The sequence below is a fragment of the Rhipicephalus sanguineus genome, chromosome 6 (genome assembly GCF_013339695.2).
Source record: "Rhipicephalus sanguineus isolate Rsan-2018 chromosome 6, BIME_Rsan_1.4, whole genome shotgun sequence".
In the NCBI taxonomy this organism is placed as follows: Eukaryota; Metazoa; Arthropoda; class Arachnida; order Ixodida; family Ixodidae; genus Rhipicephalus; species Rhipicephalus sanguineus.
In genome coordinates, this window is record NC_051181.1 from 82505281 (window position 1) to 82577369 (window position 72089).

The window sequence follows — 72089 nt, forward strand, 5'->3', positions numbered from 1 at the left end:
ATTCGAGCACGAAGAAAAAGTAAAATTAGTGATCACTGGATAGCAGTTAATTTTTGGACTTCCGTGGGATGTAACTACCCGAGACCACGCCTGTTGCGCTTTAACATTCGCGCTGAATTTGCTGCTCGCTCACATTTATGATAAGGCTGGAAGTAAACATCAACATCATGTGCGCTACGGATGTAAACGTTAAGAAAAAGGCCCGTGAAATGCATGCTGCAACCGAATCACCTCGCGTAAACAGATTGACAATGTACTGTATTGCAAAAACAATTTGCGGCTTGAGCAGAGAACCTCATTTAGACGGGGGCAAGGTGCAAAGCACAGCCGTATACTTAGATATTGGCGCATGTAAAGAGCCCCAAGTGGTCGAAATTTCCGGAGCCCCTACACTACGGCGTCTCTCAAATCATATCGTGCTTTTGGGACGTCGTCAAACCCCAGCAGTTATTATTATCTGAGCCGAGCAGCTGCTTCCCAGCTCCCTCCTCCTCGCTGCGCTGGTAGCGCCTTACAACCTATAGTCGGGTACAACTTTAGAAAAAAGCGGCATTTGCACCTCAAAGGCGGATGCACACGCGCTTCCACCAATGGGCGTGCGCTCTAGACTGACGTCACGAGCCGGACGGCCGGTGCCTCCGCTCAAGGAGAAGAAGCGGGACTATTTCTTTGCCGCGGAGGCAATCGGCTGCCGCGCTTCGGTCATATGGGCGGGGCCTCTCCTTTTTTCTAAAGTTGTACCCGACTATAGCCTCCGAGATTAATGTCTACTGCCCGTCTCTGAGGCCGTGTTCGCCATAAGCGCTGTCTCAATGGCGGCGGTGACGTCACGTCCGACAGCGTCGGAAGTGAAATTCGTTTTGGCCGTGGCCACTGGCGTCGCCGCCGTCGTCCTCCCTCCCAGATTTTTCTTTCCTAACATGGCGGCGCGCTGCTTACAACGTGGTAATGGCGTGGTGATTGTGTTTGTGCTGATGTGGTTGATTTTCGTGCGTGCCCGTGCTTTGTGTTTTATGTTGCGGTCATTGACTTAGGCGGAACATCTTGAATCAGTGTGATGCGCGGTACACGGCACACTAAGCGAGCTGCAGGCGCCAGCTTCCCAAGTACGATTTCTTTGTTGGTGATCACCATCGATGAAGAGTGCCGGAATAGTTTCTCGCAACGCGCGCTGTGGCATGGAGAATCGACGTGACAGTTCGTGCTCATATGAACTCACCATATTGCCTCTAGACCGACGGATGCCTGCAAACGGGGTGGTCAGCCAACGCCGCCTCGTTACATCACCTGAAGACCGGCGGACGTCGCAACGTGTACGCTGCCAGCATGTTCTCTTGCGAAAGGTAGGGCTGTGAGTGCTACTCTGTGCACGTTATGCATTATTATTGCTCTATGCGTATTGCCAAGGGATATTGAATACGGTGGTGCTGAATGTCTTTGCAGTTGTGTTGAACTGCTCCCGCCCGACATTTGTAAACAGCTTAATCGATACTGTTACAAAGTGTTTGGATATGTGAGACGGGCGCACTACCCGCCGTAAAACTGAAAGCATAGATCAAATTTTCGACAGAAATTGGCTCTCGTCTTACACAGGTATTTAACAATCGTCACTGCACTTGTAATAACCAAACTAAAAAAATTATTGCTACTGCCATCGGGTTGTGCTGTGACTGGGAATCGGTGAGGCGCGATAAGTTTCATTTGGTGATGCAATAAACAACACTGATTATGCTAGCCCCCTTGTATACTCATAAGTTTTTACGTCGGAAATAACGGGAATTTGTTCAGAATCCGCCCCTGAAGGACGATATAATGTGGTAGGTGGGCTTCTGGGGAAGGCGGAATGGGGTGGGGGTTCGGCACTGCAGCGCTAGCGTCAACTGGCCGGCTGTGTATCCCCCTTGGCTCGGCGCCGGCATCGTCCAATGTGGATTTCTTTTGCCGCTGCAACGTTTGAAAGTTTAGGCTGTGGTTTCGGTGTGTTTTTTTTTTTCTCTTGCTCAACGCTGGCTAGCGAATCGCGCGTTCATTTTGGGAGGGGTAGGTTAATTGCCGCGAGAACTGACCCACTTGTGGTTTTAATAAGATTTATTTCAAGGGCTACCATCACGTGAACGCTGCCGACCTGTTGCGAGGGCAAGTAATTGTCCCCGCACGGAATGCGGGCAGTATTTCGCTTACGGCAACTCGCGAAAAAATAACATAACAGCCGGTAGTACCTCACGAGCTGTAGTGATCTGTAGTGCAATTTTACTGTAATAATTCAAAAGTCACTTAATCGTAAGTTCAGCAGACACGTATAAACTGCGCGAAGACGAGCGAAGCGCAAAGAACACACACACCGTGCGCTTCGTGTGTGTCTGTTTATTTCTGTCTTCTAATGTGTTGTCTTCGCCCATTTTAAAGGTGTCTGCTGTACCTATGAACCAACTAGCCCAACAATATGTCATACTTGCAACAAGGACTCACTATAGTATCTATTTATTTGATTGAAAGGAGCAGTATAAGACGCATCAATATATTGATATCTAAACAAATCATTTATATTTTTTAATGATGCTTTTTAAATATTTTTCAGGTTGCTTGGAGAAATGCATCTCTTTGTAGCCGCTTCAATTATAGCCACCGAGGTGTAGTGGTGAGGGTTTTCTACGAGGGTTTTCTGCAGAAGCTGCTTGTCGAGGCAAAGGAGTAAGCATAACGCCAAGCAATGTAGAAAAGGGAATAAACTTATTCACTGAGCCAGTCTGGTTTTTGCTTATTGCAAACATGGTATTATTGTGCCTATTTTGCCTGATAACACATTTGGAACCAAAGCTGAGAGTTACCAGTTGGTTTTCTGTGGTTAACCTGTATGCCTTGTGTAACAGGCAAATATGTTTTGAAATATAACTGAAATAGCATTGAAAGGGAAATAGTTCATTGACAAATATGCCCGCCATCTCCGTACCTGCCACGCACCTTGTACACAGCATAATTTCTACCCACCAAGGCTACCGTCCACCATCTGCCCACCTAAATTACTGTCCACTATCCACCCACCTTGTCCACCATCCACCACCGTCCACTATCCACCCACCACCGTCCACCATCTACCACCGTCCACTATCCACCCACCATCCACCACCGTCCACCATCCACCCACTACATTAATCCACTATAATGGTGGATGGTGGTTTCCACTATGTCCACCATTTGACTTTTTCCAATAGGGTACCCTGCACTGGGGAAGGGGGTGGGCACATCGACTGGTTGGGAGCTTGTTGCCCTGCGAGGTGCCGTCGATTATATCAAGCGACAACCGGCTGAGCGATGGGCAATATTCTGAGATTCAAAGGCGGCTCTACAATGTCTTTCGTCGGCACTTCGTCGCGGATTGTACGAACAACTTGTGTGGGAGATACGAGAAATGCTGCACTATGCGACTGAAAGAGGACACAACGTTGTGTTTCAGTGGATACCAAGTCATTGCGATATCTCCGGCAACGACCTCGCCGATGAAGCTGCCCAAAAAGCACACGTGGATACGAACCTTGTTTCTATACCGTTATCTAGGATTGATGCGGCTCGATACCTAAGTAAGCTGGCGCAGGAAATGACACTACAAAAGTGGCATACATCACAGTTCACACACCATCGACTGTATTCTCTCGACCCGTCTCTACGACTGCGGCTACCACCTAGTCTTTCCCGGGAGGAAGATACAGTGTCGTGTCGTCTGCGTCTAGGTGTAGCATTCACCAACGCCTACTCATTTAAGATAGAGATGGCAGACAACGCCGAGTGCAACGACTGTGCCGTTCAGGAAACTATTGAGCACCTTTTGTGTTACTGCCCGACATACGCAAACGAGAGGCTTTACCTCAGAACTGCACTAAATCAAATGGACGGAAGCGCTTTCACTGTCGCGAAAATATTGGGACCATGGGGCTGCCCATCACAGTTCCGAAAGGCAACGAAAGCGCTGTTGCGTTTTCTCAAGGATACCAGACTGATTCGCCGTTTGTGATGTCAAACGAGGGAACCGTTACGTCGGCTGAAAGATTGACTTTTCTCTCCTCCTCTCTAGGGACCAAAGACGGGCCATTGTGCGAAGCACGTCACCACTCCATGTTTTCTTTCATCCGCTGTGAAGCATGTTGCCATTTGGTCTCGTCAAACGCGGGGCGGTGAGGGGGGGGGGGGGGGAACGTTTCCCCCCCTCCCCCCCCGCTAATGGGTTACCTTGCGCATGCCTATGGTAGTCGTGTCAGTACGCCATCACTGTCACGGCACACATTGTGGGTATTGGGCTTGCTGCATCCCGTCCGCAGTTAAACCAAGGAGGAAGTAGGCTTCACACAACAACGGACAGCAATGTATTGCTGTCCGTTGTTGTATTGGGCTCAGTCGTCGGGCAGCAATGTATTGCTGCCCGACGACTGAGGATGCGTAAAGCAGGACATCCAGGAAGCGAGAACAAGGAGAGCAACAACTCCAGGAAAGGCATGATCCTGTTGGAATCCAGACGATGATCGTCTCCCTGGGCGGCGCGAAGGCACTGATGCGCATAATGTGGTGCTATCAAGCCAGCCAGTGAGGGCGCGGCTCCTACAACAAGTAATATCTCGCATTTTGTGCTGAAATGTTCAACACAAAGAGAGCGCTCGTCCTGTGTCCATCTGTCCCATTTAGTCCTTCTTTGCTCGCGATGCAGACTTTTTTGCTAAGAACCGGCTACACAACTCCGAGATTCTTCAACCTTCAAATTGATGTCTTCAATATGCGACGAAACATTTAAAAATCCCGAAACTGAAGACTGCCAAAGAGAATTGGCTTACGATTTCGCTCCAAAATTCACACGAAATCTATTCCATCAGAATGCGACGCAACTTTCGAAAACGCAGAAATTTAAGATTTCCAGAGGTTACAGCCTTGCCTTACTGGTCACAAATGACACCAGATATCGTTTGTGAAGCTGTGAATTTACGTATGAATGAACACGCAAGCAGAGCGTTTAATTATCACGTATGCGCTAAAATGATGTGCAGAGCAACTTATAAACCCTTTCCTGTGCCGTGGTTATAGCCATGACGGTAAAGTGTCCGGCTCACAATCGAAAGGGCGCTGGTTCGAATCCTGATGGCGGCATCGTTAAGAAAAAGGAAAGCCATTCAAGGAGGCGGTTACGATGGCTGAAACGCAGTTTGCACCCATCCAATCGCTCTGCCAGTAACGCTGAGTATGCAATGATGTCGTCGTGGGTGTATCGAGAGTCGCAATAACACGCCCACCATTGCAGTTGTAACCAATGGTTCCAATAATGTACAGACCGACCCTTAATCGAGAGGCCTGCGAGGGCTATAAAGCATGGTCGGGATTTTTTTTCCCAATTTGTTCCAAGTTGTATTATGAGGCAAAAAACGAGGACTCCAGGTTCACCGCACGGGAAGTGGCCACTGGTCGCGTGCAGCAACTTGGGAGTCCTCCAAGCGTTGTAAGCCTCGCACCACTGCGGCACTGTAACACCACCACAAAGCCTGCCTGTACGAAAGACACATAAAAACGACCAGAGATACATAAAAGCGGTACGAGCGCTAACGTTACACTGAATGCTCGTTTCTTTCGAAATATGACGAATATATATGTGCGCACATCATGCAGAGAGCAGACGAAAGCTGTCAAAAAATAAACTTCGTTCCTGTATTCTGATAGTCACGGCGTACCGACAGTACTTGCATAAAAGTATGCTTCAATGATTTCGCGCTCATATTTTTCATGTGGCCGATACGAATACGTGGCGATATCGAAACGAGCAGCGTGCCCGTGAAACCAGGCTGGGTATTCGGAACTAATCATCTCCGCATTTCCATTTCCCTGTACACAGTAAGAAAGCACTGCTCTTTTCCATACCACGACGTTTTTTCAACGAGCGCATCAGCTCTAATAGTAAACATCGAATCATATTTCTTTAAACTGTAAAAAGAAGCAGTCGTTTCACTACGCCATCAGTGTCGGGGCACATACTTTGGGCATTGGACTTGCTGCGTCCGGTCGGTATAGTTAAACCAACGAAGAAGCAGGTTTCACAAAACAACGGACCGCAATTTATTGAACGCTCACACGTCAGCACGACGACCGAAGGCGCTCAAGGCAGGCCGTGCAGGAAGCGAGAAGCAGGCGAGCAGCAACTCCAGGCAGCGTGTGGCTGTTGGAGCCACACGATCCTCTCGCGGGGCTGCGCGAAGGCGGCCACACTTTAAGGGCAAATGATGGGCCACGCGCATCGCTAGGGCGCATCAGGCGGTGTCATCAAGCCAGCCAGTGAGGGTCTGGCTCCTACGGCATGTATATGTCCAATTTTGTGATCAAACGTTCACGTGAAAGTGACCGCTCGTCATGCACTTATGTGGCTCACCTAGTCGTTCTTCGTTCGCGCTGCAGAATTTCTGTGCTACGAACAGGCTAGACAATTCGTAGATTCTTCCTACGCTAACATAAATTTCCTTAAATGCGACGAATCTTTTAAGAATCGAACATGTAAATATAAAAAGGCTATAGGCTTATCCTTTCGGTCAAAAACTGACACAAAACATATTCTATCATATCGCGATGAAACTTGGAAAAATCCAGAAATTTAGGATTTCCGGACGCAATATTGTTACCTTTCTGCGTGGTCACAAATGACACCAGAGTTTATATGAGAAGCTGTGAATTTACCTAGGAAATGTACGCGGAAGCACATCGTTTAACTTTCGCGTATGCGCTATGATAATGTGCAGAACAACTTCTAAAGACTGTTTCCTGTGCGGCGGTTGTAGCCGAGATGGTAAAGCGTTCAGCTTACAACTGCAAGGGCGTTGGTTCGAATCCTGCTGGCGGACTGGCTGCGAAAAAGAAAAGCCGCACAACGATGCGGTTACCGTGGCGGAAACGCAATTTGTGCCCAAAAGACTGGTGGCTCGAATCGCACTGCCGACATTCCTGAGTATACAGCGATGCCGTCCTGGGTGTATCGAGGCCTGACACGGCCGCCAATGGTGTTAAAGACGTACAGACCGTCCCTTATACGCAGCAAAGAGGCAGCCCATTAATCCACAGCATGGTTTGCTTTTTTTTTCTTTTTTTAGCTTTATTATTTTATAAAAAGACGTACCCACCTGTCGCTGCATAGGAAGTGACCACTGGTCCCGTGCAGCAGGTTCGTAGTCCTCAAAGCGTTGTAAGCCTCGCACCACTGTTAAACCACCATGAAGTTCGCCTGTACCCATTGGAAACCGTTGGGTGGCCGGCCGACACTGGGAATCGAATCCGGTACCTCCCGTAGTGGAAGCGGACGCCTAAGCGTTTCGCCACCGCTGCGGTGAGGGTACTAGTAAACAACGAGTAAGATATAGGACGAATATGCGACGAAGCTTAAAAAGATTCCAATGAATGAAATGATTAAATGTCAGGGCCACCCTAGGTGGGAGGGCCCTTATTCCAGGAAGCCTCTTGCCGCAATGGCATCCATCAAGAATTCCAAGGGTTTTAGCCTTACCTGGTTTGTTTAGCGATATGCACATGAGGATTCGAACCACCGCCCTTTCGGTTTCGAGCCTAACGCGTTAGCCACTCGGCCACTGGAACGGCACAGCAAACTGCTTACAAGTTGGTATGTACATTATTGCTGCGCATAATCTTGAAATTGATGCTATGGTTGGAGTGTACTAGAAGAGCGGAGTGACCGGAACGAGCTTCGAAAAGTGAAGCCCTAACAGAGTCAATCCGCTTGGAGCGCTGCGATCGGTAGTCTGCAATGTGTCGTCCTTTAAGAGTTGCGCGCGGCTCCGCCGAAGGGGTGCAGGGGTAGAATGCCGTTTCCCACTCAAAATGCCCGGGTTGCAATCGCAGATGTAGAGAGTGGGTTCTTATTCTTAGTGTTACCTTTTATAGCTGTATTGATTTTCTTTTTTTCCCCCTAAAACTAGATTCAGTTGCTACGTGTTGCTTCAAAAAGTAGCGTAAAACGCGAAGTAAAGTAGACGAAATTTGACAGTGAGCGTGTTATTTGCAGCGCCACCAGCCGAGACTCAACAAAAACGTAAAGTATGGCCTCCGAGATTTTTGCGAATACGTGACTCGAAACGAGATTTCGCACTTTACGTTACTTTTTGTAGCAATAAGTAGCAACAGAAGCTAGTTTTCAGAAACGAAAGAAAACCAGTACAGGGATAAAAGGTGACACTAAGAATAAAGGCCCCCAAATACAGCTGCGATTCGAACCCGGTATTTTGAGTGGGAAGCGGGCATTCTACCCCTGCACCACTTTGGCGGAGCCGCGCGAGACTCTTAAATGACGACATATTGCAGACAACCGATCGCAGCGCCGCAAGCGCATTTACTATCTTTGGGCTTCACTTTCTGTACAAATTGGTGCTTCGGCCGTTCCGAGCACTCCCCTGTTCTAGTACACTCTACTATTGTTGTGTGTCCAAGCCCCGCTGCAGGTACCACTTCAAGAAGATTTTGGTGTAATTAATGACAAAGACTTATCGCTACATCATTTATACGTCTTTTACTTTTCGACTTTTGGAAATATCTATGCATTACGATAAAACAAATCATAAAAGCGGTTTTTACCAAAAGGGCAAGCCAGAAGCCCCAACTCTTCGGTGAAAGATACCCCTTAAATCAATTTTAGAGAAATTGAGCAAAACATTGAAAAGTAGAGAAACTAAACAGCCCCATTTCATCAAAATCTGACGAACTTTTGAAAAATCGAAAAGTACAACATTTGCAAAGGCTGTAAGCTTAATGTTTATGCCGGTAATGGACCCAAACTGATTTCATACATATGCGAGGAAACTTTGAAAAATCAAAAATACAATACTTCCAAAGGCTATAGGCTTCTTTTTAGGCCGAAAATGGTCCCAGAATCGAACTGATCAAAATCTGACGAAACATTGAAAAGTTGAAAAAAAAACAAGTTCAACCCAAGACCTCTAGGACTTTGTGTCCTAAAACGGAGGGAAAATCGATTTCATCTAAAATCAATGAATACTTCAAAAATCGCAGACGGCAAGATTTACGAAGGCTTTAGGCTTACTAATTAGGGCCCAAAATATACACAAAATCAATTTGATACAATTTGGATGAAACTTTGAAAAATCGAAAAATACGAGATTTTCAAGGCTATAGATTTCAAAGGCCTACTTTTTGGTCAAAAGTACAGTCCCATTCACAAAGAACTGCGCAGCACGAACCAACAACGACTAGACGAGACACGTAAATACGGTACGAGCGCTGACGTTAAACTGAATGTACTTTTTCTTTGAGAAAATATGGCGTATAATAGCTGCGCACATCAACCGAAAATCATCCGAAATCTGCCAAGAAATCAACATCCTTCTCAATTGTGATAGTCATGGAGTTCTGACTTTACTTGTACAAAGGTTAATCATATACTTAATATTATGCCGTCCGAGGCTATCATGCAACCGATTTGAAAACGTGGCGTTTATGCGAAGGAGCAGTGTGCGAGTGAACACAAACTCGACGATAGGAACAAACATGTAGGGATATTCCTTCGTATCGTGAACAGCGCGAACGCACTGCTCTTCATCCGCTGTGAAGCATGTTGTCATTTGGACTCTTCCAACGCGGGGGGGGGGTGCTAATATGAAACTCTGCCTCCCCCCCCCCCTAAGGGAAAAGCTGTGCACGCCTATGTTCAGTGGAGAAGTTGATTGTTTTAGTGTACACGATATATGAGACATGATATATAGCGGCTATTGGTGTTTGGCAGATGTAACATCGTTTGACGTGGATGCACCCACTTGGACATCTAGTGGCACTTGTACATTACGATGACTAGCGTCCGTGATCATGATTTAACCGTTGTGGTAGCTCCACTTAGCATACACCGGTACACAGCACATAATGAATCACGCGGAAAGAAGACATCAACCAGTACACACACTGGCACTCGCTATGCACTCATTCAAAGCGTCGTCATTTCAGGAGCGAAATGTTAAGGTGTGCTTTCTTTAGTAATCAGGTAACCTACGCTCGTGCTCCTGCGTGTACCGAGGTAGCGCTTCAGGAACGCGATAGGCAGAGTTCTTGCGCGAGCCGTTAACGCTCTAAGGTTTTCTCCTTTCCGCTGGCGTGCCTCTCGCTAAGAAGCTGTGTTCGCCGCTCGAGCAGTGAACTCGTCCCGTCTCCCGCTGGCGTCCTTCTCGCAAAGGTATGAGATATATAAGGCACATTTGTAAAGCCTCGCTTGCGTGTGTCAGTAGCGCAATGGCTCGAGTGCCAGGCACCTATCGCCGCGTACCGAGAGGTCGCGGGTTCCACTCCCAGGTCATCCGAGTCAACGAAACTATTTACCATCGAAGCTGTTCAAGCTCGGCGTAATGTTTGCGACCGTGCCCGCAAACTATCATCATCACGAATGGGTATGTGCCACAGAATTTGGGCAGATCCCACTACTCACCGCTACGGCGTGGCCTGTAATAAACTTGAGAACGAGTACCGAGAGAGAGAGAGATAAAGAAAAAGAGAAACAAACAAAGACACAGAAACAAAGATATAGAGAAAGAGAAAGAGAAAATGCTTGCCGAAAAAAATTCGGCAGATCCCACGTACCGTGGGAGTCGATGTTATGCGAAGCATGCGGCGGGTAGGTGACTGTGGCGTAACTTTTTTTACTGAGCGACACGTTACAAAATGACGCTAAATATTTGTACATATTTTATACGCACACATATATATGTTGAAGAGCTGCATATGTGTTATATAAGCAGTTGTTTACTGTTGGGTAACGCTGCCAATGACAACGTGGGTATTACCAACACCAGAAGCGGTAAGCTGATATGTAGTGTTTATACGTGTCCCGAGAACGCACGCGCGTTTCACGAACCCGTGTGCATGTGTGCAAGAAGTTCTTGACAGTTCTTGAACAAGGGTATCATCACCGTGATCAGGGAGCACCAGCAGCTGGTCATGACTAGTTATAGGATCCGGTCGTGATCGTGGTGAAGAGGGGTCCATGTGTATTGAAGTATGTGGTATAGTAGAGCTGTTGGAATTCGTCGATGCCTCGGTCATTTCGTCGACAAATTGTCTGTCGACGGAGCCGGCGACGTGTCAGAACCTGAAGCCACCTTTCGCGTTGGTGAGGCATAGGCCGTCGAGGCTGGTAGGCCTGGATAGTGCTACGTAGACCAACATCAGTGGATGGTGTTTGTCCTATTCGTAGACTACCTGGGCGTATGTAGCCTACGTAGCCTAGTCTACAAATGGCTGTCAATCAATCTGACATCATCTTCGGTCAGCACGAGGCCTTCGCCCAGCCTCTTAAGAAATGAAGAGGACACTTCATCGTTCTGGTGGACGAAGTGCACTTTACGATGCGGTGATGTGGATAGCATATGTAACTTTCGTTGATGTATTCCTCCGGGGTCGAGCAATTCTTCAATATAGCTTGCTGAATCATAGGAATACAAACGTAACGTTTATTAGACTGCTATAAAATCAGAGCCAACACTGGAACTACAGACGTCAATCTGATATGACTCCCGTATCGTAGGAGTACACATCGTAGGAGTATCATGTAGTGTTTATTGCTTTCTTGTAAAATTAGATAGCCAGCACCACAACCACAATTGACGTTGCACCGCTATTACGCCTGCGTAGGTTGTTTTTCCAAACCAATTTATAGACCTGGCGTGGCTCACTGGTAGAATACCTGATTGCCACGCAGAATGCTTGAGTTCGATTCCTTCTGGGATCCTAATTTTCATTATTTCCATTCGTTGAGTCAACGCTGCCGATGTTGGTTTTACTTAAATCTCTAGCATTTAAGTTACCAGTGTCTGTTCTCGCCGTTCCTGGGTAGACAAACTGTCAATCACCTGTGGCGCATACCCGTACACCGCGGCCCGTGGTAAACGGGTATGGACCACACGTGTCTAGTGGAAAGGGTTTGACGACATACGCGACAGGATTTTAACGTTATTTATGTCGTGACCCGGCAGTCATATTCGTCAAATCCTCTTAACCCTCCCATGCAAATTTTGGTCTACACCAAGTTAAGGAGGCGATCATGAGAGCCCCAGACGTAGGCGGCTAGATAGATAGATAGATAGATAGATAGATAGATAGATAGATAGATACGTAGATAGAAACGCTCAAAGTGGCAGAGGTTCGCTAAGAAATGCTTCGCATTTAATATTGTTCACAAGGTGGGATTCGAACCTGCTTACGTTCTATCCGAAGGCGATCGTCCTATCCACGCTGTTATCCAGGCACGCTAGCGGAGCATAGCGTAGCCTTGCATAGTGTAGTGCAGCAAGGGGGTGGGACAGAGAAATGGGCGTGTAGAGGATAGATGCCATGGTGAGGAGGAAGGAAAGGAGGAGGGGAGAGAGTAAAGCGTAGCACAGAAACAATGTCACAGAGAATAAAGTAGAGGAAGAAATGCAGAAAGAAAAAGAGAGACAGAAAGAACATCAACGAAAGAGAGAGAGAAAAAATATACAAACAAAGAGGAAGCAAGCATCGCGTCGTCTAACGACCAGATACTGCACCAGCTGGCAAGCCGCGTATGCGCAGGAGATAAGCCACGCCTACCGACGGAGACATCGTGCGCTACCTCCGCTCAGTAGTGCATAGCCTCGCTTCGTACTCCCCCGGAGGAAGCTGCGTATCTCGAGCCTAGACTTGTCGGTCGACGGGAAGTACGAGAGGCGACGGGCAAGCGCCAAGCCTTGCGCGACTTTGTGCAAACTGCCCGTAATTTTCTTCCAGTTTTTCTTTGTCATCTGTTCGTGTGCATTTTAACAACGTCGTTTCCGTGACGGAAATGACGTCAGTGAGGTCTTCGCGCACCCCGCGGCATAAAACACTTTCGTTATCAAAGTTCAGCCTACAGCCTTGGGGAATCTTGTATATTTTGTTATTGTTATTTTGATTCTATATCAATAAAATTTAATGCGGGTGCATTTTTGACGTCAGCCTCTAGCCTCAAAAATCGGATATATTTAGGTTTCTGAAATTTTCGTTCCATTGCAATAAAGATGACGGTGGCGGAATATCCTGTTAGAAAGTTGAGCTTATATTCTTAGGAAACCTTGTGTATTTCGATTTTTGAAAATTTTATTCCATTTCAATAAAATTGATTGTGGATTTATTTACCAAAAAGGTGAGCCTCTACTCTTGGTAAGTCATGTATATTTCGTTTTTTGGAAGATTCATTTCGTTTGAATAAACGCGCTGCTGGGCGCATTTCTTACCGAAAAGCCGAGCCTATATAGCCTTGGGATATCTTGTATATTTCGAGTTTTTAATGTTTGATTCCATTTCAATAAAATGTAATGTGGGCGTATTTTTCACCTAAAAGGTAAGCCTTTGGAAATCAGGTATATTTAAGTTTTTGATGTTTCATTCAAAGATGATTCTGGGTGGATTTCGGAGCAAAAAAGTTAGCCTGTAGCCACGGAAAATCTTGTGTATTTTGATTTTTAATATCTTCATTCCGTTTCAACAAAATTGATTGTGGGTACAGTTTTGACCAAAAAGGTAATCGTATACAGACTCGGTAAGTGTTTTGTCCCATTTCAATAAATTTGATTAAGTGAATATGCGCTGCGCAAGCCTCTAGTGGTGGTTCGTAGCACGCTTTATCGCATGACTTTGAGAAAAAGTGAGATCTGCACCAAATGAAGCTGGACTGTCTTTCTATAAGAAAACTGAAGCTTCTTGAAGCCGGAATGGCATTACGGTACCTCTCATAATTTTAGATCTGAGTTTTGAAGGAAACATTACACCATCTACCGCTAAAGGGGACTATGAGGCGATGCGAAGCAGCGTTTCGGCATGTCGAGCCCGCGTTTCATCCGTAGCATTTTCCCGCCGACGTTGCCGTTTGCACTGGGCTTCCCTAGCCCGGAGCTCGGGGTCCGCTTACCGACGTTTACGTTGAGCTTCGGCGCGTCGAGCCTTCCGCTGTTCCACCCGCTGCTCCGCGATCTCGGCAGGCGTTAAGGTATTACTGCAACTGGCTCCGACGTTGACGTTGGAGCTCATGACACCGGCGCAGCCGGCGAAGTTACTGAGCGTGCGCACGACCTAAAGCAAGCCTTTTATCTAAACGAGGAGGGGGAGAGGGGGGAATGGAGAGGGGTAGGAGAGGAGAGGGGTGGAGAAGAGGTGTCTGGAGAGGGCTTGCGCATGCGCAGAAATGATGGTCACGCCGCACACCACCACCGGATTGAACTCCGTCATGCTTCGCATCTAAAAGTGCTCCGATGTTTAACGTTCCTGCTGCATTGCCAGTAAGAACGTTCTAGATTAGCTTGGGTGAAACTCTGCGCACTGCTCCATTATTTATTTATTTATTTATTTATTTATTTATTTATTTATTTATTTATTTATTTATTTATTTATTTATTTATTTATTTATGTTGTCAAAATGCGCTCTTTTCCAAATGACGCTACATGCTTACTGATTGGGGTGAACACTTTGCAGGTAGTATTAGAGCAAGGTGCAAGTGGAATTTCTCCCCCACTGGAGCATTCTCTGCACGCCAACCTTGCTCACGTTAATACTTGCGCGGTATGGAGGTGCTGTGTTGCGTTTACCACTGTGTAGAATGCAAGGCATGATTTTTAGAGCAACCAGGCAGACACAAGGCTGGCCATCACGAGTGGAATTTTTATTTTCGCTTTTGAACAATTCTCGATCGAATGTACAAACATTTATGTGTGTTTACAAGCGATGGCCTTTGAACACGTGCACATAGTTATCACTACAACACGACAGTCCGTTGTGTACACGAAGAGGATGCGCCTAAATAGTACTACGTTCATGAGTGATACTGGTTTTGTCGTTATTAGTGTACGTCAACGGGGGTTATATAGGTCACACAGAACTGACACAGTATTTGTCGCATAAATAACTATGTACATGCTTAATGCTGAAAATGTCACGAAGAATACAGAGCTTAAATACACTGAACACGTTCTTACTGTTACAAACACAATTCACACGTCAAAGAACCACAGTGAACGACGAATCTCAGGTCATGACTGCCGCGGCAGGCCCCGCACTTCGAAAATACCTGTAAGTGACTCGCGACGAAAGGGAAAGCGGCGAATAACACATCTTGTACATTTTCTGGCTCTGTGAAGGGATATTCGATTAGATCACGTTGGCCCGCTCGTCATTCGACACTCAAGCACCGCAAGAAAAGGCCTATAGCGTAATGATGACGCAACTAGTGAGCAGAACAATGAGATCTCTTGAAGGTTACAACAATTCAGGATGCGTTCGGGAAGAGAGTCACAAAATATTTTTTGAATTGATAGCGAAGGTTTAAACACTCTTGCCACAATAAACTTGAAGGCGTGAATGCCTGCTCTAATGGCTGACGCGACTGCAGATTCTTGTCCGAACGCTTCGGAAAAGTCTCGTACATTTCCTTAACCAGACGTACTGACGCCCAGCTTATGTTGTGCGAAGCGTCGTCAGATTCGCAATGGGACTGTAATAATGGAGTATGACTTTTCATGAGCCACTTAAGTCCGGGCCGCTAACTCTCAAGACAACGGTGCTGCGTGTTCCCGACTTCAAAGCCTTAAGTAAATATATTCAAAAGAGACAGTTATCCTTGAACGTCTTCCCTCACGTTCCGTAACAGTGGTGCCTTACGAAACTACAAGCGCTACTAAGAACGTGCAAGACGCGAGGATATTAAGTAGCTTCGGAAACATATTCATTTATAGCATACGTATGCTACCTTCGGCATAATACCTAAGCGCATCCTGTAATATTATTCTTCACAAATCCTAGAGAACTCACTGAAACAATTTTGGACGTCACCTTCGTTAGCAGGTCGACAATGTTCACTCCCGTATCAGTTGTACATCACGAAAGTTTCAAATTCGAATGATCAGTGTCAGTGTCCTCAGAAGAAAGTATTGCGAAATGGCCGAATGGTACGGTAAGTACGCATTTAAGATCTTCGTTTCGTAGTACGATTGATCGTCCGGCGGACATAGTGATACGCTTCTCAATGAGCTGCATCATCCACTCTTAAGGCTCACTTAGACAACAATTAATAGCAGCAGATTTTCCGCACTAGGAAATGATGGTAATAAATAATTTATCAATAATATCTTAAAGGGACACTAAAGAGCAAAACGATTTTTCTCGTATTAGTGAACTACTCTTCCACGGGACCAGAAACACTACGCTTTCTACGAGAACACCTTTATAAGCGTGAAATCGCGCAAAAAGGAAATGTGGGTGGCGACGCCACCTTGAAGATTCCGCACCATTCGCCGTGACGTCACATATTTTGACGGCGCCTACTAGGGCCTACGTAGTTCCTAAACGGTAAAAATGAAGTACACTGTCCTCTGAGGGGGCCATGTAGTTAACATACCAAGTTTTAGGAAATTTTGTTGAGCCAATGGCTCCAATATAGGATAAGTACGCTTTGAAATTCGTGACGTCACGCGTGAAGATTTTGGCGCGAAATTTAAAATTCAATCTTTGAACTTCCTTTTCTCCTTTATTAATGCACCGATGATGGTGAAATTAACGACATTATAGTTCTCAAAGTACAATTTATCAATCTAAACCGATCCATTGTTTCTCTTTAGTGTCCCTTTAAAGATCCCGTGGCAAGGGTTTTACATCTCATACTTCTGACAAGAAAGCCTACAATTATTAGTTTCTTTTTTAGACGTGGTAATGTTTCGAAAGCTATGCCTGGCGGTCTGTGGGTGCATATACAAGCAGTACATATATGTTTGTGGGTGTGCACATACCTTAGCTTGCTTTTAGAGGGGCCTTACATGCATTCCCCTCAACATGTTTGCATTGTGAAGCTAATTCTGACAATTTTTTAGGGTCTGTTTAAAAGGTTTTCTCCTCTGACAGCAAGTAATATAGTTTCAATAAAAATGGCACGACCGTTATGGCGACTGTGAAATAAAGTAATCGCGTGTATCTATGTTACGTTTACGTAGACTCTCGCCGATATTTACACAGAGACGACTGCATGATCGATGATTCAAATGCAATTCCGAAGGTTCGTTCATGATCAACCCCGAAATGCACTCACGTCATTCGCTCATAAACATTCTGTTCTTTAGCTGCAACAGCATCAAACGTACAGTCAGGGATAAATTGGTCCCATTGAGGTCGCATGCCATTCCTGGCTTCGGTACACAAAAAGCGAAGTGGTAAGACAAATATTCGCTTTTTTTTTTGCTTCACTTAAGAGAACACAATGCGCACCTGAACAGGAGATCCATAGTGAAGATTTTTTTTTCGTACATTTCATCAACGCGCACACGTTAAATACGCAATACTCATCGAACACTGCTAAAGATGAACATTATGTACATGAGAATGTCTTACAGGTTCCCATAAACCTACTTTAGGAATCGGCGAATCGGGGAAAGCCAGTTTATAATGGCATGTACCTGATCACTGTCACACCACAATGACACTAATGTACAACATGCATCACGTAGTAATAGGTACCACTGAAACGCGTAACGGGCGCCTTTGGTACCTCTTTGCACCAATCATTGTTCGGCAAGCCTTCAGTGCACCATTACAAGGCATCAGAGCACTTGCAGTACACAAAAGACTCTCAGTGAAACCACAAACCACGCACAGTCTTCTTGAACAAGCACCATCAGTTCCAAATAGATGGTAGTGGCCTGACTGTTAAACAAGTTGTTTGTGCCCTTATTAGAGTTGCCGTGCACTGGTAGCATTCCGAAAGCACGTGACAAGTAGTGGTCGTTAGGGAGCCAAATGTCGCAGGCGCATACTCGTGGAATGTCTGGTGGTGGTGAACGCAGGCAGATCTAAAAGGTTCTCTCAGAAACGGACCTAAACTCCGGTTCATCGATGGCATGAAGCCCGTTTTGACCATGGCATTTGACCTTTGCTCTCCTTCGGAGGCAGGTCATTCGTCAGATCTTCGTGGACGCCGTACACTTGGACATGCTGGAGCTGTGAATTGTGCGGAAAGAATAGGAATTGTTGCGCGAGTGGGCACCGCTGGCCGCACGTCGGCTACAGAAGAGGTAGTGCTTGAAATGGTTGCGGAACACTCCGCTGACCAGGTACAGGGCGATGGGGTTCAAGCACGAGTTGACGAACGTCATCACGTAGCCCATGATCTTCCAGACGTGCCAGAAGCTGTTGTAGTGCGACGGAGCGTCGGGTGCGAAATAGTACCACATCATGAACACGTGGTTTGGGAAAAAGCACACGGCGAAGAGGATGACAAAAGCCAGGGCGATCTTGGCCACCTTGACGCGTGCTTTCATCTGCTTGAGCTGCGCCACTCCGCCACAGCCAGGCTGCGTCAGGTTAGCGCGGGACGTGCGAATCAGCTGGCGGGCCATGAGACCGTAGAACGTGCCGATTATCGCCAGCGGCAGCAAGTACTGGACTAGGAACTTCATGAGCACCATGAGCTTCGGGTACCAAGGCCACATCTCAGGCGGAAACGGGTAGCACACACTGTATTTCAGCTCGGGAGTGGCCTCCACTTCCATTACGAACGAAAAGTGGGCTCCTGGTATTGCCAACAGTACGGCGACCATCCACACCGCCACCGTAAGCATGATGGTAATAGTTCGTCTTGTGTGTCGACGACCTTTGTGGTTGAGAAGCGGCATAGCGATGGCCACGTACCGGTCTATGCTAAGCACAGTGAGCGTCAACACGGTCACGCTGATGGACACGTCCCGAAGGAACTCGCTCAGCTTGCAGAGGAAAAGCCCGTAGGGCCACGAGTCTAGAATGTAGATGGTGCTGATGAACGGCACAGTGCCGGCGATGACGATGAAGTCGCCCAGAGAGAGACTCATGATGTAGATGTTGGGAACACTGCGCATTGTCCGGTTCCGAATGAACACGAGGATCAGCGTTCCGTTGCCGAGTAGCCCGACGAGGAATATGAAGGCGAAAAGCGTGGGCACCACGTATGTCTCTAGCCTTTGCTCATATGGCACGAACTCTTCGGAATCACCGTGACCCGTGGTCAGGTTGAGGTGAGAAGCAGGCGTGCTGTTGCTGTAGATGCGCGACACTGATTGGTCCCTGGTGACCCGTAACGTCATGGACGTCACGTTGGCCACCATCGGGCCCAATGTGGACGTCGACAGCATGTCGTAGCTCTCAGGTACGTCGGCCATGCGCTGGACTCTCCAGGCAGCAGGTACTCGGTCCAGGTCAGATTGCACCTAAGCACAGGTACTGCAAGACAAAAATCAAGAACGCAGCACGTTAGGCAAATCTGAGACAGATCGGCAGACTATTTACGAAGAGCGCGAGAGAGAGAGAGAGAAGGAATGTAGGAAAGGCAGGGAGGTTAACTAGACAATGCGTCCAGTTTGCTACCCTACACATGGGGAGGGGGAATAGGGGAGTAAAAGAGAGAGAGAGAAGGATAGACGCATATCTGGCCAGAAAGCCACACGAGCCCTACTGCGGTACTTGAAAAGAACCCTATTGAGCGACCGCTTGTGAAACTCGGCACTGTGTGTGTGAAGAGCGCGAGATTGTTCGAATATGAGATAGGAACTAATACCTGGCAGTACTGAAGAATTTTTGCATTCGCTAGAACAAAAAAAGCAGGAAAGCTTGAGATAGACCTCCACCGAAGTCAAACAATGAAATAATACGGAAGATTTTTAAACCTGGTCAAGAAAACTGTTGCTCTGAAAATCGTTGATGTAATGCATCAGGGAGTTTGGTGCTTGCTGTGGTGAAAATATTTCTTCAGCAATGTTGCAAAGCGGACTTCGGCATAAAACTTTCACTCATTTAATATGAAAACCCCTTTTTTCTGTAGAGCTCACCCGTTATTTTATAACACAGAAAATAATCTGACACCGACTAAATGTTTTAAACGTGTAAATGTACGCTACATATCGATGAAATGAGTACGTTTTGTACTGTGTTTGCATTATACTACGGCAGCGAAGCCTGCAGCCTTGTAAGCTAGACTGTCAACTGTTCCACCATAATGCCTATTAGTGTGTCACGTAGACATTTGCCCCATGTCAACGAGATGAGTATTTCTTGAAGGTGCCCTCCAACACTATTCAAGCCTCCATTTTAGGGGCGAAGCATTTTTAAGCCCGAGGCATGCCCGTCCATCCGTATGTCGGCGTCCGTGCTTACACACCTACTCGACCACTCGTCATGGTTCACTTCGTGGATATGCGTGGTTTTAACAATCGGTTTAACAATATAGTAATCTCAAACATAATTGTGACAAACCAATATAAAACACCTGCAAGCACAAATCCTTTATACTAGTCGGCGACTTCAACGTACACATTATGGACCTTAGGACCTAGCTTTGTCGTCGACTCTCGCTGTCCGGTGTCACGGTATATAAAACATATATGTGTGTATGTGAATAAAAAAAGGTTTACAATAGACAAACATCAATCATAATTGTCACAGAACAATATAAAACACCTACAAGGACAAACCCTTTATGCTGGTCGGCGATTCAACGTAGACAGTATTGACCTTAAGGCCTAGCTTTGTCGTCGACTCTTTATGTCACTTTATGTCCCTTTATGCCACTCAATTTAAATTATATGGGGCAGCGCTTGGACAACGTACGGTTACCCATACGACATCCAGAGCTTCACCGACTCGTCATGATTCATTTCGTGAAGTTGCGTGCTTTTGTTTGTTTTTTTACTTGCGGGTTGAGTATACTGAAGGATGGACAGGTTAACGCAGCAAAAACAGCGGTGATAGGGGCACGCACTCCGAAGTTATTCAGCCAGGAACGTTCACAGTGCAAAACAAAAAAAAAATGCCCACCCTCAACTCAATCTTCGCACAGTCACATGAACACATTTCACTTGCCACAGAGATTGCAAGGCGCAGCCAATGAAATGAGCTGAAAGTTCCTACGGAGGGGAAGTTTGCACACCATTGTTGCCAATCTGTCCAACGTAATGATGACGCCGTTGACATAGTAACAAAGAACGTCGTGCCTGACGACGAGGTTTTGTTTACACAGTCCACAGGTAAGGCTGTTAGAAATGAGCTGGCGCTACTGCTTCGAAGAAAGGCTTTGCTCGCCGCTCTTTACAAGGAAACTCAAAGACACTCCCTGCTCTCATCCTGTGAAGGGAATTTGTGGAACGGCAAGGGCGGTGTAGAATGGTTGCTCCTGCCTGTTGAGCATCCCGGGACTGCGCGAAGTTGTTTCTTGTTCTTCACAGGCTTCACGGGTTGTTCAGTACAGCCACCCGAAGAACTAGAAGTGTGCAGCGACATCTCTTCCACGAAGGGGGATACTTGCACCGCTTCAATAACAATCGAGAGCATACGACACGTGCGAAACGAAGCCGCTGCCAAACGTACACAAGAAAGAGAAGGGAAGCATAAGAAGCCTTACGCGTGGACATCCGACCCGCAGAAGCAAAGAGCCACAGTCGAATTGGCAGCAAGCGCCTCCATCGTGTTCTGTAGTTGTAGCGATCTTTCTTGTTGCGATAGCGTTTATTTAAAGTTCAATGAAAAAGTTAGAGAAACTGGCCACCCTGTATACGAAGTGTCTCTCGACAGGGAGGATACCAGAATCTTGGAAGAATGCCAACATCATCTTGATCCATAAGAAAGGGGACGTCAAGGACCTGAAAAATTACAGGCCCATCAGCTTACTGTCCGTTGTCTACAAGCTATTCACAAAAGTAATTGCTAACAGAATTAATACGACATTAGAGTTTAATCAACCAAGGGACCAGGCAGGATTTCGTACAGGCTTCTCAACAATAGACCATATTCATACTATCAATCAGGTGATAGAAAAATGCGCGGAATACAACCAACCCCTATACATAGCCTTCATAGATTACGAGAAGGCATTTGATTCGGTGGAGACATCAGCAGTCATGCAAGCACTGCGGAATCAGGGCATCGACGAAGCCTATATAAACATAATGGAAGAAATCTACAGCGCATCCACAGCCACTATAGTCCTTCATAAAGAAAGCGGCAGAATCCCAATAAAGAAGGGCGTACGACAGGGAGACACGATCTCTCCAATGCTATTCACCGCGTGTTTACAGGAGGTTTTCAGGGCCCTAGATTGGGAAGAATTAGGGATAAGAGTTAATGGAGAGTATCTCAGTAACCTGCGATTCGCTGATGACATTGCATTGATGAGTAACGCGGGAGACGAATTACAGCTCATGATTACTGAACTGGATACGGAAAGTGGAAGAGTAGGTCTGAAAATTAATATGCATAAAACTAAAGTAATGTGGAACAATCTTGGTAGAGAACAGCGCTTTGCGATAGGTGGCGAGACGCTGGAAGTTGTAAAGGAGTACGTCTACTTAGGACAGGTAGTAACCGCGGAGCCGAACCATGAGAGTGAAATAACTAGAAGAATAAGGATGGGATGGGGCTCATTCGGCAAGCATTCTCAAATCATGAATGGTAGTCTACCACTATCTCTCAAGAGGAAGGTATATAACAGCTGCATCTTACCGGTACTTACCTACGGAGCAGAAACCTGGAGACTTACAAAGAGGGTTCAACTTAAATTGAGGACGACGCAGCGAGCGATGGAAAGGAAAATGATAGGTGTAACCTTAAGAGACAGGAAGAGAGCAGAGTGGGTCAGGGAACAAACGGGGGTTAAGGATATCATAGTTGAAATTAAGAAGAAGAAATGGATATGGGCCGGGCACGTAGCACGTCGGCAGGATAACCGGTGGTCATTAAGAGTAACTGACTGGATTCCAAGAGAAGGCAAACGCGTGAGGGGAAGACAGAAAATTAGGTGGGTAGATGAGATTAAGAAATTTGTAGGTATAACGTGGCAGCAGAAAGCACAGGACCGGGTTGATTGGCGGAACATGGGAGAGGCCTTTGCCCTGCAGTGGGCGTAGACAGGCTGATGATGATGATGATGATGATGATGATGAAAAAGCGCAAAAAAAATAATAATCTTATTTTTGATGCCACACCACGATCACTTCTAAAGTTACGCTAATCAAATCACAAGCCTGCGCACGTCGACGTCATTTCCTCCCGCATTAGTTCTGGCGAGTGCCATTACTGGCAGCGATGGAGAGACTTCACTGCGGGATTAAAATATTGAAACAATTGATATCGGCGCTTTGACCTGCGCTAAAGTTATCCACAGTAATAAGTGAACGCTACCCAGATATAAAAAATAAGTGCTTCAAAAGTGCTGGAGGGCCCTTTTGATGCAAGACGGTTGCGGGACAGCTTTTTCTTTTTTAGGTTGTGAAAAAACTCATTCTTTTCCCTACGATAGCTTGGGAACAACCGCAGGAAGTGTTCGAAGTTTCACGTTTTACTTGAATAAGTATAGACCAGTAAAGTCATGCGTCCAATTTTATTTCTTCCACATCAACTCAATCAACATCGTATTAGTCGAAAGCCTGTATCGAGCAAAAAGTTGAACGACAGATTTAGCTGCTTTCAGAGAGGTAAATTTAAGTTCTCTCCGTGAGAACTGCGTAAGTAGATCCAAAGCCATTAAATAAAGGAAATGAAGCTGTCCGTAACAGGAAGCTAATCGGGTTCCGGTGCCATGTCGTGTAAACACTGAGTTGCAGCAACGACGCTTCTCAAGTAGCGGCTCACTAATTACGCTAATTGGACGCTCATTAACACCCGTTGGATCGGCCATCGAGTCCCAGTGGGTTAAGGTGCAGTTTAAAGCGCAAGGTATATAAAATAGCATGCCAAATGGCCAAAGAGATCCTGTGCACTGGCGCACCATAATATTGTACAGTTTTCTTAGGTCTCTACGTATTTTCTTGTGCTTTCCGATTTATTTCTTTAAATGCATGTGTCCACATCCATTTGTTGCAGTACAAGACGTCTGGTGAGGCAGTGCAAAACGGACTAAGCAGCATACAACGAAACGATTTCAATTTAGCCGCAAAAGCAGTTAACGCTGCACAAGTCATTAATATTTATAACGATTTTCGGCCGGTGTTTCGTATGTGACAGAGTACACACGGCTGACAGCCTGACAATATCACTCTTCATCTACAGCCTGTTTTCTATGCGCACTTCAGGACGAAGGCCTCTGCAAATGATCGCCAACGCATCCTGTAAATCTCTAGACGATTCTATTTTATGCCTCCGAATTTCTTAAATTTGTCGCTCCACCTAACTCTTTGCCGTCCACGGCGGCACTTACCATCTCTTAGTATCCATTCCTATTTTCTAACTGGCCGTCTGTTATCTGTGGTTCTCATGACGTTACCTGTCCAGGTCCTTTTTTATCTTTTTTTGTCTTTAAAGGGACACTAAAGAGAAACAATGAGTCAGTTTAGATCGATAAATTGGGCTCTGAGAACTCCAATGTCGTTAATTTCGCCACCATAGGTTTAATATTAGAGGAGAAATGAAGATGAAAATTTCGTTTTTAAATTTCGCGCCGAAATCTCCCTGCTTGAAGTCACGGATCCCAAAGTATTTATTAAAGACGATAGTCTTTCTTGGGGAACTTAAACGCAGAAATTTTGGTCTGTCTTTCTGTCTTTCTGTTTGTCGGCACGTCCCTCGATTCAGCCACTCGGCCAAAGTTGAACCACTTGCCCAAGGGCCAGCCGGCTTGAACTGGTACGGCTGTTCATACTTGTGAACGTTGTCGATCAAAAAGTAAATATCATGCATATCTGAGGTGCAACATCACTAGGTAAGTATTAGGTGGCGTGTTCCTTTAATAGAAAATGCATACATACGTAATTTTAAGGACCCTAGTTTCTTAAGCTGCGCTGAAAATGCATAAGAATGGAAGCTTGAGAGAGTTGGTATGCGTTCATCTTTGTTGAAAGAGCGCTCACTAGACGACGACGAAGTAAAAGAAGGCACAGGACAGGCGCTGCCTGTCGTGTGCCTTCTTTTACTTCGTCGTCGTCTAGTGAGCGCTGTTTCAACAAAGCTGAAAATGCGACTGCGCTGAAATTTGCCTTCCTCCGTGCCCTTCGCACGAGCTCATTGTTGTGTTTCGGTTTCGGTTCTGTATTGCACTGTACGAATGCCGTGGGTTGGTGTTGAAAAACTTTAGTTTTGAGAAGGCCAAGAAGATGAAAAAAATATTTAAAAAATGAAAAAGCAGCGTTGTGGGCGGCCTTCAGGCTGCCGGTTGTGGGCGCCGCTCTGGCGTTCCTGTTTTACCCAGGCGACGTGTAAATAAAAGAGTGTGTGGAGAGTACTCGTTGAGTGCGGACGTTTCTCTGCTTCAGCGCTTCGCGCCAAACCGCGTTTTCGGGCTGGCTGGCGTCCCCGCCGGTCGCGTTGGTCACCGCAGGTCTTCGCCTGCTGCTGCGCCGGGACTACCAGCACGCAACACAGCACTCATGCTTCCCGACGTATTGCCAGATGGCGTCCATATCTCACACAGCGCCTCTTCTATCGTCTTTACACGACATTTGCAGCGAAGCACGCAGATACGCGGCCTATTTTTGTATTTTGGAGCCATTGGTTCAACAAAATTACCCCGAACTTGGTATGTTAAGTCTATGGCCCCCTCAGAGGATAACGTACTTTATTTTTTATCGATTAGGAACTACGTAGTCCCTAGTAGGCGCCGTCAAAACATGTGACGTCACGGCGAATGGTGCGGAAACTTCAAGGTGGCGCCGCCACCCACATTTTGTTTTTGCGCGTTTTCTCGCTTATTAAGCGTATTTTCGCAGCAAGCGTGGTGTTTTTGGTATTGTGAAAGAGTACTTTACCAATATGAGAAAAATTGTTTCGCTCTTTAGTGTTCCTTTAAAGGGCCAGTAAACAGGCTCCTTTTTTTTACGCCTCCCAAACAAGCTCGCTAATTCGTACAGAGGGCAGCAGCGATCCCATTTCCCTATTGTCACAGCTCTGCGCGGATGCTCGATTTCGAAAAACAATTCCCGCGCCCCTCTACTGCGCCTGACCATTCCTTTTCGGCCACGCAGTGACGTTATTCTGTCCATGGGCAACATTGCGTAGCACCGATTTCGTCGATTGGACCTTTGCACTACGAAACGGTGCCTTGGCCCTGCACTGATGCAGTTTTGGCCGCGCAGTCCCCATTTTCATTTTCGTATGCTGCCCTCTGCCGTTTTTATAGCCGAGACTACCGGGACAAGTGGTATCGCCGGAACGAAAGCCTCCGAGATCATGGGGAATCTCGCGACTTACCACTAGGGGAACGGCGCATGCGCCGTGACATATTTGTTTACCTCGCCAGTGTCTTGCACCCCTCGCACCACGCTTTCTCACCGCGCCGCTCTACGAGCGACACGTAGAGGAAGCATTGCTCAGTCGTTGGCTGTGCGCCGATGACATAAGCGCTGACCCCGTATTACGTTCCGCAGTGGGCGTGGTCACAACAAAGGGCTACGCCTACTCCCCTTCACTGCCGAGAAACGTGGCAAGGCCAAGCGACAGCCGAAGCTGCTTGCTCTACAGACTGTAACCTATCCTTATTACAGCACTTGTTCGCAATATTCTTGCGGTAGCATGTTCACATTGTACAAGTGCGCAGTTATCTCTCCGTCACAAATTTTAGACTGCGAGGTTGTTTACTGGCCGTTTAATATCTTCCATGATATCGGCTACACCTGTTTGTTCTCTGGTCCAATCTGCTGTGTTCCTATCTCATAGGGTTCAGCCTGTCATTTCTCGTTCCACTGCACGCTGGGCGGCCCTGAGCTTCTTTCAGGGTTTCTTTGTATTTCTCCAGCGTTCTGCCATGTGCGTTTGCTGTTCGCAATAACGAGCCCCTTACCGAGCCCGGAAAATCCCAAGCAACTGCGGTACGTGGTACGCTCGCCGGCGTCGGTGCATGCAAAGTATGAAACGGCTGCGTGTAGCGAAAACGGTCAAATACTAAAACAGGAGAGTTCGAGCACGCTTCGTTTCGGGGGAGTCCCGCTACGAGGAAGAACGAATGTAAACGTACGAATGACGACCTGCGCGACTCGCATTTCTTTGAACATCACCGACCGTGGCACGTAGCTTCGGCTAATCACCCATTGGAAACAGTGGAATGCCATCACGGGAAATGCGCGCGAAGCAAAATTAGGCGATAATAAAAAGAAAGGAAGGCGGACCTAGTCGTGTGAAGGTTACGCAGTTCCTCAGTTACGGCATAAGACAAATGGTGGCTTGATAGAACGGAAAATTGGGCTAGTTGGTTAGTAATATAATTGGGGAAAGAATGGGTGGATTAAATGGGCGCCCTGTGTTAACGTATGTGGCGCTTATGGTTTCTTTTCCGATTCTTTGGCTTCTTTTGCTGGTTTCAGTTCACCGCAACAAGCTTGCATTTGGTTTAATAAACTTGGGTTGAAGGTCCTTGACGTGTACATCACCTCCTTCGTTAATTGCGTTTCCCTCTCAAAGGCAACACAAGGTCATGTTCAAAAAACAAAGGGAAGAAATCCATCTGCCCATCTGAACTGCAAATGCTTGCACAGGCAAAGGAGGGCATGAATGGAAGGGATGGGGGGGCGGCGGGGCGGATGCAGTGTTCGAACAGTTTGTGAAGCTCACTTGATTGCAGCAGCGCTAACGGGACAGATAAATAGCTGTTAAGCCCTCCAATAAAGTATGGACTGAAAAAAAAAAGGCTGGCACGGATATCTGTGAATTTCGTAACTGCATTAAATTATAATGTAAACGACTACAGATTAATCAAACATCCCGACCAGCCTCCGAACATTAATTCCTGTTACCCAGCTTTCGTATGCTGAGCTGTCCGTCAGTTATCACTAGCCGCAGTGCAAACACCCTGGCATTCACTTTCAAGCTGAACGACGCCATAATAGTGATGAAAACGCGAAAATAAAATAGCCAAGACATCAGTGCAAGGTCATTTACTGACAGAAGTGCATGAAAGTCCAGTTTCGTAAGACTCACCGTTGAATAATTGTCAAGGACCGTCGCGTAACGAACTTCGCAAGAGACCACGGACTGTAGCGAGAACGGCTTTAAATATATATTTGCGAAGTGACTAGGAGACTAATCTCTTCCGTTATGTTCATGTCGTTCCGGCGCGGTGGAATGACGCCGTCGGATTAACCTCAGCCGCGCGCATTCCAGTGAGCTTAGATTCGAAGCGAAGGCTTTACCAAAGCCCTGTTTATGACCCCCGAAACGTGGAGTAGTATAATGAAGGCTCTCCCCAGTTAGAGCGAGGCTGTGCAAAAACTGAGGAAACCACGGCCGACGAAGACTGACGCAAAGTTTGTAGTGATCTGAGACGTAACCTCTGCCTTTGAAAGGGGCCATCTTACTAGGAACGGAATTATGTCTTTCTAGTAATAAATATGTCTTTGTTGAGCGCACCCTGTTTTCGACGCCGCATACGCGAGCGCATCCTCGATGCATCCTGAAGGCTGCATGCGCTCCGGCAAGAGTCTCGGTTCTTCGAGTTGTGCTTACGCTTTGTGCTTTAACTACGTGCAGAATTCTGCGTTAAAGTTGAGTTCCAAGTCAAGCTTGGACAGTTAGACTTCTTGATCTCCCTAGTAAATTTTTTTTTCTCCTAAAAACGGATGTGTCCACACTAACGAAGTTTCTTGTAAAATTTCTTTTTAAATTACCAATATGTCCATAAGCCATGGGGGTTCCCCCAAGGTGGTACTTATAAAGACCAAACTTCTTTAAAAAGCTCCAAATTTAAGGTGCTGCATCTTGTACTTTGAACCTTCATTGCATGGATGACAAAGAAGTTACGCGGGGTTTGGCGAACCTTTCGCTTTGATTTATCATTTTGCGCGCGATCTAAGCGTATTTGATGAGATTAAAGTATAGCTGGCAGTCTGGCAATGCTCAAGTGAGGTTCTTGGAATGCACTGTAACTTTGTGAATTGAGGTTCAGTGTGAGTGAGGCATTCATATGAGATTTGTGATTGAGGATTAATGAATAAAAGCTTGTGATAGATGAAACCAAATCTATCGTTAATTTCTTTAGTTATAATTATACACTAGATCATTCACCAAATGCATTCGTAACTGGGTCCCCCAAGAGAGGCCGCTATCACAAGTGTACAGTATATAAAAGCACACGCCTCCATGACATTGCGGGCAAGAAAAGCCTGTAGTTAGGTCGCCGAGCTGCTAACATCGACAGCATTTATTCCATCACCGACTCATGCTCATCCTTTTCTATGTAATACGCCAATCACTGTGTACAACCGTTTTACATTATCATTAGTGTTACCATTTCTCAGTGGAACTTCACAATCACCGATTCGCTTGGCACCCTTTGGCCAGGCATGGCCCTCGCGCCACTGAAATCCACTCATCGTCATTAATTGCAGTATGCACTATATAGCACCTAAGAAGCGGCATGTACATCTTGCAGCCTGTGGAAGCTTATTGCTTATTGGAAAAGGCAGTGTGTTGCTGCCCTACCGTATTTATTCGAATCTAAGCCGATGTTTCTTTTTTCGAAAAAACGACTTGCAAAAGTGGGGGGGTGGTATGGGGTGGCCTTGCGAATTTCGGGGGTCGGCTTAAAATCGGGGCCGGCCTAGATTCGAGTAAATACGGTATTTTGCCGGTACGACAGTAAGTATGAGTGGCTGGCTGTTGCACTCTTCAAGTATGATGCCCACCGCTTTCTGCGGAAGACGAACATTACGCTTTAGCTCCACGGGAATGTACAAGATGCTCATTTAGAGAGGCACGTAATGATCGCCGACGAAAACTGTGCACAAAGCGTGCTGTTTCGCATACACTGCACGCACTCATCGTTTAATTTCAATGCAAAAACAAACAAACATTTTTCGTTTCGCGGCCTTACTACAGCAGCACGCTACCTGCATGCTAGACACACACACACACACACACACACACAATAGACATATATATATATATATATATATATATATATATATATATATATATATATATATATATATATATATATATATATATATATATATATATATATATATATATATATAAAAGAAAAGTGCTCAATTACATCATAATTAGACACGTCCAACCTGTGGTTTGCAAGCCGTACTGTGGTTTTAAGTAAAAAAAAAATTCAACCTCTTCCAGCAACGCTGAGAAGCGATGGCGATGCCGATAGCCCTCCTCGCAAACTGTTGATTACGCCTAACGTTTTGACTTTACAAGAGGGAGGGCAACTGCCGTTAACCACCTTCATTTTCAGAGATTTTTAATATAAAAAACAGGAACAATAAGCTTTCCTAACGCTCACCGTTACGCGAAGTCCCTTTGCTGCCTCCAGAGCCAGTGCTTCTGGTACTTTTCCAATTTGTCAGCAGGTGGCGCTAGGTCCTCAGCTAACTTGTTTGGTGCTGCTAGAGGACGGACGTGTTTTTCGTGGGCTCCGGAATGACAGCGTCAGATAAGTGTTTTTTTTTTTTTTGCATGATTCGAGCTTGTTTTTTTTAGTTAATCCGCTAGATTGCAGCTTAATAGAGCTTACAACTTTGTACTGTTGGTACAAAGTGGTGTGACAGTCGCCTCGGGTGTTTTTTTTTTAAAATATTTGTTTGTTCGGCCACCACGTGGCTGAAAGGTGCACAGGTGCTTTGACGTGTAACGTACTTGCGGAGTTTTGTGATATCATTTGGCTTTAAGTGTATCTAATCCTCCGTGTGAACGATCTATAGCCATGGTCAAAAAGACCGTAAAGTGTTCAGGATGCGGAATGGGGCGGAAAATAGAGGTTTGTGAGGATGAGACGACAGAGACAGCTGACGCCAAGTGTAAGCAATCCGAGTTAGAGGCGAAAATGGAAATAATGATGGCCGCCCAGAATGAGCTCATGGTGAGAATCTCCGAGCTGGAGAAAGCGGTAGCGACAGAGCGGGAAAAAACGATGGCTATGGCGGAAAGGCTTAACAGCCGAGGAGGGATTAGCAAAGGTAGCCATGCCAGCAAAGGTAGCAAGCGACAGCGGCAACAATGGGGCATCGACCCCGACAGTGGTAGGCGCGAAGGAGGAAACAGGTTTGGAAAAGACAGGTGCAAGGGTCACAGGACCCACTTTCCGCGAAGTAGTCTTGGGAACGGGAGGGGACAAAACAACAGCAGTAGCACGCGCTAGTAACCGGGGCAGTGGCCAGGTGCGGGAGAGTCCAGCAGAAAAGTCGGATCACGTGATAATCGCCGGGGACTCGAATTTAGCTACATGCGCAGAAGCAATCGAGGAAAGGGTGAGAGGCGACAAACGAGTTTTAATAGGGAAGTTCCCGGGACGTAGGCTGAGATCAGTGATGAGACAAGCTAGCGCAGAACTCGCAACTAAGTCTAATGGACGTAACCTCGTGATAATCGCGGGAGGTCTAAACGACGTCTTGAGTAAAGAATCAGCCGAACTAGCGACCACATTGGCGAAAGGGGTCGATGACATGCGCGCCATTTCCCCTCAGGTGCAGATAGTGGTATGCACAATACCGGAAGTACCAGTGCGAAATATCAGCTTGCAAAGAGCGGTTGTCGTCGCAAACAAAGAGATATGGCGAATTAGTCGAGAGAAAGGCATCGAGGTAGTGGAAATAAACAGAGAGGTGCACAGGTGGGGTGGTTTTCGAAGAGACGGAATACACTTCGATAGGAGGCTTGGCCATGAGGTGGGTTGGCGTCTTGCAGGACGCGCAGTAGCTTTTTTGGGGGGCACGCGGGCCCTTCGGTGCCCAAGGTAGCTTGTAATGAGGAAAACAACCAGGGGGACTCTTTGACAGGTAGTATAGCGAAAAAACAGAGAAAAGGTAAAAGAAGGGAGAAGGCGCGTGTTGCAATTAGTTACATTAGCATGCAGGGTGGCAGAAAAAAGGCAAAATGGTTAGAGATTGAGGGACAGTTAAACAAGGAACAGATAGGTGTTTATGCGGTTACAGAAACACACCTTAGAGACTTGGAAGAGCCACCACATATTGAAAATTATGTTTGGGAAGGATGTAACAGGATCACATCAGAAAGGAGAGGTGGGGGGGTTGGAATGCTAATTCATAGCAGAACAAAATGGGAGAGAGTGAAACAAACGTGTTCAGAGCACATATGGGTTTCGGGCACAGTAGGTGGAAAGAAAACGTGGCTAGGTGTAGCTTACTTGTGGACGGGGAATAACTGCAGAGAAAAGAATCTGGAGATAGTGAAATGCATAAGCACCGATATTAAAGAATTTGGTCATGATGCCGAAATAATCCTTCTAGGGGACATGAACGCTCACATTCATGACCTTGACGGATATTCAGACACCAATGGCAAGTTATTGCTAGATCTCTGCGAGCAACATAGTCTTGAGATAGTTAACGTGGGGCCTAAGTGTGAGGGGCAGATCACGTGGGAAGTCGGAAACAGGCAATCGAGCATTGATTACTGTCTCATGACAGAAGGAATATATGACAAACTTAGAGACATGAGAATAGACGAAGAAGGCATTAACAGCTTGGGTAGTGATCATAAACGCATAATATTACAAATGGGATATAAAACTGAAAATAAGAACATAGAATCAAAGTTTGGCAGCTCGTATCTAAATGACAAACAAATAACAAATATAGCCGCAAGAGTCGAGGAAAAAGTAGACGAACTACCAGGCAAAGACTGGAAGTATAGTGAGCTGCTACATGTAATCACGAAAGAAATGGAAATAGAGAAGAAAACTATTTGTTGGAAAGGAAAGAAAAAGCCAAAAAGTTGGTGGAACAAAGAAATCCGGGAAGCGATCGAGATGCGACGTCAGGCATCACGGGAGCACAGACAGGCAAAAAAGGAGAAGCGGCCACAGGACGAAGTTAACCAAATATGGGAAATATATTTAGAGCAAAAATCCATTGTGCAGAAATTAGTCGAGGCAAAAATTAAAGGTGAAAGTGAACGCTGGATGACAGAGATTCGCGAAAAGAAGAAGGCCGCGCCTAGGATATTTTGGAGCCACCTAAAAGCGCTGGGTAGGAAGTCTGTCACAATGCAACAACATATGGTAGATGAAGGAGGAAATAAATTCGAAGGATATGAAGCGCTAGGTTACATTCGAAAGATAACAGCCGATTCGTTTAAAAAGGTCCCCCAGGGGATTCCCCCGGTGAGTAAAAGTACGCAAAGGAGAGCAACCGACGAAGATGTAGTACTAGAGAATTTCAATTGGAAGAAGGCCGAAGGAAAAATTCCTAAGCGCACTACTCCGGGCTTAGATGGGGTTCCCGTCAGCCTCATTAACGAACTCGGACATAACACTAAAGAAGCACTGCTGAAAGCCGTAGAAAAGTGCTTACAGGAGAGGGAAATACCAGACAGTTGGAGAAAAAGTAGAATGAACTTAATCTATAAAGGCAAGGGAGAAAAGGATAACATTCGCTCGTATAGACCCCTAACAATTACATCGGTGCTATACAGGTTGGCGATGCAGGCAGTAAAATTAAAAATAGAAGCGTGGGTAGAACAAAATGATATTTTGGGAGAACTTCAGAATGGATTTCGAATCGACAGGCGGTTAGACGATAATCTGTTTGTTCTTACCCAGTGTATAGAAATATCTAAAATAGAAAACAGGCCCTTATACGTAGCTTATCTAGATATCACCGGGGCGTATGACAACGTTAATCAGGAAATTTTGTGGGATATATTGAAGGAAGTGGGCATAGGTGACGACTGTGTACAGCTTTTGAGAGAAATATACCGAGAAAATTCAGTTTGTATAGAATGGGAAGGAATAAGTAGCAAGGACAGCGTTGAAATTAGCAAGGGGCTGAGACAGGGATGCCCCTTGTCCCCGCTGTTATTCATGCTGTACATGGCGAGGATGGAAAAAGCGCTAGAAGGTAGCAACATTGGATTTAATTTGTCACACAAACAGGTCGGAGCGATGGTTGAGCAGAAGCTTCCAGGTCTATTTTATGCTGATGATATTGTCTTATTTGCGGACAGTCAAGATGATATACAGCGACTGGCAGATATATGCGGAAGGGAGTGTGAGGCTCTAGGACTAGGATTTAGTGCAACAAAATGTGGATTGATGATATTCAATGATCACGGAGACCATACGGTCTTAATACAGGGCCAAAAAATACCGAGGGTAAGCGAGTACAAGTACCTCGGAGTATGGGTAAATGAGGGGGATAGATATATGGAGGTACAAGAGAAAGCATCGGTAGCAAAGGGAAAGAGGAATGCTGCAATTATGAAGCACAGAGCTTTATGGGGATACAATAGGTACGAGGTGCTTCGAGGGCTGTGGAAGGGTGTGATGGTTCCGGGGCTTACATTTGGGAACTCAGTGGTGTGCATGAAGTCAGAGGTGCAATCAGGAATGGATGTAAATCAAAGGACGGTGGGCCGCCTCGCCTTGGGCGCTCACGGGAAGACGACAAATGAGGCGGTGAAGGGTGATATGGGATGGACAGGCTTTGAAGTGAGGGAAGCGCAGAGCAAAATGAGATTCGAAGAGAGGCTGAGGAAAATGAAGCACAGTAGATGGGCAGAGAAGGTTTTCAGGTATTTGTATAGAAAAAGCGTTGACACGCAGTGGAGAAAAAGAACTAGGAGGCTCACCAGTAAATATACGGCTGGCAGTGCGGGCGATATGGCAACAAGGAGCATTAAGCGGAAGGTCAGAGAGGCGGAGAGGACTTATTGGATGACAGCGATGGAAAAGAAGCCGGCTCTGAGTAACTACCGAAAAGGAAAAAACGAAATAAGGAGGGAAAGATTTTATGATAATTCAAGGGGAAGCGCTTTACTGTTTGAAGCAAGGTCGGGCTGCCTGAGAACGCGTAGTTATAAAGCGAGATTCAGTAACGAAGAAGAACTATGTACATGCTGCGGGGGAACTAAGGAAACGATGGAACATGTACTGATTGAATGTGGCGATATTCACCCAGGTATACGTGTGGGCACGAGTCTACATGAAGCCTTGGGTTTTAGGGACAACAATGGAAAGCTGAACACGCCCGCGATAGAAATAAGTAAGAGACGGTTAGAGTATTGGTGGCAGAAAAGTAGAGATAAAGTACAAAAATAAATAATTGGGGGAAAAAAGGTTATTCTGCCTTAAGAGGCAGAGAGATGGACTGTGAATTTATATTTTTTGTTATAATAACATAGATTTAATCAATGTAGATAAGGCATTAGGACAACATGAAACAAGGAAGTTTTTTTTTCTTTTTTTATCCTTCGAGCCTGGTGGCAGACATGTCACCGCCCCGTTATAAAGGGGACGCTCATAGCATCCATCCATCCATCCACAACTTTCATGCTGCCGCTCACGAGCATCGAATCACATGTCAAGCGATGGGGGCGCCACTGTTCTGCTCAATACATATGAGGGCGTATCTGCCAATTTTAAGTTGGAAAATATTATTTAAAAAAAAAAACTGTGCTGCATTTCAACAATAATGCAGAGACAATTAACCGCGTACACATCTAAGAGGTCACGTGACCGGGATCATATGCATCTTCGCTTTTTTGCCTCGTTGAGTGCCAAAACTTTTTTTTTTGCGACTTTAGCGAAGAAATAAAAATATAAATCCGCGTTTAATTAGAAAAAAATGGGGCGGCTACGCAATAGTCGTGCGAAAAATAAGGAAGCAGCAGAGCTGTTGGCCTTCCCCTCCTCCTTCCCTTCCTCCTAACTCTCACTTCCCTTTGCAACCCCTTGCTATGCTGTACTATGCTTGGCTACGCTATTTTTGGCCCTCCTCCTCACACTAACAGCCCTCACCTCTACCCTCACTTTCCTTTCCCACCACCTCGCTATATTACACCATACATATGGCATGCTATAGTGTACCCTCTCCTCTCCTACTTTGCCTCCTCCTCACATAAATCCTCCTCACCCTCATTTTCCTTTCCGCTTCCCTCAAAAAGCGGCTTGTCATCCACGCGCTCAAACACTGCGGAAGCACAGTCCCTTGGAGCTGTACTGAGGACAATGACACAGGGTATGTTCACTGGTTTCTTCGTTGCCGCAGCGGTCACAGGCAGCACGGTCTGCCATTTCGATGCGGCAGCCAAAGACGTTTGTGAAGGACACTCCAAGCCGCACGCGACAGAGAACGGTCGTCGCGGATCGGGGTAGTACAGATGGAATTTGGTGTCGCAGGCCCAGGTCCAGGCGGTGAAGGTGGATGTGAAGGAAAGCGGGTGTGTTCTACATAGACCACGCGACATCACGGGTGAGCGTACGAAATATTTTTTGCTGCGTCACTTCTTGACACTAGAATAGGTTCCATCACGCTACTCTCGTGAGCATTCTTAGCCGCATCATCGGCATACTCGTTACCGATGATATCGCAGTGGTCTGGTAAACACCGAGAAGTTTTGTATCACGCCCTTTGTCTATTAGTTCATAGTACAGTTTTCGTACGTCAAGCAGTAATTGGTATTGTGGTCCACGACGTATACCAGTTAGAAGACATTGCAGATCTAATTCAGAATCGGTAAATATGCCCCATTTATGTGGTTCTTGTCTTTCCAATCATTCAAAGTGCGCTGCAGAGTGCCGCAAGCTATGCGACTATCCATGTTGTCCTGTGAGGCGTTCTAAACTGAATGTTTTCGGGTATCGTGGGGAAGATCACAGCTCCTGCAGATCCTGCAAAAGTTATCGAGTTATCCGTGCAAAGTTTAATATGGTCCTTGTATTCTTCGGGCAGCATGAGTAGAGACAGCGATTTTAAAGCTGCCAACGAGAGCGAGGAAACACGAGTTTCCGAGCTGTGCATATAGGGCCAACAACAAGTAGTAGGGGTAATCCACGGTCGAATACGGAAGCACCCCTGAAACATTGAGGATGATAATATAAAACAAACTAAAGAACACGTTTTTTCCCAGCGGGTATTTTTGGCAAAACCCCGGGCGTTCGTGCCAGGTTTACCAAGCCAACGCTGCGAGGACGGAGAACATCGATTAGCGACGCTTACGCTGCACGCATATTGAATGTCCAATTCAACGGGAAACCCCTACCGACTATAGACCGGATTAGTTGTGTTTGCTTGTAGAGCAAACCGGTGCTCCACAGTGTGAGAGAGGAGTCAGAGAGAAAGAGAGGAGAGAGAGTAGATAGCACATGCATAGCTGTCGAGAGATGTGGGCGCAAGCACAGGGCAACAAGTGCTAGAATAGAACCAAAACAAAACAAAAATGAAGAGAAATGGACGAGTGTTCGAAAACCCAACAGCCACAGATTTGTGTTTCGTAGGTAAGAACAAGGCAAGCAATTTATCATTGCTGCAGCTACGTCTAAAGGGATTATATAGTAAACAGAAAGCGCCTACTCTACACAACAAAAATGCAGTCGGTGACCGTTGACTTTTTGAACGTGCATAATTACATGCTGCCCTAGATGGGTAAGAACAACGCTTCTTCATGTCCAGGTTTGCACCGGCTGAGACAGTGAAAGCTCCTTTATGACAGTTAAATGATGACTTCTTCAGAGCTATGGCGCTTCAGTTAGCGGGCTTCTTGTTGCTTAGTTGCACTGTAGCGTAGAGTGCGGTAGCGTAGAAGCGTAGAGAGCTTACGCAACATTGTGTCTAGGATTTCTGTAACTTATGTCGACGGAAGTTGGAAAGGGTCCCTAAACGGCACCGAGTTCAAAGACGAGAAAGTGGTTTCTTCCTCGCCTTCCCTATACCTTCGCACAGCCTCTATCTCCTCCTCGCGACCTATCTCTTCATAAAGCACGTGGACAATGTCAGCACTAAGCGTTGATCCTATCATGATTTCGCGATTTTCGACTACACGCTGTTAGATCCGCATGCGCAGTCGAAAAACGTGCAAAACGAAGCGAAACTAGCTCATCGCTCACGATAGTCATGTGAGACAAGGAAGAACTGGCGTGCGACTGCATTGCAAAGGAGGGTAAGAGACCACTTACAACTGATATGCCTCGTATATGGACCAACATACAGCTTATTTCCTCGTTACGTCACGTGAACAGAACGCTGCTGGCACGAACTTTGTCGAAACGACGGAAAACGCCGGGAGAGAATAACGCGCGCGTTCTTTGTGTTGTCAGGAGTTGTTTAGGGGCCCTTTTATTTTTCTAAATCGTCGTATATTTCGCGGGTTCCGGTATCGGCGCACTCCGCAGTGCATATAACATCACTCTTAAGTATTTAGTCTATAAGCGCCTCTTGCGCTTGCGTCTATCGGTTTAATAATCCTTCCTTTGCGGCTTGTCCTTTAGCGTATAGGCGTTCACAGAAAGCTCAGTCCTCGCTACACGCTCTGAGTCAATGCAGTACGAGGCGAAATTCATCCTTTAATAGGACACTCCTCCATGATCACCGTCATACTGCAATAATTGTCCGGGCGACGTGCTACTCAGATACAATCCCGCAAATCCTCAAAAACTGCACGAGAAACCGCAGCAGATACTATACTAACAGCCTCAACGGACTGGAAACGGCGTCAGAAACAAATATAAGTGCAGACAAAGATGTAGGGCAATGCCTACATGTGTCAACAGGGTTGGTTTAACTCTATGTATACTGTGTGTTTACGTCAGGACTACTCGAAAAGTGACATATACAAGTAATCTCGTAAATTAACGCGCTAACGTTAAAGAGCATGTTTCGCAGAAATTCCGGTGTCACATTCGGCGGCGTCTTTGGTTGTGAGCGAAAAATCAGCGTTGTCCTTGAGCGAAAATTTTAGATAGATGCAAATAAAGAAATAAGAAACAAAAATTCGATTCGAGTGGAACCGAGGATTCGAACCTGCAACCTCTAGCTCCGTGACGCGATGCGTTTAGCCGCTCGTCCACTATACGCATACATCCTCAGTATCATAATAACGGAGAGCTATTTATACACACGATTTAGCGTTTGCGGTACGCACATCTCAGAGGTCATGCAGCGGCTTGACGCACCACCCGCGAGATGGCGCCAAGGGTCCACGGGCGCGCTTTTAAACGGCATCGCCTCGCCGTGTGGCCGCGTGAGCGCGTTTCGTCGCGCCTCATGCGTGGACATTAGAGCCGGCAGGGTGTCCGCACTTTAGCTTTCCTCGCGGCACGGTTTAGGCCTCCACCGAGAAGCGAAGCAAGGCTAGCAATTGGGAAGGCGATACGAACACGGTCCGATTACGCTGTAGCATTCTATTCTTGACAGCGGAGAGCAAACGTCCTCTCAGTTCCTGTTGTTTTTTTAACGGTGAATATGAACATTAATGTACGAGCATGTTGCGATCGACCGGCCTTTCTGAACAACTGTAACCAGAACGCCCTTCCTGTGTGTGTTGTTTTTTATAATGCGTGTGTGTATGTGCGTTTTTTTTTCCTCTCTCTTTCCCTCTACATCCCCTTTCTTGCCCATATTTCCCCACCCCAGTGCTTGGTAGCAAACCAGATGCTAATATCTGGTTAACCTCCCGGCCTGCCTTTTTTCATCTCTCTCTCTCTCTGCGCTGGTTTGCTTAGGTTTGTTTGTATTCGTACATTTTATATTTGTTTCTGGCGACTTACTCTCTTCTTTGTTCGCGCAGCGTGTATGTGGGTTTGCGTGTGCGGGCGCTTGTGGCAAGGGAATTGGATAGTTCGACTATCTATTGGCATGGCGGGCTCTTTGTGTAAAGTCGATATTCCTATCTGTTTGCAACCCGCCGCGGTGGTCTAGTGGTTATGGTACTCGACTACTGACACGAAGGTCACGGGGATGAGTCCCAGCCGCGGCGGCTGCATTTCCATTGAGGCAAGACGCTAAAGGCCCGTGTGCTTAGATTTAGGCGCAAGCTCAAGAAACCCATGTGGTCGAAATTTGCGAGCCCTCTACTACGGCTCCCCTCATAATCATATCGTGGTTTCGGGACGTAACACCACAGCAATTAATATAAATCCCATCTGTTTGCAGCTCTTAAACAACAGCGATATAAACAATACTCGAAACCTTTTTATGTATTCTACAATATCATATAGTTGCTACCAAAACTTCAAAACAGAACTGAACGTGGATTAGCACCGCCATTGACTGTTGCTTCCGAGAGGATATTTCGCATAAGCTGGAGCGGCGAACCCCAAGCACCAATGAGTGCGATCGAAGCGCAATCATTTTTTATATAAACAGCTCCGGCACATTTAGAAAGTAATTGCCCATGAAGTTTTCTCGGCAATTACTCGAGCCCAGATAAACAGAGAAACGACAAACGAGCTCTGGCAATTTCTCGAGCACTCGACGTCGCAAAGAAGCTTTCCCTCGCCGAATCGTTAAAGAAAATATATGTTTGTTTTACTTCTATGGTTGTCTGCGCTTTTGCAATGCGCACCTCCGTCATTGAAAATGTTAAAATGACGAGCACGCCGTTTCGAAACGTTTACAAACGCGATCGTATAATGCGAGGCGAATGCGACAAACGCTTAACTACAGCGCGAAATTCTGTTGAACAGCGAACGACTGCTCAGATGGTCGTTATTAGGCATTCGGGGATGCCCAGTGAAGTTGCTGAAAGCAATTCACTGGCATTTTCATTACGGAGTTACAATGGAACGGCCGTTCCTATACAGAGTATGTACTACATGCTGATCGATTTGCGCAGATACTAGCCGTTCTGCTTTTCACGAATGTTCATAACTGCGAGGCTGCCCTTTCGTCGGGGGTAAAGTCCACAACGGTTATGCAAGCCAGGTGTGGCATAAGGCGCGTTAATAAGAAAATTCTCGCAAAGATCGCGCGCTCAACCTCAATGTTGCAGTCCAGGGACCGGACAAAAACTTGGAGGAGGCTAGAGCTTCTCCTTCAAGAGTAGAACGCGACAGAGTAATCGGACAGTGTTCGCATCTCCTTCTCAATCGCTAACTTCGCTTCTCGGTATACAGCTGAACGGTGCCGCAAAGAAAGGAACGTCTCTGCGCGCAACATTGGCCGTTTCATACTATTCTAGAATGGATAGTCCAAGTTCAGCTGCGAAGTGCGCACTATACGCTACAATTCTTTCCGCGAATGGGCGTATATAGTATCCACTATACGCTCCTGTAGGGCAACACGCACAGCCAGCTGCGCCGTTGCACACTTTGTTGATGCTATGGCTGCTGCTGATGGTCAATTACGCCTGAGCGCTTTTTAATGTGTGAGCCTTTAAACCAGCCACTCGTTGCGCAATTCCCGTTTCGACGTCTGCTGCCATTCTACGTCTATATGCCACGCAATAATACATAAATTCAGGAAAGTCGTCGCATTGCATAACATTCGTATAGGGAGCTTTCACAAGCGGCGGAGGCGCTGTGCATTGTGGGTAGTCCGCCATTTTGAAGTCATAGACAACCCAGCCGGGAAGCGCGCGCGTGCGGCAGCACCGAGTAAACAAACAGACGTGCCGGCGCAATCAGGCTTGTTGTTCTTGTGAGGAGTACGGATCAATAACTACGAAGTCAGCGAAGACCAGAATGTACGCATCGACGCTCTCCCCGAAACACCGCGAGTGGTACAACGAGAAAATCCAACTATCCGGAGTGGAACCGTTCACGCTGCAGGCAGCCGACTGCATAGTGGATGTGAATTTGTGCCCGCACGTCGATGCCTCCGACATTCGCGAATTTGTGGTCTTGCGGACGTGTTTTGTAACGCGACAGCAGCTCGAAGGAAGGAAGGCCGTTGGCGGACACAACTTCGTAACAAGCGGTCGGTAAGCGAGCCGCGAATGAAGCAAGTTGCTGCCGATAGCGGGATCGTCATGACACAGGTAAGGTTGTAAGGGCGTTTTAGATGTTTATCTTTTCCATTCTTTTGTTAGGTGACCCATTCGCAGGCCCGCATCAAACCTCCCGTCGAAGTGTGGTTCCTGGGAAAGGGTGACGCAGAAATCCTTGCTTAGCATTGCTCGTGCATGGCCGGAAACGGCGAGGCGTGCTCGCACATTGCAGCATGCTGTACACCTTGGCATATTTTGCCAAGAGTTCATGAAAAAAACTTATTTCACCTTTCTCGAATAGCTGATGCTCATCGCCACCTTTGCTGCTTCTCACCGACGACACATAAGTGCTCGCTACTGCAGGTCGATACTCAGCTGCAATCAGTACGCCGAGAAACTGGTCGCGGTCAAGGCTGCGGTGCACAAGTTGGCTGGTTGCAGTGTCGGTGCGCCACTTCTTCATCGCCGATGACGACAAGCCCATTTCGGCGACGGGCCGCACCTCAAGTTTTTTCATGGCAGGAGGGAACCAGCTTTTGGAGCCATCTGTGCACGAGCGCTCTTCACGCGCTCGCAGGCCGTACTCCACGTAAAAGAGGAGCGCTGCGATGTTTCAGGCCGTGCGCGGCAAGGATTTCTCCGTCAGGCTTCCCCAGGAACCACACTTCGACTTGAGGCTTGTCACCTTACAAAAGAATGCTAATGATAAATATCTAAAACGTCCTTACAAGCTTACCTGTCTCATGACGATTCCGCTATCGGCAGCAACCCAGCCGCTTGTCACGAAGTTGTGGCCGCCAACGGCCTCCCTTCCTTTGAGCTGCTGCCGCGTAACAAATCACGTCCTCAAGACCACAAATTCGCGAGTGTCCGAGGCATCGACGAGTGGTCACAAGTTCACAGTCGGCTGCCTGCAGCGTGAACGGGTCCACTCCGGATAGTTGGATTTTCTCGTTGTATCACTCGCGGTGTTTAAGGGAGAGCGTGGATGCGTACATTCTGGTCTTCGCTGACTTCGTAGTTAATGCTCGGTACTCCTCACAATAAGAACATGCGCGATCGCGCCGGCACATCTGTTTGTTTACTAGGAGCTGCAGCACACGCGCCCTTCCCGGCTTTGTTGACTATGACTTCAAAATGGCGGACTACCCACAATGCACAGCGCCTCCGCCGCTTGTGAAAGCTCCCTATAGGGTTTTATTCCGAAACGTCCTCTAGTACTGGCGTGGTTCTGTGGTAGCACAGCTGTTCGACACGCCGAAGACTTGGGTTCGATTCCCACTCGAATCAAATGTTTATATTATTATTCATTTACTTAAATGTATCTCGATTTTTTTTCCCCTCACGGACAATGCCCTTTTTTCTCTGGCAACCAACGACATCGACTCCAGAATTTCTGCGAAGCGAGCTCTTTAACGCTATAGCGTTAAAATCGCTTAATGAAGTGAATAAATACGGCACAAACCGTCCATCAATGTTTGTCACAGTCAACGCGTCTAGCACTGCCGTTGATTTAAAGTTCCTTTCAGAGCTAATGTGCCTTTCAGTGCGAAGTTTCGAAGTCATCCGACTTTGGCACTACGGAGGCGTACAGTTTATTCCACCTATCGCGGCAATTTAAACATATATACTTATGTTTTTTTTTCTGTGCGTATGTGCGACGTGCTGACGTCAGTCTTTTGCGTGTGTGCGTGCTTTTGTCTCTGCGGTGTGAACTGCGGTTTTAAACCTACAGATGTTAGATACCCGGATGGTCGGTCCAAATGACGGGGACATAGCTGCAATAAAGCTACACGCATTTGAAGATAGACATCTCTTCCCCCTGCTCAGTTTTGCGTTTATGCAAATTCGTTTTTTGTTGAAACCATTAACAAGTGGAATAGTCTGACATCTCAGCAAGTGTCCAGTGTCAATGAAAATGTATTTTTTTCAACTTTGTAACCCCCCTGCTGTAACGCCTCGAGGCAAAGCGGCGATATGTAAGAATAAAGAATAAAGAATATATGCACGCACACGCACATACGCACGCACGAATATACACAAAGAGAGGTTGACCCTCTCCTCTCCCCCCCTCTCCCCAAATAAAAAATTGTGGCTGCGCACCTGGCCGATGGCCTATGTCAAGCTTTGGCGTAAATGCGATGTAACTAAGCATAAGCTACGTACGATCCGGAGTCAAATCAATTTTCCTGCGTTTTCAAATGAATATTCGAACCCCTCTGCCACCGACTACGTTCTCTTTGTGTATTTTATCTAACGCAGTTTACCCGAAGCTCCACACACAGTGCTCTCAAGAGGCGCTTCCTGTTTGATTTTGCTATGTGAAACCACCCGTCAAGTCTGGCGAAAAACGGAAATACTTCAGGCTTGGGTTCATCTGTAAATATCAAGGACCGCACAGGTGGCAGTGGCTTGGCTGTGCGCATATATAATGTAGATTGTAGAATGTAGAATGTAGATATAAGTAAATTTCAGTCCGAAATGCTAAAGCTAGTCAGAATACATAACGTTAGGCGCGCTTCCTTACAAGGCTACGTGCTACTCCATAAAGCCTTGCCGAGTAACCAGCAATGTTTCGTTCAATGAGATTAAACAAACGAACAGAAAATTAAGTAGTAAATTGAATATTAAATGGGGCTTTGAGAGATTCTTCTTGGTTTCTACCATATGAAGTCGCAGTGAGATTGATAATAATGCGCATGACCATTGCAGTATAACTGCCGTAATATTTAACGGACTCGTCATTTGCGAATCATAAAAGTATGGGTTTAGTCGAGCCGCGTGTTCTATTGGGATAGAGATCAAGGTCGAATCTTCGAGATGCTTTCGAACGATGGTGTTGTTGCTGAAGTGACATGTTTGCGGCATCGCAATGCAACGCGATGTCATTCTACCAGCACCTAAGCAGATCATTACGATCCTATACTCTAAAGAGCTCTCAGTACACGTCATCCTGGTGAACCATTTCGTTTGAAGACATCAGTCATAATCGCCAAGCATGAATCGAAGATCCCAAACATGAGCCAAACATCCAGAACTCTCCAATTCCTCTCATTCCTTCAGCTGTCAATGAAGTCGACTTAGGACAGGCACCACTTGAAACTCACCATGCGGCAAGACCTCGGAGGTCGTGGCATGCTGGAAGGACGCAGTCTTCGGCTAGAGTTCGGCGGCGCAGCTTCACCGTCACACGCGCGCACATGCACGTCCACGCTCCTCGGCAAAACAACTCATCCGCACGTGTCGTTCGTTCAACACCGTAGTGGCCCCCCCACAAGGGCCTCGTCCAACCCCGATCCTGAAGTGTCTCTGGCCCAGCGCGCGCCCACACAAACACACTCACATACCGAACTCAGGCGTGAACAATGCCCTTCTCGTAGAGACAATACACACAGCTGACGTCTTAGCTGTCCACTGAGCGACAGAGGGCCGCGCACGTACAACTTGTCAAGACAAGGCACTGCGCAACGGGACGACCGTACGGCGGCTCGCTGCCCCTACGACTGCGCTATAGCAATTCGCACCGCCGCGGCCGGCATCGCTGCCGGCTTGCCCAAAGCGAGGGTTTTCACCGCATGACACCGGCGCCGTCCCCTTTCTCTCAGTCTCTTCCTCCTTCCCGCTACTACATTTCTGGTCTTTCTTTCTTTCTTCCTTCCTTTCTTTTCTTCTTTCTTTCTTTCTTTCTTTCTTTCTTTCTTTCTTTCTTTCCTTCTTTCTCAAATTGAGGGATTAAGCAATGCCACCGTGTGAAAGGCAGGCGGTGCCAGCGATGTCGTCTTCAAAAAAGAAAAAAAAGAAGAGGAGCCCATGCATTGCGTAGGGCCGTAAGAGACGCTTTCTCTATCACTTCACCCTTTATTGCTATGTGCGAAATTGTATGCGTGTGCCTTTTTTTTTCCCCCTTTCATCTGGTATGTTTGTTTGCGACTCTCCAAGGACCTGGCGGAACACCTCTGCGCCTGCGCGAATAAACTGACCGTCACCGAGTCGCTCCCTTCCCTCGCTGTCGGTCACTCTCCCATCCCCCCCAGCTGGCTATTCCAGTGGCTTATTCAAAAAATACCGGTTTCAGCATTCTCACGTATTCCCGGCTGTGTTTTCCCCCCTCCGGTCATCAGCAATCGTTCATTCAACGAACCGCATTCACCCCACTTATACGACCTTGCCTCTCCTCCTTTCCCCCCACAAGCCCTCTCCCGGCCATGCCCCGAAGTACGCTGTACTTCCCCGCAAAAAAAAAAAAGAAAGAAAGAAAGAGCTGGCTATGCTTACCAACGCTACCGCTGTACGTAACCGCGTATTACGACTTCTGTTTCCCACTCTCAGATAGCGCTTATGCTTTTCTCGGCTGCTTTCTTTTCATTTGCGTCTCGGAACAAGGACGCCTCTTGCGGCCACAGAATGGAAAGAGGCAGACTCAGGGGCGCTGTCGAACGACGCACCAGACACTTGCGAAAAGGGAGGGGGTGCCCCGTCTCGAAGGCGGCATAAGGAAGTGCGTAAAAACCGACGGGCCATCACAAGGGACGATCGGCTTTCTTTTCTTTTGCATATTCCTTAGACTGCATTTGCGTATCCCAGTGCGCCGCACTTTGATGGGTGCGCCCAACGCTGTACACGGTGAATGTCTCGTAGTGCTGGAAAGGAGGGTAGGCACCCTCGCCTTGCAAGGCTGCTAGTTGCGCAAGAAAAGAAAGAAACCCGTCGTGTTCTTATCTGCGCCCGCCTCGTTAACAGCTATTATATACATGGTGCGTCGCCTTGCTGCGCGAGAGTCAGTTTATATATACGGTTGGCTGGACGGCATTAAAGGGCGCTTCGAACGACTCGGCAAAAGAGAAGCAGGTGATTCAGAGAGTGGGTGAAGTAAAATAAGAGAGAGCGGAAATAAAATGCGGCCGATAGGAATTAACAAGGCCGTGAGCCGGCGAGCAGTACACATGCGGATAATGTGCGTGCGGGCACCAGCATACGAATGAGTGATCGATGGACGGTGAAAAGAACCGAAGGTGAGCTGGCGATCAGCGTGCCTTTGGCGAAGCGGGCGAATATAGGGCTGTGACAGTGAAACCAAGAACGCTTAGGCGGGTAACGAACTGTGTCCGTGACGAACACAGATGCCTTCTGAAATGTTAATCCTTGGACGTGAGTGAAATGGAAACGGACGGTGGACATAATCAATTTTTTTTTCCAATGCTAACAACACTTTCGCTATGTTTTAGCTCACGTTGCCACGACGGAGGGCGAAGGAGATACAGCTCAGTGTTGGAAACAGGTAGGCGGGGACAGGATACATACATACATACATACATACATACATACATACATACATACATACTACATACATACATACATACATACATACATACATACATACATACATACATACATGCATACATACAAAAGTCCGCCACGGTGGACCAGTGGTTACGGTACTCGGCTGCTGACCCGAAGGTCGAGGGTTCGATCCCGGCCGCGGTGGTCGCATTTCGGTGAAGGCGAAATCGTCGAGGCCCGTGTACTGTGCGATGTCAGTGCACGTGAAAGAACATCAGATGGTCGAAATTTCCGAAACCCTCCAATACGGCGTCCCTCATAATCATGTCTTGGTTACGGGACGAAAAACTCCAGATATTATTACATGCATACATACATACATATTTTTGGGACGCGCATGCTTGAACATGCCTGCTCGCATTGTTCAATCCTCGTTTCGCAATCAGCCGACATGCATTTGCGTATTTGTGCACACTGTGCAAGCGACGCTACCACGACTGTTCAGCAGTTTCTTCCTCTAAACGGCTTATCGAGAGAAGGGTTTTAATGTTGCCTGGAGAGCCGTTCGACGTGGAATGGTGATGAAATCTAGTACGCAATTTATTCATAGCCACTATTGTAACACGTACAACTGCTCTTCACCATTATAATGTGAAAAATGAGCAGCAATAAGACGCATACATGAATTTGAAAGATATATAAAGGAATATCACCAAAGAAAGAGTACCAAAGAAGCCATCATGGTTGTACACAGAGCGTCTGACATCGGTATATAGTAGCAGCAAGTTTGTGTCAAGCAGGTTTCGAAAGACCTACCGCTGAAGCTGAACGTTGCAGTACAAAATAATATACGAGGCTTTAGGCGTCGAAAGCACGATATGATTACGAAGCACGCAGTATTGGAGAGCTCTGGAAATCACCAGCCTCTAGCGTTCAGCCTCCATCGAGATGCTACCGCCGAGGCCGGGACTGAACCCGCGCTTTTCGGTTATGATCAATGCAAAAAATAAATACAATTATAACAATAATCAAGAGTAAAAGAAAGAAGATGACAAAGAAGTATCGAATGAAAAGTAGGTCGGATATGGAGAATAAAGTTTTCCTGGAAAGGTGTTTCACTTGCGACATTTCAAATCCCCGGTGGAAGCCATACAGAGTGTTTCAGCTGACCTGCTAGAAGCATTAAAAAAAAAACAACGAACACATGCGCTACGCGTGTCTAATTGACCTAGTATTGTACTGAGCCGTATGCAGCACGAAATTATATTACCTTTGCAGTCCTCCAAGCCTGCGTAATTAACAACGACTGCTTAATTAACTTTTTAATTAGTAACTCTAGCGATACACCTTCGATACAAAAGTTGTAGCACTTGTTCAGAAACATCCGAAAATTTTATCTATGCTAATGAAACTGCCAATGCGCCAAGTTCGGTAATTAACAAAGTTTGTTTAATTAAGCTTTAAAAATTTAACTCCAGCCAAAGAGCTTCAATAGAAATGTCGTAACTCTTTTTCAGCAACGTATCATTACTTCATCTATGCTAAGATAACTGCCCTGCCTATTTTTTCTCCAGCTGTTCTTTAGAGTGCGCGAAATTAAAAATACCCTGCATATCCGCGTCAAGATTTTCATCATCAACATGCTGACCCCGCAACACGACGTTGTAAAAATGCACGGATTGAGAGGAAACGTTAAGTTGTTGTGACGGCCCCATTTTGTGTCTTTGCTTTTGAGAGACGTAGGAACGGTAACGAGAACTCCTGTGTCGAAAAAGGCCTCTCACCTAAGAAAATGGCTGATAAGGGTCTCTCAAACCAAAATGAAGAAACGTTGGGCAAGATTTTGCCTCTGGAGTGTCCCTCGCCCACCCTATTTTTCATTATGGGTGGTCGCACAAAATAAAACATGCTTTTACAAGTGGGCAATAAATTACCTGCTCAAACTTAACTACAATCTGTATATTTCGAGCAATTTATCCTTTGCAAATCAGTTTTTCCGGAATCCCGCAAGGTGGCGGAAGGGTTAAGAAAGGGAAAATGGACAACCACCCATTTGTAGCACAAAGCCACAAGGAAATCCATACGGATTTCTCAGAAATAAAGCCTCTTAGTCGCCGAAAAATTCGTCCTGGTCCGGGGTTCGAAACCGGGACCAACGCCTTTCCGGGGCGGTCGCTCTACCAATTGAGCTAACTAGGAAGCTAGCAATTGGCAGCGCGAGGGCGAAATTCATCGACAACTCGAAGCAACTGGACACATATTGAAAATCAGTTCTGCGGAATCCCGCAAGGTGGCGGAAGGGTTAAGAAAGGGAAAATAGACAACCACCCGTTTGTAGCACAAAGCCGCATGGAATTTTTTTTCCCTTTCCTAACCCTTCCGCCACCTTGCGGGATTCCGCAAAAACTGATTTGCACTGTGTGTCCAGTTGCTTCGAGTTGTCAATGAATTTGACCTCGCGCTGCCAATTGCTAGAAGAAGAAGAAGAAGAAGAAGAAAGAAGCGGAAAGACAGGGAGGTTAGCCAGTTCTTAGACCGGCTGGCTACCCTGTGCTGGGGTAAGGGGTAAGGGGGATAAAAGACGATAGAAGAGAGACGTTACAAAAAAAAGGAGGGCAAGAAAAGAAAAAAAATAGACGAAAAAAAAGGAAATGAGAATATGACACTGCTTAGAGTCTGTCTCTAAGGCCAGTTCTCCGCAAGAAGCGCAATAACGCTTTTAAAGCCTTCTGTGCTGACGACGGACTCGGCCAAGGCCCCAAAACCTTTTGTTCCGACAAAGGGCGATTGTCAAGTTTATCTAGCGCATTCGAAAGTTCTTGTCTTTTCGCACTGAAACAGGGACACTCACACAGAAGATGGGAGATCGTTTCTTCGCAGCTACAGTAATTGCATGTGGAGTTGTTGGCCATTCCAATCATACAGGAGTAGGCATTAGTGAAGGCCTCGCCAAGCCACAGGCGGCACAGAAGCGTCTCCTCAGCTCGCGATATTCCTGACGGAAGACGGAGCTGGAGATTGGGATCCAAGCTGTGTAGACGAGCGTTGGTGAATTCAGCCGAATCCCACTGGGCAAGTGTGAGTTCACGTGCCAGCGAACGAAGTCTTGTAGCTGCGTCGGTTCTGGAGAACGGTATATCTGCGTAGTGGTCACTGTCGTGTGCAGATCGGGCGGCCTCATCCGCACGGTCGTTACCGTATATACCACAATGACCCGGTATCCACTGATACGCTATGTTGTGTTGTTTCTCGACTGCATGTTGGTGAAGGAGCCTTATAGCAGCGACTAACTGCTCATTAGGTCCATAACGAAATGGCGACATAAGACATTGAAAAGCTGCCTTGGAGTCAGAGAAGATGGACCAAGCTTGCGAAGGTTCTTCAATTATAAATTCTAGTGCTGCACGGATGGCGGCGAGTTCTGCGGCCGTTGATGATGTCAAATGCGATGTTTTGAATTTTATGGTGATTGACTTCGCGGGAATAAACATTGCTAGCTTCCTGGTTAGCTCAATTAGTAGAGCGACCGCCACGGAAAAGCGTTGGTCCCGGGTTCGATCCCCGGACCAGGACCAATTTTTCGGCGACTTAGAGGATTTATTTCTGAGAAATCCGTATGGATTTCCTTGTGGTTTGTGCTACAAATGGGTGGTTGTCCATTTTCCCTTTCTCAATTTATCCTTTATACGCAAGTGATTTCTTATTCCGAACATTCCTTGCGGACTGTTTTAGATGTATTACAGTGAGAAGGTAAACGCGCAAGTGTCAGAAACTCACGCAGAAAACGTGTGATGCATTCGAAGTCTACATTTGATATTGCATAAAATGGCGGCATGAACCACCAACTTCGATTCTTTGACACGAAGCCAAATCGCAACGTTTGAGTGCCGATTGATATTTTATTAGAAGCATCGTGTATTTGTTGCCCTGTTTCCTATTCGTGTGACTTGCATATGTCATACAGATGAGTACATCGGTCCGTGCATTCATTTTCTCTACATTTCTTATTTTATACCATGCACAACGCTATACAATGCCGTCGAGTTGAGGGCATTCACGATTTCCGCGACTCGATCAGCTGCGGCGAAAGAAGCTAAAAAGGGCAGCTTCAAAGACATCAATCATTGCGCTCTAGCGGGCCACACATTGTGTTGATTTCATGTTCCAGAGCGACTCACTTTGCAGATAAGTACGTTATCAAAACGTTGGATTTAGTATCTCGCAATCAATGACACGACCAGCGAGGTAAAAAGCTTCTGCTTGATTGCCATCTCCATTTCCTACTCCGTTCAGCCGGATATTATTGAAGTTATTGATCTTGTTTCATTTCATAGGGCGGTAATTATTTATTGCAAAAAACGAAAGAGATGACACAAAAATAGATACATGAAGGCCTGAGGTTCCAGCTTTCCTCCGTTTTTTATTTGGATTTGTGTTGTTTCTCTCCATTGCTGCTTAGATGCACGTTAGTTTCTTACTTTTAGCTCGCTCCTCCGATGTTCTCACTATTACTGACAATCGTTTCTGTGCGTGCCGCACAGTTCCATCGAGAGTACACGAGACTCTCGTATTACACACACAGATTTAGGTGCACGTCACAGAACCCCAGGTGGTCGATATTTCCGGAGCCCTCCTCTACGGCGTCTCTCATAATCATATGGTGGTTTTGGGACGTTAAACCCCAGATATTATTATTATTATTACGCACACAAGAGGCGCTGGAAAGCGAAGTCCCTTTTCACGCATCAGCGCACAAAATTGCCAAATAAAATAATAGAAAACACGTTGTCATGCCTTTGGCCTTTGCTGCTTGTTATACTACACTACTTCGAACCTTGTACGGCGTCCGTGCGCGTTATTCCACTAGATCGCAATCAATATCGCCCAGAAGATGGCGATTACGCTGTGTCAATAACACCCAGCGTTCTTCGAGACGCAGCTTTAGTGCGTGCCGCCCGCCCTTGTTTAGGACGCAGTTGAGCGACGTAAACATACCGGCTTACGCCTTTCGTCGAACCGCAGAAATAAACACGCAGCAGCCTGAGGGCGTGCTGCCGTGCTCCGGAATGTAGAAAATTAGTCGCCTCGCAGGACGGCGGTGATGTTGCGGCAAAGTAATTATTAGCCGCAGATATACACGATTGGGTGAGCAGCCCATGGGCTCTCGGTAACGGTTTTACAATTCCGCGCCTCCATCCGCTGTCGGCGAAAAGCGTACGCTTCTAAAGATGATATCGCCTACGCTGTTTCGTCGTAACAAGCAATAGGAGAGAAAGAGAACGAAAGAGAGAGAGAGAGAGAGAGAGTTAGACGCAGTCTGGCTTTTCCCGAAGAAGATTGCTTGTGTAATGTGACTTTTTTTTTAAGCAAGGCTAGTGTATGGTAGCTCGTAGAAGACCGGATGAGAGCAAGGTCGATCGGGTAACCCCCGCTCGCTTGCACCCCGTTTGTAAAACCCACCAATACGCCCTTAAGGCATGGACAGCGCGCACTAAACCGACAACCACCGACGACATACTAAGCATAAGCAACAACCGCCCACATAAGCGCAGTTAACATAGATAAGCACATGCACAAATGGCGTCGTGGTCAGAGGGGCGTTTCCAAGAAAAAAAAGAAGCAATAATAATGGCGTTACTATTTACAAATAGAAGCTGCGGTTATTGCGCAATGCTATCGTGCTTAGCTGTTTCGGACATTGACTTGAGAGCATTTTCGTTATATAGGACATCGATATGCATTTCTATGATGGAATTAATGAGAATACGCTGTTCATTTAGGCGCAGCTGTGACGTCCTGAAGAGCTTCTATGAGAATTTTACTGCAGAAACCTTCTTTAAGACGCACTAAACTTCGCCCACACGGAACCTGTAACCTAGTCCATGCATAGGCGTGCGCACAGGGGGGGGGTGGGGGGGGAGGAGTGGGGTAGGGGGCTGCGGCCGCCCCCCTGTTCACCTAAGAGGGGGGGGGGGCGCAAAATCTACCCCATACATTGACCCCCCTTAGTCACATAAGAGGGTGGGGGCGCAAAATCTGCCTCGTATATTGACTTCCTAGGGGGGGCGCTGCGATGAACCTTCGCCCCCCCCTGATGGGGAACCCTGCGCACGCCTATGAGTCCATATATTGAGGAAATAGAAGTGAGACGTTTGGTTCAGTTTAACGAGGATACCGCGTGCACCTTAGAGCGTAACGCTTAGAAGCAGCGCGCAAATTGACACACGTAAACAGAATAATGGACAATTGTATATGTATACGAGGAGCGAGTCAAGGTGCTACAATAAGACTTCGAAAGTTTATATGTCATCCTAGATGTAACAATAGCTACAACACATTCTCAGAACAACGCTGCATAGGCTTCACAAGACTTTTCAAAGGGTAATGAAACAGACAGCATTGGCGATATCGTTATGTGTATTCGTGCATCAATTTGCGGCCCTCTTTTAAAACACTGCCTTTAGCCACGAAATGCGTCTCGAGTAATGTCTAAAAATGGGCTTTAAAAATCGGCGTTTCGTAGTCGCTGGCAAAGTCCATAATTAAACCGGAAAACACACAATTTTGAGCCTTAAGGAACCACACGCGGCCATTATGATTGCGAAACCCTCCTTTATACGAGGGTCATTCAAAAAGTAAGGGTCGTTTGCTACTATTTCAATATTTTATTTAGACGTCAGAATAAAGATTTATTCGTGCAGCGCAGTATGTTAATTCTTCGCGAAAGTACTGAAGTTATTGTTCTGACTCAGTAGTCGTCAGCTTGACGGGGAATGCAAACGACAATATCAGCGAAAATCGTTGCTTCCGCCTGTTGTGAAGTGCGAGCTGTAATTCGATTTTTTTTTTAGACAAAAGGGTCATCAGCTTCTCAAATTTGTGGGGAGTTATGTCTAGTTTATGTACCTGAAGTGATGAGTGATGTAATGGTCACAAAATGGTGTCGAGACTTCACAAATGGCCGCACGAATGTCACACGACGAAGAGCGGAGTGGCAGGCCCAAAATCCAGAATACTGAAACTGTTCAACAAGTGGATCGGGAATTGAGATTAAATCGACGACTGCCAGTGAGTGGTCTGTCGCATGAATGTCCTCTTGTCGGCCACACTACAATTTTCAGGACTGTAACTCAGGAGCTCGGATATCACACAGTGTGTGCAAGGAGGGTACCAAATATGCTTACCGACCAACTCAAACAGCAAAGAATTCCCAGGCGGCGAACTTCCATGCAGAGGGACTAAAGAAACTGTTGCCGCGGTAGGAAAAGTGCTGAGAAGTTAACGCTGGTTATGTAGAAAAGTGAGGTAGGTTTATACTGAACTAAGCCAGAAAATAAAATTTTTACTAACAAATATTTATTTTATGGGGACCAAACGGCCCTTACTCTTACAGCGAATTCGCTGTAAACATCTCATAACAGCTTTAAAGCTGTTATGAGATCACAACAAGGGTCGTTTCTGGCGCCGTAGTTGTCCGCCGCCGCCGTCGCCGCCGGTGTCCGTAACCACTATCGCTCGAAATAAGAAAAATATCGAGGATGGAGCGAGGTTCGAACCTGGGTCCCCTGCGTGGGAGCCCAGTACTCTACCACAGAGCAGCGCTGTACGGAACGGCGTTCCAAGGAACGACGTTCCAGGAACTAGTTCCTTCTTGGAGGAACGGAGGAACGCCACCGTTCCAGTGTGTGTGTGTGGGGGGGGGGGGGTGTGGCTGCGTATTCGGGCGGTTCTGCTATACTCGCGGACAACTTTTCTTGGCAATGAAGGTAAAGCTACGGGGGCGGAGCGTCTGCACATGTACTGCTACGAGAAGTAGTCCAGTTTGGCGCGCGTCTCGTAACGCAGTAGAAAGTGATGACTAGCGTTGCATTTCGACGCGAACGCTGCTCAGCGTCTAAGGTACGGGTAAAAGGCGCGGCTTTTTCACGCACGCGAATACGGAAAGTGACAACGTATAAAGTAAAAAGAAATACAAATATCTCGCTTTTGTGTTTTGCGTTCTGTCTCAAAAAGCTACATGTAAAAAATGAAGGCGTATTTTATATATCTCACGCAGCAAATACGGACGCAATTGTGGACTACATTTATTAGCGGTAGGATACGCGCATTGTGGCTCTGTAGCCTTCGCTTCATTGCCAAGAAAAGTTGCCCGCGAGTATACGCATTTCCGTGACCATGTCGGCATAGTGAAAATTGGGGGAGCCGACTTACCGTAATCGAGGCGCCTCCGCATGGTTCCACTGAATCTTCAGACGGCGTGAATCTTCGTCGCCAATCTGGTGTTTGATGGGACAGAGGAACCAATCACAACGCTAGAGGCAGCAGAAAGTGAGCGAAGCACCGACGTGCTAACCATCGTAATCCCGCGCGGTGACCTCCCGCTGCGCATGAATGGTCTTGGGCTCCAACGTAACGATGGCGAAATTACACTTTGGTTCTATCCCTTCGGCGTGAGCGCCTTGCCAGTGCAGCGTACGCTTCCGACGGTTTATTCGTTTTATTTCCGTGCGCTCGCCGAATGCGAAGCTTCCGCCCATTCCCCAGGAGTGTTTTTTTTTTTTCTCGTCACGTGGCCTTTAGCGGCTGGATCGATCGTCTCTTTAGTACCTCGTGTATGCCGCCAGCAGCTATCGACAAATCTGTCTTTTGACACCCGGTTCCGGTTGTGTGAGTGGCGAGGAAGAAGACCGAAACACAGTGGACGCGGGTGCCGCAGTGGTGCCTGTCCGGTGCCTTCGATGGTTGCATTTGGGCAGGCAAGTTATTTGAACATGCGAGTTATCTCCGTGGCTATCAGTTCATAATATTTATTATAGTTCAGTTCGAAAAACGACACGCGTACATCTAGCGCCACATTCTTGTTGCGCCCGCTGAGCCTGTCCTCGCACCTACGACCTCGGTTGACTTTGTTCCTATTCGTGTACACCAGGCTGTACTCTCAAGCACTTGATGGAACGGCTATTCAACATTGCCGACGAAGTGCTGACGAGAAAACAGGCTCGTCTGCCGGATATCAACATCCAGATGCAGCTCTTGCTGAGTGCGAACAAGGTACTTTACTAATTTGCGAATGTGTATGCCCGGAATTATTTTCTACTCACACTGCAATATTGAATCAGCACTCACTAAACGCCTACGTATTGTTCCTTTCGATATGGTTTCCTGTGCAAGAAACTTAGTTCTATTGGCCGCGAGATCGAAAGGAGTCGCCGCCTAGCGGCTTCTGGCTGAACCGCGCCTAGTGTGGATTGCTCCACGCGTCGTCTGCTAGCCCCGTTGTGTTTGCACGTGCGCGTACGTCATGCAGATCCTCAAAATGCGGTTTGTTCCGTTGCGTTAGTGCAATTTTAACCGCTCGTACGTATGCCTAATACGATGTAAAGAAGCATTTGGCCTTGATCGGCTGTATATGAATTATAATATGATCAGTGAGTGCACTTGTCCAGAGTGCTGTGTGTGGTCGTCGTACCATTCGTCCACGAGAGTCATATCAGTGTAGGTGCCGCTCTGTGGTTCATGCGCATTGCAAGGTGCACTTGGCGTTGCCCTAAAGATGAGAAGTAATAAATCTCATGTGAATATAGCCTTTTAGCGGCGCGGTGGTAAAAAAAAGGCTCGCATGTACTTGAGCGTTGTGGTTAGGTGTCGTTCATACGTTACGCGACGAGCTTTAATTGTGTATAATCCTGGTCTCACTAGAGAGAATATTTGTTAAGTCACGTCTCACACTTCCGTACTTAATTTGTCCCCTAAAAGGAACAGAAAATGAAATGACACGGAAATCGCAAAACTGAGTTGCCTTGCGCAATTTTAAGTTGTGGCGAAATTTATACAAAAACACCCGTGTACTTAGATTAAGGTGCGCGTTAAAGAGCGCTGATGGTCAAAATTAATCAAAACGGCGCAGTTTACATTTATGTCGTAGTAATTTCACGCACATCTTTTTTCTTTAGATTATCTTGAGCGTTTGTGTTGCACTGTTTAGATTCACGGAAGGCAGCGGACGTTATTCGTATGAAAAAACGTACTTTGGTCCCGTGAAATAACCGGACCTTTGTTCCATTGCTGTCGTGCAGGTAATGAATCGAAGAAATTTCCGTGCTGTACAGTTACCTTTGTGTACTGTTACTGGAATAAAAACAAGCGTGTGCGTGTTACACGTCGCAGTAGCGCTAAAACGCTGTCAGCCACGTAGCTTTCCTCAGTAAACCTACCAACTGTCCTACATTTCAGGAGAACTGAATCAGAAATGCGAACGAATATTCGAGCACGCAGTGCGCGAAGTGCTATTTCACCTTATCGTGCAGGAATACGGGCTTTCTTTTTGTTGAGGGGCATCCAAATGAACAAGAAGTAAATAGTTGTTTCAGTCGCGCTATACAACAGTGCGTAGTAGGTGGAACACAAGCTAAACATGTACAAATAAAACAATATGAAAACGTCATCCATTGCGAAAACGCCGACTGTTGCCGAAGGCGAGCAACCCATTCGTTGGCAGAATGCGCTTCTCTCACAAGTAATTGGAACGCTTGGCGCGCTTCGTGCATTAATTCGGGAATGAAGAGCGCACATATTATCAGAAAGCTGCAGTCGACGCATTTCGTTTGCCGGAAATTCGGCTCACATCGCTCACAACGAAGCGCTGTTGTGCACGCTTGTATACGCGCCGACAACCGCCTATCCACACTAGCGCGGCGACGGTGCTGCCACCTGTAGCCCGATCTCGCGACGAATAGGTGCATGTGCGGAAACTTCTATTTGAATATCTGAAACGCAGTATTCTGACTACGCATTTGAATAGGCACGTGGAAAGTGCCACGTGTGTTGCACTTGTAATAGTCGAGCACCAAAGTTGCAGTTAGACATGTCTGTAGTATGGCCGGTAGTCTGTAAAAAAGTTGGACTCGGAGCGTTTTTTTTTTTAGATTCCTTTTATCTACATATAACCTTATAACCTGCTGCCCGCGATGTCAAATTCGTAAAATATATGCAGGTCGATGTGAGCTTTAAGCTGCTCATTTTATTTCGCCTGAGCATTATCTGGTATTATATTTTGCTTAAAAATTCAAGTGTAACGTTAATGCAACGACACGTTCCAATTTTCGAAATGTAACTGGAACGAGTTGCTTTCGCATTAAAGGAACTTGTAACGGGAACTCGTTCCAAGATGATATATATATATATATATATATATATATATATATATATATATATATATATATATATATATATATATATATATATATATCAGAATTGCTTTTTCTGTAGCGGCAGGAATCTTAAGGTGGTTAAGGACATCATTTAGGATAGTAATTAGGAAAGTTACATTAATTAACTTTTTAATTAGTGGAGTTAGGTGATTGTGTCAAATGGGAGAATTAAAGTTCTTCATGCCAGGAACCCATCCGAGCTTTGAGATTTCGAAAAAGCGTCCTCTAGTAGTTTTTGTGGCGTAATGAAGTTCAACGAAATGCAAAGGCTTTCAACAGCGAAAGCCATCGGATTCGGTTGAATTTCATTACTTCGTAATTATTACGAGAGGCCCCTTTTTCGAAATCTGAATGTTGGGATGGGTTTCTGGCACGAAGAACTTCAATTCCCCAATTTTACACAGTCACCTACCTTCACTAATTAAAAAGTTAATTAATATAACTTTTTTAATTACAGTCCCAAATAATTTATTTAACCATCTTAAGATGCCTAGCGCTACAGAAAAAGTCATTCACTCATTTTGGACGTCTCAGAGGAATATGTCAGTTGCGTTCTTCCATGTTTCTGTTTAGATTTCGCCATTGAATTTGGTTGAATTTCATTACTTCGTAATTATTACTAGATGCCCCTTTTTCGAAATCTCAAACTTGGGTTGGGTTTCTGGCAAGAAAAACTTCAATTCTCCCATTTGACACAACCACCTAACACCACTAATTAAAAAGTTAATTACTTTAAATTTTTTTATTACAGTCCCAAATAATTTCTTTAACCACCTTAAAATCCATGCCACTACAGAAAAACCAATTCTGAAGGCAGCAATCAAATATCGCTTTTTCCTGATTTGTTTACAAGGTTGGACACATTTCTTGAAACACCCGGTATATATATATATATATATATATATATATATATATATATATATATATATATATATAAGTTACCCGCGCAACCCACTGCACTATTGCGGGACTCTACATCCTGCCATGAAATCCGAACGATAACAGAGTGAATGGCGGCAACGCAATTTTCTAATTGCGGTCACTGCGCATCGTACTTCTCCAATTACGCGCGTTCAAAGTTGCGCGCTGTTGCGCTGTTTACCTGTTGTCCTAAGCTGCGCTGTGCAAATCGATGCGCACGCGCCTCATTAACGTGTACGTGTCTAAATCGGCTTTGTGTACAAAATTCGGGACATAAACAGCACCCTTCTACGAGCTTTCCAGTAGGGGTTCAATTTCGTATGGCGTTCACGGTGCGTCCGGAATATTCAAGTTTTACTTATTTAGAAGCTGACGCACATGAAGTATTGTACACACCGCGATTCATGCGACAGATTCATTGCGTCGGAAATCCTTCCTAACAATTAGAACTTAAAATTAATAAAAGCGGCCCTCCGTCACTCTGACGTCAGAACAGCTCTGATACCGCGCCCTAGCAACTGTTACTCGAAGCCTGAAGAACAGCTCGAGCTGATCGACAGAGCTCGCACGATGGCAAAGGCCACAAGGGCCCTGGACTGAGGGCTCCACCTTCGCCGGGAGAATTTCTTTGCACCAATAAAGTTTTTCATTCATTCATTCATTCATTCATTCATTCATTCATTCATTCTGCGTTTTCTATGAAAGGGAGAAGCTCGGACTGGGGTAATCATTTTGTCCCACGACGTCAACATTGATGAGAAGTTGCGGATCGCTTGAAACATAACAGAATTTAATTGAGGGGTAAGGTTACGATCAACGTCATTAACAAATATGTGTCCGCGGTTTCTATTTTTTTCTTTTTCTCCTTTATTTTACGCATTAGTTCTACAGAGGTGAGCCGGTTTACCCGGATCGGCTGAGCCGCTGTGTAGCAACGAAATGGCCTCACATTGCGGCTCCTCACATCGCGAGCTGTTTGAAAGTTCTCAGTTTTCGTTCATACTATAAAACAAGTAAAGAGTACTGCAACACTATCACTGGTTACCTTCGGTTTTTTTCTTTCTCTACTTCTTCACTTGTTCGAAATCTCGGGTTATCACGTGAGTAGTCAAAGAGAACTGCTTAGTGTACAGTTTGGCAGCGCATACATATACGAGCAAATTCTTGCCTTTCCGGTTTTTGTTTCCACTCTGTGAGAAAAAACAACAGCATTAGAACCCCCATACGCTTCGCTCGCTGTCGGACCAAATGCCTCCCTCCACTTCTTTTGCTGTACCAACTGCTTTCGTGATTGAATACCGGGCCGCTTTTCTTTGAACAGCGGATCTGTTCAATCCGGCCTCAAAAACTTTGTTGTCCGCAGAAAACCACGAGTGGGTGTGCGCCACGGGAATTGGTCAATCCCCACTACCGAGTACAGCAGGTGCGTGCGTCGAACGAAAACTCTGCTCGGCGACGTGGAGCACCAGAAACACGTGAAAGAGATAGAGATAGAGAAAGGGAAAATATACAGAGAGAAAGAAAAACGAGAGAAACAGGAAAGAAGAGAGAAAAAAAGAGAGAAAGGAAGCGGTAAAAATAAAGAAAAAGGGAAAAATAGAGAAAAAAATGAAGGGAATAAGGGCATAAAAAGATAGGAAGACAGAAAGAGACATGAAAAAAGAGAGACAAAAAAGAGAGAGAGAGAAGCAGATATATATGGATAAATAAAGGGAAGAGAAATAGAAGAGAGATAGAAAGAGCGAGAAAGAGAAAGAAATGCAAAGCAGCAGGTACAAAAAAAAAAAACAGATACAAGAAACAGACAGAAAGAGGAAAAAATAAAAATAAAAAAGGAAGGCCACCCCAGCTGCGCTCTTCCTTCAGGCTTGGCACCACTGGTGCGGAGCTTCCATAATTTTGTTGCTGTTTTATTGCTAATGCTTAAGTCAGCCTCCTCCTCGTGCCCGTTTATTCTCATCTATCTCATTCATTAGGATTGGAGAAAGTGAGCTGTAGATAAAAAGGCTGTATAAAAAAAAAAACAGTTGCTTGCCTAGGCCAAGGAACTTAAATTGCTGGTTCATAATAAAGTTTATTCCTCCTCCTCCTCCTGACGTAGAAAACAGTATACCCTTCGTACAAACGATGACCCCTGAAGTACTCGCTTTTGGTACGACTGCCATCTTTTCAGGCCTCCATCTTTCTGTGAAATTGCCGTCTTGTCTGTGCGACATTAGACAGTCAACAGTCGTCTAACCGCGCGCGCTACATTCGCATTTCGTTTGTTTTTCCACAGTCACAGATCTTTCTCGGAAATAATATACCTGGTTCAGGAAAGGATGCCATATTGTGGCATTACTTGACACCTTAAAGCGCCAATTAGTATTTTGAATTGAGCGGCGTCCGTAAAGAATATTAACCTTTCAAAATAATTCAGCAGTGTATATGTGTTTCGACGATGCGGCCTGCAATCAACAATACCAATATATTCCGTATTGTCACGACGACGAAAGAACAAGAAAATAGCCCAAACGTTCCTGTATACCTGAAATAAACCAACAAATGACTTGCTTCATCATCATCATCATCGACCTTGAAGGAGCCTTATCAGGATATTGCCCGAAAGGTGAGCGGGGGCGGGGGGGGGGCAGTAGTGAAATAACATGAAATGGATCCAACGCTCATAACAAAGAACCAACTACGCTGCAACACGTGCGGAATGCACGTGAGGAAAGAACATTTCAGCTTCTATGGTCGCCAAAACAAAAGAGAAAAGGGAAGGACACGGGGATGGTAAGGAGCAAATAATTAAGAAAAATATATAGGCCAAAGAGAAACTTGGTAAAAAGCGATTGAGTCTGCACCGGACATTGAAACACAAGTCAGAGTAGTGCACAGAGCGTGTTTTAAAACAATATTTTCTATTATTCAACGCGAGTGTATTGTAGGAAAAGGTGCAAGAAAACAGAAAGCTCGTAGTTCAGGATCGTTTAACAAAGAGCGTAGTTAAAGACTGCCAGAATTTTTCTGGCTTTCTCTCAAGACAAACTGCTTCGAGAAGGCGATTCAAGTCTTCAATGTCTGCAGCAAGCAATTATTTATCAAATGTAAGGGCCGAACATGATGATGGCGTTAAACGCCGTCGGTGTTGAGCCGGCGGCGAGTAGTTCGAGCGGGCGTTAGGAACAGTGTACCATGGAGGTGAGGCAAGCTGCAATATAATTTGAGGAATACGATTGTTTGGAACAGGAGAACATAGTGGCTTTTGTATGCAAGCTGCGCGCTCTTTCTCCCCTTAGTTTTATTTTCTATGGCGTGGTGGTCGCCCTTCGACGGAACCGAAACACTGGAGGCCCGTGTGCTTAGATTCAGGTGCACGTTGAAGAACACCAGATAGTTAAAATTTTCCGGAGCCCTCCACTACGGCGTGCCTCATAATCATATCGTGGTTTTGGGACGTGAAAGCGCAGCAATTACAAAATCCTTTAATTTTTAGGAACACACACGCGCCAAGCCCTTAATACGTCTACGCTCACGGCAAGTTCACGATACCCGCCCCGCAGCCATGACCACTGCGCTGACGCTGGCTAAGACTCCCAGAGGTAATCTCGTGCGCTTGCATAAATACAAACGAAGCTCGACGGAATGACAGCCGCAGCGGTGTCGCTTAGTTGGCAATGCACCAGAGGCGTGATGCTCAGAGAATGGGTTCGTATCTCATTACCAGTAAGTTGTCCCTTCCTGAGCCTTGATTGCTATTGTTGCCTTATTTCCGCGTTTCACTTGGACCGAGAAGGAGGGGGAGAGAAATACGAACACAATGTACCCACACGCACTGAAAAGAGAAAGCACAAGACGTCTTTTAGAGTCATTTTCAACATGGCAGTTAGAGCTTCCCGTCGTCATATGGCTTGGCTGTCTCTTATCTTGGTGAGGTAGTAACTAACAAAAGGGCGAGCCCCTTAGGATGTCCTTATTACTCTTGCTCATTCAGTTACGACAACGTTGCCTCAAGCAGTCCTCTCGAAGACAATTCCCGAGAACTAATGTAGCATTTGCGACACAATTCCAAGTATGCTGAAATGTCACGACCCCGCGCCTTCCTCCTGCCTAAAGGGTAATACCGGAACCCTGATACAACATGAAGCATGGACTCTCTGTTCGCCATTCATTCACATCGTTGATAACGTGACACCATTTCGCACGCGTCGAGGTCAGACGCTGTTCCCAAGGGAGCGTAAGCAATGCCGTCTTCACGTTCGGTGCTTCTATCGAAGAGGCAGCTCTGATGCAACGACTGCGTCGATACGTCTCCATCCAGTCGTTCTATTTTCCCTCTCTGAAGGTCGAAAGATAGCTTTGCGGTGCCGTCGGCGAAGCGAAAGTGAGAAGCAACGACATGGTCGTCACTGCCGCGCACTAAAGCAACCGCACTGACAGCTACGGCAGCTTGTCGATGCCGTAGCTGTCAGGCTGCCCTTGTTAGTGAATTCATCGCCGGCGAGCGAGATGAAGAATTTAATTAGTCGTATAGGCATTATGTCCCGAAGCAGAGAGGATCGATTCGTTTCCACGTGAATCAAGCATCCTTCCTTTTCACGGTTGGCTGCACCTCAGCACTGTGCAGACAATGTTCTCAACTCTGTGAGAGTACCACAGAGGGTAATACTGCAATCGACGTAAACACGACAGAGGGACAGGGGCCAACGGAGTCTCGAAGTGACGAAAAAAGTCAAAGTTTCGCCACAAGTGGAAAGCAACGAATGCGATAGCAACAAAATGGAATGATATACTCAGTACATTGGGCGAAGAAAAATTTCGGAGGTTGGCGGCTAAGGAGCAATGCATCGACGGAGAAGAAAAAGAAGGTGGCTTTCGGCTTCCAGTCGCCTTAGGTGAGTGCATGAGGGACCCTGTGAGTTTTTGTTGTTTCATTCATCATGGTGGGAAACGAAAACGGCATGCGGATGTGTTAGCTTATTCGGTGGCTTCCACTATAGTGGCAGCCACCGACTAAGCTATCGTGGTGGATACCAGGAGCTTGCAGTTTTCTGAAAGAGACAATAGAACTTATTTAGACTTTCCGGTATTCCGCTCTACACAAAGGTTTTTCTGCGTATAGCGGAATACCTGGTGTGAGCGGAGCACGTGCGCGCCTCACCGGAAACGCTCGATGCGCCTAAAAATGCCCGAAAAACGTAGCCGCCGCACCGAAAGCGGTTGCCGTCCACCTCAAATTGATCACGTTGTCTTCGCGCGCTCTGTAGTTCGTTAGCTCTGAAATGATGCTCGCATTTCCTTTAGATTCATGTCCTCAAGCTTCGACAGCAAAGTATTCGTGTCGATTCGGCACAGTTTCCGGGAGGAGGAGGATGCAACTTTATTGACGCCATGAAATGGGTCAGGTGAGGGGGGGGGGGATGGGCTCAGGGAAGAGGAAGCCGATGGGCCCTCGGGCCGCTCTAGGTGGCCGAAAGTCCTTGCGCTTCGGCGACCCCCATGGCCCAGCACACAATCAGGAGTTGGTCGTCCGGTCGTGAGCTGCGCAAAGCAGCCTCCCGTCGCTCCTCTCTCTCAGCCCCCGCAAAGGGGAGATTTGGCTTGTTAGGACAATGACGATATACGTGATTAAAGTCGGCTCGTGGACTCGAGCAGAGACGGCAATGGGGTAATGCGTCACCCTGATGAATTTGGGAATTGATGAAGTGGGATATCAAAGTGCCCGTTTGGAGTCGGCGCCAAACGATTTGCTCAGCCTGGGACAGTGATTTATGGGCTGGTGGGTAGATCATTGTTGGAGAAATGTATGGGTGACAAGGTCTCAGTCAGGCAGACAGTGTTCTTTAGCCCTGCCATCCAAGACTCATTCTGTGTCTGAAATAAAATCAATCAATCAATCATGCGGGAATTGCGGTAATGTAAAGTAATTTCATGATAGGTGAGTGGGCATTCCCGCGCGCTGCGAAAGGAAGGCAGACCGTCCACTGCCCGGTTGACGAGAGCTCAGGCTTGCTCATGGGCGGCTGTATTCCCGGGATGTCCACAATGCGCTGGAACCCACAAAATAGTGATTATTCGTTTAGGCGGTGGAACGAAATGTAGGATACGGTAGGCAGGTGCACGAATTCGACGCATAGCAAAATTACGAATGGCTGTTTTTGAGTCTGAGAATATATACTCCGCCTGGGTGTGAGCAATAGCTAAAGCAATCGCAGCTTCTTCCGCCTCGACTGCTTGAGCGACTCGGTCGAAAGAGGCGCAACTGAGTAGCTTGTGGGCATTATCTGAGACCACCACTGCGAAGGCAGGGCGATGGGAGTATTCTGCGGCATCTGCATAAGCAACCGGGGTAGAAGATGCGTAGCGCTTATGAAGCGACCTAGCCCTGGCCATTCTACGGTCTTGATTATGGGTTGGATGGGTATTTTTCGGTAATGGTGGGATGTAGAGACTGTCGCTAACGCACTCCGGGGGGGGGGGGGGGTGAATTCGTGGGGGTGGTGCATCCTATGAGGTTGATCTTGAGGCGCTGAAGGAGCAGCCTTCCTGTTTCGGACTGCGAAATACGGGTATAATGGCTAACGAGGTGTGCTTCGACTAATTCATTTATCGAGAGTCATACTCAAATAATCGATGCTGTAGGCTTAGCGAGTGGCGATGGGTGCTTCCGAAATCTCTGAGGACATAGATGTCGCGTTTTCTTGTTTTTGTTGCGAAGCAGCTTATGAATGAGGCCTGTCCCCCCGGCGTGACCAGTGCCCCGCGTGCCACTAGATGTCTGGAAGAAAGAAGAGAACGAAATGCTGGCACGAGAGGAGAGCTCGCGCATGGTGTGCAGAAAGGAATGTTTGCCTGAGAAAACGGTGCCACTAGATATATGGAAGAAAGAAGAGAGAAGTTTTCGCACGAGCGGAGAGCTCGCGCATGGTGTGCAGAAAGGAATGTTTGCCTGACATATGGACGTGCGATAGAGCGCTCGCAACACTGCGGCGCGTGCTCTAGTATAAATCATGCAAGGTACCCACTACGCCATAAATCATGCAAGGTACCCACTTCGCCATAAATCATCGTCATTCATGCAAGGTACCCACTACGCCATAAATCATCGTCATTCATGCAAGGTATCCACTACGCCATAAATCATGCAAGGTAATGACGTACAATGAACTTTGCAAGAACTTTTATCTGAGGAGGCGAAAGTATCCGCCACCGCACAGTAAACTGAACAGGCCTCAGGCATTGACGCTCAGACTCCTGCAGGTCGGGGCATATCCCAGTCCCGCACTCTTGCACAAAATTTACCCAGAAATTCAGACGTCAAACACATGCGCGCTTTGCTCAGACATTGCCAGCTTAGATCATATGCTCTGGCGGTGCCCTGCGTTACGGGTTGAAAACGTTACATCGTCATATTGGGATGCTGCGCTACGCAGTACGGATTTAAGGACGCAGCTATGGGCAGTCCAACGGGCCCACGACGTGGCGGACAGGTTAGGCCTATCTGTCCCGACGTGGGAGCGGCCCGCTACGTGCTAGTTCACGCCCCGACGGACCTAAATAAAAGTTTTTTCCATACCATACCATACCCTTACATGCGAAGCAGCTTATGAACGAGGTCTGTCCCCCCGCCTTTGCGTCGACGTAGCCAGTGCCGATCCGAAGCGGCGGGCTCGCGAAGCCGAAGCGAAACGGGCGTGTTGACATCACATTCTCAAACTTCAAGCTGCAACCTTTGCAGCAAGAGCCATTAACTTTATACTTTACGGACCACAAGGCCGTTATACTCAAGGGAAAACGTTCCCCTGAGCTACAAGTCATATATGACAAGTAACAACATCAGGCGAACCGTTCTCCTGAGCTTAAAGCCATATATGACAAGTAACAACATCAGGGGAACCTCGAATCGAAGGACCACGAACAGTGATGAAGAAAATAAAACGTTTACAGAAATCTAAGTCGACTCATGGCTGCTTCGCATACTACTCAGGGTTCCCTTTACGGGGAGATGGCGGGATTTTTTTTTTTTTGTTCTCCATAGCTGGCGCCACTTGAAGTCGGTGGTTTGTTTACCGCTTGTTTCAAAAGATTACGCAAGGCGAATAAAGCTACCAGAAGTTAAGTTAGCCAAACAGGCATGCCTTGGCACTCTCTGCAATGTTTCTGTTTTCAGCAGTGATGGCAAGCTTATTTTCTACATCATGAATACACGGATGCGGCGACTGACAGCTACATGGGCGTTGCTGGTGTATTTTGGACATACGTACCCTAAAAATCCGCGCAATCTGGCGATCCATATCCGCGCAATATTTCTTTAAAGATCTTATCAACTATTTGAGCAGGTACCTTCTGGACACCAAACAACAAACTTAAGGTCAGGCGTGCAGTTGTACCAAATATTCAAATGCGAAAAGTTAATAGTGTGGCACACATAACATAAGCAATACAAGGACCGTGGTAATGCAGTCAAGTAATAAAAAGAGAAGAGGTAGAACTACGAGCCATCTTGAATTTAGAATTCAAGAGCCGAACACGTAAACTTCAGCCTGAAAAACTGGATTTTAAAATGCGAATGACTGAGAAACGAAAGGACATAGCTGAAAATAAAAAGAGAAAATACTGGCTACGAAACGTATTTGTATGGCATTGCGAATGTCCTTGTCCTGGTGAGGGCCAACGAATGACGGACAAAAACAAACTTGCAACTTCATTTGAAACAGGAACAATGAAACAAGGGGTAGACAACCGACAAGGTATTCGAATTTAATAGCTATCATGAAGATAACGAGGCAAGGGCGAGCTGTGGGCGCACCATGAGAGACACGGTCAGCTCGTTCCATTTAGTGTATGTAAGTCACATTAAGAATCACTGGGAGAAGAATAACGCAAATGCAATCGATTAGATGTCACTAATTGCGCAGTTACTTTCGTCCAGCTCAGTAACTGCGAACTATTAAAAAGCACATTTTCGAACGAAGGAAGCGTAACTGTAATCCCCTACTTGTTTTTCTGTGTGCGAGTCTCACGACAAAGTTTGCCGAATAATGTGCAAAGCGCATTTTACAAGAATGAACGTGGCTTCTCGACAGCGTGTCTTCACTGCCTCTTGATGCCCTTTCTTTTACTCGTCCAAAGTAGCATAGCCAACTTGCAAACACATAAGAAATCGCACAGATTTTTATTTTATCTCGCGCGCGCATTTGCATGTCGATATCGACCCCGGTCTACGCTCTGTCGCCCAATTATTCGAACGGCTACGAAGAAAAAAAAAGAATATGTCTATCTTTAACGCCACGCTGTTTAACCAAGCATTTTGCAACGTGACGGCTGCCGTATACAGCTGTCCCTCGGAGATACGACCTGCTGAACGAACGGCGACGCTATTACGCCGATTGTTGCTGGCGCGAAATTCTGCGAATGTGGCACAGTTTCACGAGAGTGTAGGGCTTCTGCGGAACGAAACTCCCGGAATAGCTGCGTTGTTTTCTCCGCAAATATAACAGTCCTTCAGCGTCACTTTGTTTATACAGGCGAACGGTTCCCCACTAAGCCGTTGTAGCGGGCGCTGCGGTCATGCTTCGATAATCCATTGAGCAAACGAGACCAGCGTGTATTGTTTTTTTTTCTTTCAAGTTTCCAAGGACATTCCCTTCGATGGGATCACTTGTTGCGTTAAAGGCATTTATCTGCGCCCGCTTCCTCAGTTAAGTTTATTTTCTGGCGTTTCCAAACAAGCACGCCTGCCTGCTAGTGATAGCCACCGCCTTGAAGCAATAACAGAGAGAGAGAGAGAGGCATTTTAGTAGGCTTCCAGCATAAGCTGCGAAAAGAATGTAGCACAAACGCAATCTTTGGGAACAAAGAAATCTGGGATGCGTGGGTGTATAGCTGATGCGTCGGTCACGTGTGGCCTGCAAGTCTGGCATAGCCGCGTTGCAGGCGCCAGTCAAAGGCGTCGGTTTAGATACCATGCTAATAGAGAGAACATTCCGAAAGCTAGAGCTGCGTGAGTGAAACTAGCTCACCGGCACGTTTGTTCAAAAGTCATATAGCTTCAGCTGGCAGTGCAAAACACATTTTGGAGGGAGTAAGCGGAATGGTTCAATACAGTGCTGTTACGATCGCAGCAAAACGCATATATTGTTTGTATGAGCGGATACAATCAATAATGGGATACCTTTATATGTATGTTATCGTACTGAACTTGACATCTCCCCCGCAAAACAATACTGCCTGAAGGACGAAGCACTGAAACCGCCAGGCTTATCACTGAGCTGAAGCATCGTTTGTAGTTTCATTGATTGTATTCGCATCGTGGCGCCTCCTCTCTGCTCCAATCGATGTTCCTTATTGCCAGCAGTGCGGAAACTTATAGCGGTGGTCTCGAGCTTCATTACGACGTCGTTATCTCGCTTCATCATTGCGGGACGTGCTTTTCTCTAATGATCCGGAAATATTGAGAGATCTTCGTTATTGTTTCTGCGACGTATAGGCGCTCAGGTCGACGAAACCGTGACGTCATGTTCGCATAGTACGTTACCGAGGAGATGATCTTTCATCGGTGACGTCAGAGTGCACGTCAACCAATCCCAGACCAATCACGAAGAGTAATGAGAGTAAACGCATGCCTTAGTTTCTCCACTTGCCTCATCCTATTCATAAGCTTTCCGGTGTGCGACGGCGCGATTTTGCGAAGGAGATCGTGGAAGGTGTGTTATCGTATTAAAGACGTACACAACACCGGCAAAAAGCGGAAAGCAGTGGGTGGTGTAAGTTTCGATTCAGACCTTGTAGTTCCTCGACTACATCGCAGGTTTCACGTCAAGCTTTCTTTCTTTTTTTTTTTTTTGCCTTAATAGTGTACAGTGACCTAAATATGAACAAAAATGAATCTATTAGAGTAAGTATCAAATATGGCGAAACGAATGACATGCCGACATTGCTTCCGGAATATGCAACCTTTTTCCGCAAAATGCAACACCGATCGAGTTCGCCGCAATGAAGCATTTCAAAAATGTAGCTGTTTTTATGAAAGAAGGGGCATTCTGCCTATGTTTAAGGGGTTCAGAAGTTGAGTAGGCTAAACTAATATGCAATAAAGTTGTTAAGAACGAACACATATATTACGACACGCAGAACCTATTACCTCTTAAATGGGTTGATGTGTATACAGTACTATTCTAGAGTCTCCGTACAATTACGGCTGAATTAGTATTCGGTGTTCTAAAGCATCGAAAACAATGAGGTCCAAACGTTTAAAAAAAGCTGTAAAGGAATGTACTCAACTGTACTCATCATCCACTCAACTGTAAATGAATCTTAACTTTGGATCCCGCACATCATGTGCTAACAAGGGATGTATAGCACAGTATGAAGTCCTTGCTGCGTTAAAGTCTTCGAAGCGCTAATAATGCGAAGACTTATCGTCAATAAGGCTACAGTGGGCGTTTGTTTCATTTGCAAGGAATTACTTCACACCCAGCCCGTGCAAAGCAGCATAAAGTGCTGTTTCAAAATCCGTAGGTTAATATAGACTCGCATTCCTGTGATTTCAAAATACTTCAGAAATGCTTGACTTTGTGACATGTTAGCTCGAGAAAACCTACTTTCTGCTCTTCCGTTCTCGTTATTCAGCGCTGTTCTGCTACTCCATGATGTTTTACAAACTCGCCGAAGCTTCCGCACTTCTGAGGCAAAGGGCGAAGGCGCTAAGCAAATCCACTTTGCTACCATATAAATTGAACGAGCGAAAGGATGCCATAAAAGCCTGCACGCCACTACATTAACGCCTACGTTCACACTAGCGTCAGGCGGACGCTCCGTAGGGAGCAGAGTGTGGGCGTAACTTTCATCAAGTCCCATGCAACCTCGAAACAAGGCACAAGAAAGCGGGACGCACAGAAAAGCTAGACAAGACAGCGCTGACGACTCGCAGGATAGCAGTCGTGATTACGTAACGCATAACTCACTGAGTCTGTAATGCAGTCCGTAATGTCACATGCCTAGAAACGCGATAACAAATTTTGTTTACGCCTACGTGTGTTCTTTCTATAGACATAACAGCTCTCTGTGTACGTGCTCTTTCGTGAACATTTTTAGACTTCGTTTCTGATGGAGGCCATAACTTTTCTGTTCCGAATGAGTCATACGTGCCCTGATTGTTCTGCCTACACCCTGCTCTTTGCCTTCGTGTGTGAACGTGCTTTTTTTGTTGTTGTTGTTATCTTTGTTTTTTTTTTGCGTGTGAATATATCAAAACAAAGAGAGAGAAGATAAAACGGAAATCATTCGACGACATCTTTCTCCTTTCACGTCCACTTGCACAGTCAACGCCAATCACAGCCGCGATTTTCGGGCAGTCAGCAGAATCTTCTCGTCTCTTCGTGCTCCTAAATGAACTAAGGAGGAAGATGGCGTCCCCAAAACTCGGCACAGCTGGAACTCGATTACGTTCTTTCATTCCTCTTGCCTCTCATCTCGGCAGGCATCGCTTCTGTGTTCTGTGTTGCCCCGACTCCTTGGAGGCGTTCAATACCTCTCAACATCGCTGCAGGTGCGTCGCCACGGCGACGAAGACGAAAGCGAGGAACGGGGTAATTCGGGGCCGCCTAATGAGAACAAAATCTTTGTTCCTCGCTTAACAAAGAGCGACAGAGGCGACGGACCATCTTTCCTCCTCGGATTCGTGCCGTCGACAGAGTTTACTACCTGCCTCGCCCCCGCGGCAAAGAAGAAAACGAAGAAGACCTTTTAGCGACGCCGAGTGCTTCACGAAAGCACGGGCTCGCTACGCCCTCTTTGCGACGATGTCTTATGAAAAAAAAAAGAATGAATGACATTAACGCCTCCGCGTGCGCCGTCAATGGGCTTTATCGGAAAACTGCCGATATACGTGCGCGTGTACTTCCAGGGCAAGCTCAGCAAAACAGGCAGCGACGGTCGATGAGGCGGTGGAGCCAGGAAACGGATGCAAGTGAGAACGGCTGTGTTGAGAAAAATAAACAGAACGCTGACTGAAAGAAGTGGAGCAAGAAACAGACATTCCCTGGGAAGCAGAAAGAGCCGATGTCAGCACCGAAAAC

The 72089-nt window shown here is 46.4% G+C and overlaps 1 protein-coding gene across 1 annotated transcript; it reads right to left on the bottom strand.

Annotated features, from left to right (window-relative positions):
* Window positions 1–14870: 14870 nt before the first annotated feature.
* LOC119395950 (neuropeptide CCHamide-1 receptor) lies at window positions 14871–44920 on the bottom strand. The gene is made up of 2 exons (XM_037662978.2): window positions 44725–44920; window positions 14871–19252 (listed from the first exon to the last, which is right to left on the bottom strand). The coding sequence occupies exon 2, from the start codon at window positions 19189–19191 to the stop codon at window positions 17959–17961; it is 1233 nt and encodes a 410-aa protein (XP_037518906.1). The 5' UTR covers window positions 19192–19252; window positions 44725–44920; the 3' UTR covers window positions 14871–17958.
* Window positions 44921–72089: the final 27169 nt, after the last annotated feature.

What these genes read in the sequence shown, in the direction of transcription:
- LOC119395950 (XM_037662978.2), bottom strand. Translation starts at nt 19,191, where the DNA reads ATGGCCGACGTACCTGAGAGCTACGACATGCTGTCGACGTCCACATTG.